This window comes from Acinonyx jubatus, chromosome B1, assembly GCF_027475565.1.
Source record: "Acinonyx jubatus isolate Ajub_Pintada_27869175 chromosome B1, VMU_Ajub_asm_v1.0, whole genome shotgun sequence".
In the NCBI taxonomy this organism is placed as follows: domain Eukaryota; kingdom Metazoa; phylum Chordata; class Mammalia; order Carnivora; family Felidae; genus Acinonyx; species Acinonyx jubatus.
Window position 1 is genome coordinate 178,902,111 of NC_069382.1, and position 72,089 is coordinate 178,974,199.

A 72,089-nucleotide genomic window follows, 5' to 3' on the forward strand; every position below is an offset into this window, starting at 1 on the left:
CCAATTCTTCATGTATCTATACTTTCCCCATACTGTTTTTGATACCTGCCAGGATTCCTCAACTCACGCATACAAATACGTACTTACTTACAAACACGTATTTTTCGTAAATTAAAAAAAAAATGATTTCAGACATTAAAAGTCTGTGTATTTTGGATCATTTCTTACGGAGATAAAGATGGAATGTTACATTTTTTTCCTAATCGACAAGATGGGGTCAAAATATAATGAAATCCCAGAGCCAAAATTAACGACACAAGATTAGAATGCAATTATTTTACTGTTTTGCCCAATTTAATCTTGTGTGATACTGTGACATGTTAAAACTAATGACTTTTTTTGTAAACATTTTTTCATATTTAATATTTTCTTGGCTTGGGCCTATTTCTAAAAAGTTCATCTATTTGATTTCCTAAATCTTGAAATCCATAAAATTTGGGAGGGTCACTGATACTCCCACTTAATTATAAATTATTATCTTTATTTGTAAGAACATTGTTATTGTCTCCATCACAATTTTGACCAGCATTTAATCTCATTGTTTAAAAAGAAATATCTTTGTGTAGTTGTATGTGCTTGGCTTTCAGTCCACCTGTTTAGTCTGTTTACATATTCCCTTGGTGTCTCCCATGTAACCCTCTCCTCATGCTCCACCTCTCGAATAGAAATGTCGTTCTTTCAATTTGTTGAGGCTCCCTTACACTCGGCCCTTGCTCCAGGGCACTTTGTTTAGCTTATTAACATCCGTTCAGACTTGCTGAGTATTTTATGTATGTATGTATGTACGTACGTATGTATGTATGTATGTATTTATTTTTAACATTTATTTATTATTGAGAGACAGAGAGAGACAGAGCATGAGCAGGGGAAGGGCAGAGGGAGAGGGAGACACAGAATCTGAAGCAAGTTCCAGGCCCTGAACTGTCAGCACAGAGCCCTACTCGGGACTCAAACTCACAAACTGGGAGATCATGACCTGAGCCGAAGTCGGACCCTTATCCGACTGAGCCACCCAGGCACCCCAGACTTGCTGAGTATTGATTTTTGAGGCATCTCAACTCCATCCAGCATCAGTGTCCAAGAGTGCCATGTCCAAATGTAAGAACAGTTTGAAATAAGCTTAAATTGTCATTGAAATCTCTAAGGCAATATCCAGAGGTGACCGACCACTATTCCTCTATATCATTACTTGATAAAATGGTAGGACCTTCACTAAACAGTGAGCAAACTGCTCAGGGAATTATCTACAGTTGAGTCTCCTATATAATATAAACTGCTGCAGCGGAGAGTTTAATAAAAAGCGATCCAAAACTGGAGACACATGTTCAAAACCCGAGGCTATCCCAACTCTTAATATGATCCTGGGTAGTTATTGAAATGTGTTCTGGTTACATTGGCTATTTCATTTCAAAAGAAAGGAGAGGTGAGCTGTTTAAAATAGCTATTATTTATTGAGTACTATATCTCAATTTTTCTACATGATTTATTTCCATGATATCATGTAATCGTTTAAAAATTGTGTGAGAGATGTATTAACATTATTCCATTTTATAGGTGAAGAAACTGAATCTTAGAGAAGCTGAAATATCCTCGTGGGCATATACCTAGGAAATGGTGGAGGCAGAAGACAAATTAAGCTCTCTCTTCAAATTTAGATCTTTGTGCTATAGGGATAAGGCTTTAGTTCATGTTAATGTCCTATGATTATTGGCTATTTGGGCGGTGCGTGTTGTCTTTGAGAAGCAATACAGTGATTTGGCAGACAGGTGACCTAGAATCTTTTGCGGTACTTATATACTTTAAAGCAAAAAGAGTAACGTGTTTTTTTGTTTTTTGTTTTTTGTTTTTTGTTTTTTTTTAAATAGGCTATACGCTAGATGTGCCTTCATCTATACCCTTTCTTTTAGATTGGAAGCTTATTGCAGTCATATTTCTGGAATGAATATAGAAAAGGACTTAGTATATCACAGTGCCTGAATACAATTTGGGGCTAATTGAAAAAGGCAAGGAAATCATCCCTGATTAAATTTGCAAATGGCTGTCTGGAGAACCATTATAATTTATGAGGATTTGTTGCTCAGAGAGTAAATAATACCAGTGACAGCATTTCCTCAGAGAACAGAAGATCAAATCTGTTGCAAAGTAAGTGCCAATACTTCCTCTCAAAAGCACAGTGGAAGAGACAGAGGTAATAAATGATGCTCCATTTACTGCAATGCTTATGACCTTCCTGGCTAAGAGCACAGGAACAACATTTAACTCTTTCAGTGTGCTTGAACTACATATCCCTGCAGCATCCGACAGCCTCACATTCTCAGAGCATAACTGAATGAGATGAGTTGTCTGGAGAAGCGAGCCCCATTAAATCACACCTCTTATTTCTGGCATATAAAGAAATGTTTACAAATTTCATGTGGAAATCATTTTATCTTGTAATGATAATGATGGTAAAAATCTCCGTGGTATAAATGACAGCAATACTGTGTTCGCGTCATTCAGAAAAATGACAAGCACTTTGCAATTAGCATTTGTGACTTTCTGATAATGCAAATTGCATGATGAAATTTACAATATGTGGTCCCATATTTCAGAGCTAACCCCCAAAATCCAAGGTGCCGATTCTAGCAGATTTAATTCCACCTTTATAGCTCTCCTGCAGCATATAAATTGAGAGCTAGGCAACTTGTCATTCAAATGAGTTATTAAAAATTGAGACCCTGGATCTCACCACTTTAGAATCTGGTGGTGTCAGCACATGTTAAGAACAATTTATGAAACGTGGAGACCTATTGGTCAAATGTTAGCCATATATACTGTTGTTGCCACTTTAATTAATACTTGTCCTTTTTTTAATAGGCATTTATTGTATGAAATAAATTATTGTTCTGTTCAACCAGCAATATCTGGCCCTTATTGATATCTTATTACATAGCTTTTATAATCTTTTGACATTTAGCATTTCTGAGCTAACAACGAAATGCAATGATTCATATCTCTTGAATGGATTATAAAATCCTAGAGGAAGTCATTATGTTCTACATTCATTTTATTAATTGATTAATTAACGTGACACAAAGTTAGAATGTAGCAGGATTAGTAAATACCGGATGATTGATTAACCAAAGTTTATGCTTAATAGGTACATTAGTATATGTTTGTTAGTTGTATTTTGGGGGAGTGAGTTGACATAAAATGAAATGATATGTGTGAAACATGCAATATAGTGTCTATAATAAAATAGATAATATATATGGTTTCCTTTTATTCCTACCATTCATCTCGTGTTCTCATAAAAGCATATGTATGGAGACATGCACACACGATTTTCTCTCTCAGCAAGATGTTTGTTTTCGTGTAGGCACAATAGACCAAGAAGGTGTAGTCACAGACATTAATTCGATAAACTTTGTACACGATAAAATTCTATCTGTAATAGCCAACTCTGAAACTCATATAAACAGGCTAAGAAAGTAAGAAAGAAAGTAATCTCCATGCACGTTGCTGGGAAAAGAGCATCACCATCAATAGCTTTCTTGGGGGATAATGTAACACAGGTCCAGCTTCAGGGGGAAAAAAAAAGCATGCTGGCTTCTAATTTTGCATTTTACAACAATTTGTCCAAATTTTGTTTGGTTGATTGCACTGAATTGTCTTGTTTTTGAAAAACAGCAACAGCTTAAAAGGAAGCTCTCTGCAGGAGAAAAAATATGCTTCAGGGAAGAAGGGCAGAAAAGGAGAGAAGGCATTATTAATACAGCTAGTTATATGATTATTCTCTTCACAATTTGTTTCTTTAGAGCCCCGTGGCAGCTTTTTGAGCTCACTTTGTTGGCCACAACACTTATGGATTACCAAGTAATCAAAGCAGCCTTCATTACCCCAAATTAGGATACACCTGCTGCAAGGAAACAAGGTCATAGACAAACAGACACATACACAGAGGTCAACAATACTCGAGAATTAATTCTACTTCCTCATATGACATGTGTGCAATAATTCAGAGTAAATGATAATATATTATACTCCAATTCCTTAGAAAATAAAAGCCTAGTTGGTGCTTGACTTACACGAGCAAAACAAGCTTCCAGTGCATGGGTCTGTGTTGTTTGGCAAGTAGTCAATAAAACTGTACCTTATGACTTTCTCTCCTAAAGGTTCTAATCAAAACAATTTATTTCAGGCATGTAAACCCTGCTTTTCAGACTGTAGCTATTGTCAGCATGTGCAGCAGCAGCAGCAATAAGCTGTTGCAAGTTTTGGATGGAGAGTCTCAGAGCTCCCCCATCTGTCTCAGGAATAGATGGATTTCAAACTAGATCAATACGGCATGTCAACTCCAGTGCAAGGATTTTCCCCCAACCTTTCTAATAGCAATTTCCCTGCATCCAGGCTTGCCCAGCGTAAAAGCAATATCTGAGGAGATTATGCAAAGTATCTGGAGTTGATAGAGCCCGGGAACATTAGCTACCAGGACACTAATTGCTGGGGGCTGAGCATTCAGACATTATAGCCCGTTTGGAATCTTAGACGTCAGCCATGAAACGATTCTCTTTTCATGCTAGATGTTAACGTGCTTGCCTCTAGGAGCACAGGGCAGTGGGTAAAGATGAGACAGAGTTCTGTAAACAAAGCTACCGTTTATTTTTCTGGGAGAGTAATCTAGCTGCTCCGGATGGTTCTTTGAATGTATTTCTCTCTCATCAGCAGTGGGAGAGAAGAATTGAATGTGATGTGTTTGTCTTAGTAAAAGGTATAACTAGATCCTGGAGGGAGACAAAGCGTTTTGCTTTGTTTCTGCTCCAGTTCTCGACTGAGAAATAAAACCGAGGATTCAATTCTTTTCCTTGCAATGAACCTGCAGCTTCCATGACTCACTGCCCATGAGTGGATTGTTGTGTATCACCGCCCCTTAGTGGTTGGCCAACAGCAAACCTTAACACCTACCAAAAAGCGCAGGTTTATAGGTAAGTAGAACGTGCAGGCCTGTCTCTCTGTCTCTTAGCGCAGGCAACAGAGACTTAATGGGCATGCCTACCCTTTTCCAGATGCTGTTGTACTTCTCTATGTCACTTACACATACATGTCATGTACATGTCTCCATGTAATTGCAGAGGAAAGGGCAAGTACTGTGGGGTCCAACCGATCTGGAATTATATTTTCCTGCTGTAAGACCTAAGGAAATTTGCTTAACTCCTTTCACCTTTTTTTTATTTTCCTCTCCCCAAAATGGAATTAGCAATTATCTACCTAGACCAGTGTTGTGGGGTTCACTGAGATAATGCAGGGGAACAACTAGCAAAGTATCTACTAAGGCTTGGCCTCCATGATGATAAAATTTCTAAGGCACATGATGCACTATTTTGTGAGACCAAGAACATGTAAGTAAGCGTGTCATGAGAACATAACTGTAGCCCCTGTGGAATTACACATCTAGCCCATCAAGATGTGTCACCCTAGGAAGACCATAAAACAATCGTTCCTGTTTTCAGTCCAAATTGTACATCAATTCAGTTGTTGTGGTTTGTGGTTAGATTATGGTTATGCGAAGTGGGATTTTATTCAATTCCCCACATATTTATTGGTAGCCTCGTGCTCTGTAGAGTCAGTGTGTAAAGGAGAAAAAGCAATGGTTTCAAGCAGCAGCCTCTAACAGTGGAAGAGACAGAGATATAAACTTATCTGTATAAAGATTAGACTCTGCTAAACTAAACATGTATAGTAAGTGCGATGGGATTACAGAGGAATTTTCATAAAGTAGTTTTCATAAAGGTTATATTTGGAGAGGTACTTGACATAGTAATTTTAGAATTGGCTAAACAAGAGGAAAACATTCCAAGTAGGGACGATCGCAAGGATAAGTACTTTTATTAAAAAATATATATTAAAAGAATAGTTTAAAAATCAAGTGTGAGAAAGCATAAGCCATGCGTTCAGAATAACAACCAATAAAGGCGAACAAGGTAGATTGCGGAAGTTTACATGGTATATGCTATAAGCAACAAAGAGCCAAGAGGGAATGTGTTTTACATTCTGGGAGATCTTCTTTATTTTGGTTTAAGAAAGTAAAATTTAAAATGCATTTCCCCAATAGCATCTTTTATATCAAAGTCAAATATTGTGTAGTCATTTTCAAGGTCATCCATCATTATACAGTGTTTACTTCCTTCTTTATAATGTTGGTCTTTTTATTGCTAACTCCAATGATTCTTTCCAACAACCACATCTCCCATTGTCCTATTATTTGGTTCGCTCATTGCTAATGGTAACTGTTTGTGGCTGTTGTTCTCCTTTCCTAAATAATCATATTCCGCCCAGTCAAAACTAGCCCCTGAAGGCAACTTGAACATCTTAGTGGGATCATTCTGAATATAAAATAAAACCTTTGGATATTTTTTGGAGATGTAAAAGTTACAAAGTAATATTGAGATATGAATGGCAAATGCCAAAGAACCACAGGATGATAGGTCAGCTAAGCCTACCAGTATACCCAAATATGTCTATTTCTGTTAATGTCATTAATACTACTCAGGTCCAAGACATCATTATTTCTCCCTTGGACTATGTCATTGGCTATACTCATTGTAAACATAAGCAGCCAACTGAACTTCCTGTGTAAAATTCTCTTTTGATTCCTAATATCATCAAAAATAAAATACAATATGCGTTTACATCTCACAAGGTCTTTACAACATCTTTCATCTTTATAACATTTGCAGAGTCATTGTGTACCCATGTTTCTATGTAGTCACTCTGCTTTGTCACACAGATTTTTTGTTCTTCGAACAACTCACCTCTTTCCTACCACAGGGCTTTTGCTTTCTCTTTCCTTTCCTGGAACGCTGATCTCCTGTATATTAGAATAGCTCACCTCCTGACTTCATCGAGGTTTTGGTTTAAAGAATTCTATAGGGAGATTGGTCCTGACCATACACTGTAAGTTGGCTCCCTTCCACACTCTCATCATTCTCTATGTTCTATCACATCATGCCGTTTTATTTCCTTCTTGACACCTGTTGCGATAATAAATTTATGATAATTCTTATCTATTTACTTTTGATAGTCTGTTCCATCAGTGAGAGTGTCTGTTTTATTTACCTTTGCATCCCCAATGCTATGAACCATTCAGGCACTGGGTTTGTTAAACTTTTACTGAATGAATGAATGAATGAATGAGTGAATATTCACTAAAGCCTAAGTCACATGAGAAGAAAAATGAAATAGAAAGCAACTGAGATGCTAGAGCCAACAGGGAGAATAAGCAGAGGGGAGATAATTGACTAAGGAAAGCATGAGTGTCACACATATCAACAAGATAGATAGAAAAAATGGAGACATCGCTAGTTTCCAAATGGCCATATTTACAGTCAAGGATCTTTAATTTTTTTTTAACTGTTTAATGTTTATTTTGGAGAGAGACAGAGAGAGAGAAAGAGCGATCCGGGGAGGGGCAGACAGAGGGGGAGACACAGAATCTGAACAGGCTCCAGGCTCTGAGCTGTCAGCACAGAGCCCGATGCAGGGCTTGAACTCATAAACCCCTGAGATCATGACCTGAGTCAAAGTTGGTCGCTTAGCCAACTGAGCCACACAGGCGCCCCTACAGTCAAAGGTCTTTTAAATTCACTATGCCAGTGCTTGGAATGTATCTTCCTACCTTGTAACTGCATCGGCTCTGGGGAAACAGCTGAATGAAGTGTGAGGGGTCCACATAAACAGATCATACGTGCACTCATAGGTGGCTGGGCAAAGAGGCGAGGCACGCTTATGTAACACAGCAGTAGCATCTAGAAGGTCAATGCGATGCTTCAGTATCTTGCCACAGGTCTTACAGCAGGGTTCTGGCAAATGCAAGAGCAGGAATTATCTATTAGAAACACTGCCATTGGGATATACGGTCCTAATTTTAACAAGCTGGGTTTTGTTATCAGCACTCTGCTCCTTAACAAAAATGAGCAAGGTTAGGCAATGAGGTGAAACTCAAAGTTCCAAAAAAAAAAAAAAAAAAAAGATATTGTACATGTTGCTACTATGAGAATTCTGTCAGGAGGGTAAATCTGCAGCCAGTCGAATCAGAATGAAGAAACAAAGCCAGAGTCAGACCAATATGTACTTGATGTGTTCAGAATTGTTGGTTTATGTATTTCTCAAAACCACAAAACCTAGAATCAAGTGATTCAGGTAGAAAGAGTAGCAAATTCTTGCAATCTAGTCCAATTTGTTCTCTCGGCAAATGATATCTTCCGCAGATGACTAAAAGAATAACGTATTAACAGTGACAAACTTTTGTACAGACACTCTCTCTTCGGCTGAGACACCTGTAGGAAGAATTGCTGGCTGGGAAAATGGGTCTGTGTGGCTCAGAATGCTAATATCAATGCTGATCTACTGAATCTGTGAGAGGCACGCAGAATGAATAGTAACACGGGCTATTTCAAGTTTTATGCAGGAAAAAAAAATGCCTGTGATTAGAGATAAGTTCATGGGGAATAAAAGAATGTGGAGGCAGAATTACAGACTTAGTACAGGAAAATAGATTAAGGTTGAGAGAAACTAAGATAAAAAGAGATTTGGCAAGAGGCTGAAATGCTTTTAAATCCATGCAAATAACCAGCAAGGGGAAAGTGAATACGTTGGAAGGATAAAACAATGTGGTTTAGAGCAAGACAAAGATCAGATACAGAGAGAGAACATTAAAAAAACAAAAAAAAAAACAACAAAAAAAAAACTGCCCATATCCTGATTTACGAGTTATCTACGAGTACAAATTGACTTGAACATGTTCTTTATAATGTACAATAAAAACAATAACCAGGCAAATAACATGAATTGGGCAAGCCAAGAAAAATCAGAATGACCTCGGTTAGCAATTTTATGCAAAAGAATGGAAGGATTTCTGGTTAAGAAAAATAAAAAAGAATTCATTACAAACCTTGACTGGAACATGTAGGAGGAGGTTTTATTTTATGCAGTTTAGAGTTTGCATAAGACAAGTACTGATTTGACCCTGGATTTCTCGAAGGTGGCATAACAGACCGAGATCAAATCCTTTTGGGCCACACTACAGAGAAAGAGAGTGACAACCCTCAAATTCTGAGAAGCACGATGGTATCTCCAGCACCTCTATTACTGAAACACCATAAACTCTGCAGCTTGTCTCCCAAGCGATTCAATCAGGAGGTTATTAATCTGGAGTTTCTATGGATGCGCTTTGGATATAGCGAGCTTGAAGATTTATCAGTAAGTCACTGCCGTAAACAAACTGAAGAACAGGGGCCATCGCTGTCACCATTGTTTTCAAAGGAGTCCTCAAATCAAAAGTTTTAGAAGCACTGAATGGTCGCGAAATTTTGATATAAAAGCTTAATCTAATGTTTTAAAATCATTACATTTATAGGTCATGTACATAGCATAACATACAGAGATCACATATGTGTGTATATAATGTGCACATATGTAGTTACCTATAACCTGTATGTTATATCTATCAGCATTCGTTTGTTTTTCTGTTGTCATTTTGTCACCATTCATATATATAATAACTTGCTGAATTGAGAATAATTTGTGTATTATTTTGGTAGCTACATACTTGATACAATAATGGGTCATCAATAAAGTTACTCAGTAGATGGATAACTATTTCCAAACGCATGTTGACCTACCTGTGTTTTCTTTCCTTTCTCAAATATCCCTAAATATAAATGATGGCAGTAGCTAATCCAACCAAGTTTAACAATTTTGCTTGAGTGACAATTCAGTTAATGTCTTAATCAATTAAGGTTAACATACCTGTGTTCATTCGATCAGCATTTGAAGATTTTAAAAGAAATTATGAGATGCTTTATGTATATTTTTTGTTCCTATTTGTCTAGATGCTCTTTTTCTTGCAATGGCCAGGAATATTTTTATCTCGAGAAAACTTGCCTCTCGAAGGGCATAAATCCTAAGCAGAAAAATGAAGGTCTTGATTCAGCTGTCTGTAAAGCCATATAGCTAATTAAACTAAGCTGCTATTGTGTTGGTATGGCAGGATGATTAATCATGCAACAAGGCTAAAAACTTAGAATAGAGAAGTTTCTGCTCTTGGTGAACTCGACACGGGTGAAGTGGTCATAGCATTGATCAAGAATTTGAAACAGTGGTATCCCTCACTTCTTTGATCAATGACGTAAAGGATAGATAATAAATTCAAACAACTACAACATGAATGCATTTGTTCAGAAAAAAAATATTTTGGAATTCTGAAATCTGGAACAAATATTTTAAGATTGTATCTTTGCCTGCTTCAGTCACAAAATAAATGTCTTCATACCCTCCACATTGCAGAGAAAACGTAGAATTTTATGAGGGGTCTACAGTACATAAGCTGAAAAGATTCAGCTAATTTTCTGTTACCCAAATATGAATTTGGACAGTCGTCTGCAGAGTCTCTATAGGTTAACATTTCCCCTATAAAGCATCTTTGGGTTTTTTAACTCTAATATTTCTCTGATGTACGTATCTCCCCACACAATGTTTTCAGGCAATGCTTAAATAGGAAGTATTTATATTTGCTTCCCCCAAACTACATTAAAAAAAAACCTGTATGATATGAGAGAAAGCTCTTGAGTTACATTTTAGGTATAATTAGTAGAATGTTATACTTACCTACAGAAATCTTGAAAAACCCATGGATTCCCAACAGTTGGAAAGTGTGGTTTGCATGTTCTGAGATCCTGTCAGAATATGCCAGATGATCCTTTCTCTCCCATATTGTTCTCACCTGAGCATGATTTCAGTGTGACTTTCTATTTAGTCTTTATTTTGTCTGACAGTACAATAAAAGCCAAAACAGTTGAGAAAGTATCGAAGAAAATTGTACAAAAGTAAGTAGAGCAGATGGGAAAAGTGTCAGGGAGAACATGCGTCTGCCTATAAAATAACTGTTAATGACCACGTTAATATTTTAATTTTTTTTTTTATTTTCTTTTGAGACAGAGAGCATGAGCAGGGGATGTGCAGAGAGAGAGGGAGACACAGAATCCGAAGCAGGCTCCAGGCTCTGAGCTGTCAGCACAGAGCCTGACGTGGGGCTCGAACTCATGGACTGTGGGATCATGACCTGAGCTGAAGTCGGACGCTTAACCGACTGAGCCACCCAGGCACCCCCCGTTGACCATATTAATATTTTGGAGACCAAGTAACAAGATGTCAAAGCAATTTTCTTTTTTACCTGATAGTCTGACACGGCTTTTTCAGTATTCTACAAAGTTTAGTTACCTCTCTGGATATTGTTTGAGCGCTTTAGATACACATGTAACACTTTATAATATTTCTCGTTTAACTGAAGAAAATTAGATCCCTGTTAGGATTCTAGGGCAAAAAACCTTCCAGTAAAGACCTATGGCGGTAATGCCTAATTCCGGTCCTTCAAACGCTGGGTTGTGAAATAGCCTCATAGAAGCTTTTCTTCGGAATGTAGCATTATTTTTCTTCAGGCAGATTTCAATCTCTTCCAGATCGCTCTTGCTGCTCCGTGACCCCAAACAATACATCTTAGCAAGACGGCCATGACTTTCATTGCGTAGATGCACATCGTGCTGTGATAAAGGGAGACTGGACGGTGTGAAGAGGAAGATCACTGAGCACGAAAGCTTGTTTAACACCGTAGCCGCCTCTAATATTTACCTAGAGTCTATGACAATGGCCCATTTTACCTATTGGGGTAACGAATTTTGTAAATCTCTCATTCACAAAGAAATTGTGTCATATGGAAAGCAAAGGTAGATATCCCTGACCATGCTCGGGTAAAATCCAAGAAAATATACACACCAACTATTCATAAGAGGTGAACAATTTAACCTCAAGTTATTTTTTTAAAAATATGATAGAGTAATAGGTGGAATTGATTCATAGAAAAAATTACTAATTGTTAATTGTGACATGAATAGTAAAATAGTAACGGTAAAGTTCTCAAAAATGAATATGCTACATATGAAAGGAAACCTTTATTTTAGATGCCAAATAAATACAGAAATATATTTAATATTAGTGGCATTCCCTTTATAAGGAAATTTCTACAGATGTCTGTACTTTTGAAAGTATACGTCTTTGTCAAACATGGTGACTTGTGGAAAAGAAAAGAATATTCTGTTTCTTGATTATGCAAATAATGACATTGTTTCCTTAGACTCTTCTAAATAGTGGGTGAAAATCAAGCTAATAAAAGGAGAATGCTTAAAATCTTTAAAAAAATTGTTTGTTTAGACATTATTGTGCAATATGGATAATAATGACTCATATTCTAGCACTCCCATCCCATGTAATTCTATATACCTGACTTTCTTTTCCTTCCTTCCTTCCTTCTTTCCTTCCTTCTTTTCTTCCTGCCTTCCTTCCTGCCTTTCTTCTTTCCTTCCTTCTTCTCTCCCTCCCCCCTTCTCTCTCCCCTTCTCTCTCTCTCTCTTTCTCAGTTTTAATTCTACAACCTGGAAACAAATCCTTATCCCCAACAATGAAAGTAAATTACCATCTCTTCCTGTGCAGCACTATGGCTATCAAAATAAGCCTCTTTTTCTAATGTAAATATTCAAATAAAATTTGCTTCTGTATGTGAATTGCCATTACTTTTGGTAAATGAGATTTTTATAAATGTGTTAAGGTTCTTCCTAAGGAGCCTTTTCATCCAAACAAGGAGGGACTAAGCTTTAATATCCATTCTGTTTGGCTGGCGATTTCTAAAGAAAAAAATCCCTACTGGAAAATTGTTAAGGGTACTCAGTGAGTGATTTAGTGTATACGCTAGATGGGTTAGCACCTTTTATAGCACTCAAAAAGGTTTGCTATTCAGGAATATTAACTTCATTTTTCCATTTTTATAAATTTCTTTTGTTTTCCTTAAGTACTTAGACCAGTGGTTCTCAGAATTATTCAGTTGGTTTAGCAGCTGGAAGTCACAGTGCTGTTTGTGGAAGGCCGTTGGAATACTGAGATACTGGGTACAAGACATCTTTAAATTCCACATACACAATTTTGAGGCAAACCATATATCATCTTACACACATACAAGATCAATAACATACAATAAGGGTCAATGTTCTAAGACAAACGTATTTGGAGGAAAAACATAAAGTTAAAAAAATGTCTCCATTAGGTGTTTTCCTTCCCTACAAATTGGGAAAAGACTCATTATTCCATTACAGAAGCAGAACACCTTGATCCTGCTAATGGAACATGTTCTGTGTGATAATTATTTAAAAAGCATCTTTCTACATTAACACACTTTGAAAAAAGACCAGGAAGGGAAGAACATTACGTGACTACAATCACCATGAAAATTAGCTGGATATTTAAATGTGTAAAATTCATGGCACATTGCACAATTTATGATCTAAACAGGATGTTTTAAGCAAATAGAGTAATTCCCTTAAAACTGCCCTGTAATATTAATAAAGTCTGCATAGTTAGACCTTCTTTGGGCAGTAACATATGAGCAAAACAAATTGAGAAAATAAGCAGTGGTTGAACAACCTTATTTTCTTTCTGTAAAAAGATAATATAAAAGAAAAATATAACAAATATACATGGATTTAGTAAATAACTGAATATACTTTTTTGTAGAAATGCCTTTGTTATAATAGTGAAAAGAGTACAAAGCAGATATAGTGATACAGAGTGCTGTTTTGTGAGTTGATTAGTGGCACAAGACATTCTGAGATCAACACAGCGTCATGGAAGAATGTTATGGCAAAAATCCACAGGCTCTTCCCTTCTGGAAAAGCTTGGTAAAGTTAGAAAAGTTTATTTAAAGTTGGGTTTTTCCTTTATCAGCAGTCTGTATCAAGGCGTAACTTCTCAAGATGGTGATCAAATAATTAAAAAAAGCCGTTCTTTTTTACATAGGTAGGAGAGAGATTAAGTATACAAAAAGAAAATGAGCGGGTTAGGATATATTTCCCACACTGAAATGCCACATGAGTTACATATTAGACTTCTATACTGAATCATACCTTTTTCTTCCACTCTTGGCATGTAAAGACCAGACATAAGAAAATTTTCCACTACTCTATTCAGCAAATTAGGAGTAGAATTTTAAGGAGTCATTTAATCACTTGTAGAGGGTTATACACATATGAGATCCTATGATGTGCGAGTAGACATTTCTCCAAAGAAAACTGACAAATAGCCAATGAACATACAAAAAGATGCTCATTGCAATTAATATTAGAGTGATGCAAACCCAAACTACGACGAGATGCCACCTCACACTTATTGGGACAGCTTCTATCAAAAGAAAACAAAACAAAATAAAAAACACGAACCAAAAAACAGAAAATAGCACGTTTTGTTGGCGATGTGGAGAAATTGGATCCCTTAAGCACTGTTGGTGGGAATGCAAAAATGGGACAGCTGTTGCAGAAAATGGTATGGTGGTTTCTCAAAAAATTAAATATAGTGGACGACCATTGAATCCAACAATTTCACTTTCGGGTATATACCCTAAAGAATTGTAGGCAAGGTCTCAATTACATGCATATTACATGCATATTTATGGTAACATTCATTATTCCTGACAGCTAAAATTTGGAAGAAATCCATCCACAAATGAATGGATAAGTGAAACGTGGCATATACATGCAATGGAATGTTATTCTGCCTTAAAAAGGAAGGGAATTCAGACACATGCCACAACATGGATGCACTCTGAGTGAAATAAGCCAGGCACCAAAAAGGCAAATACTGTACAATCGTCCTTATGTGAGTATTTAGAGAAGCCAATATCATGGAGACAAAAGTATAATAGTGGTCACCAGGAGCTAGGGAGAGGGAAGAATGAGGAATTATTTCCTAATGAGTGTAGGGCTTCAATTTTATAAGATGCAAGAGTTACATGGATGGATGGTGATGACATTTACATAGCATTATGAGTGTATTTAATACCACTGAACTATACCCTTAAAAGTAGTTAAGATGATAAATTTTGGGATGCCTGGGTGCCTCAGTCAGTTGAACATCCACCTCTTGATCTGGGCCCAGGTCATGATCCCAGGGTCATGGGATCGAGCCCTGCATCAGGGTGCATGATGACCATGAGACCTGCTGGAGATTCTCTCTCTCTCCCTCTGCCCTTCTGCCCCACTCATGCTCTCTCGGTCTCTCTTTCAAATGAAAAAAAACAAAAACAAACAAAAAAAAAGTCATTGGCTTTAAAAAAAAAAAAAGATGGTCGATTTTATGTTATTTTTATCTTACCACAAAAAAAAATCTGGGAAAAATATCCTACGATGCATACTAAAAACATGACATCAAATACAACAGGGTCTCTGCCCACAAAGAGCACAAAGAGCTTATCACTTAGTGGGAAAAGCGCAGGGACAGTAATAATTAGAACACAACATCTAACATGTGGGACTTTGGCCAGGTGAATTTTCATTCTATCACACTGTCACCTAACCATGAGGAATGGGTGGTGATAGAGACCTCTGACAAGGGGCTAGCTGTGTCAAGCTACAACGGACACTGATAGATGCCCTTGCCCTTTACATCCACGGTCTACCCAGAACCTGTGTTCAGAATGAGTGTGGATTCATGTAGCCAGATAATTTCACCACAACATACAGACTGGTTCAAAATCTTCTCACAATTAACTTTAAATTGTGTTCAATGAGAAAACACTTCCCGAATGCCTTGTCCTCAATGTCCTTTTTAGAAAAACCTGGCAGAGCGCCTGGGTGGCTCAGTCGGTTAAGTGTCTGACTTCAGCTCAGGTCATGACCTCATGGCTTGTGAGTTCAAGCCCCGAGGCCAGCTCTGTGCTGACAGCTCAGGGCCTGGAGCCTGCTTCAGATTCTGTGTCTCCCTCTCTCTCTGCCCCTCCCCCTATCATGCTCGCTCTCTCTCTCTCTCTCTCTCTCTTTCTCTCTTGCTCAAAATAAATAAATATAAATAAATATTATATTTAAAAAACCTGGCATTTTAAGGAATAGCATTGTACTATGGGAATAAACAAATACTCATGTTATTACTTTTTGTTTATCATCCAAATTTTAACTAATGTCATAGAAGAGATATTTTGACATCATATCAAGGGCTGAGGGATTCATAGGGATTAGAGAATTTTGAATGCAGCTTAACTCAAATAATTTTAATTACAGGCAGGTACCTATCAATGTAAAAATGAAGACAAAATCCCATTTGAATTCTGACCTTGTCAAAAAGAGTTTCAATATCACTAAGTGTAGATGACATACCTTCACTCGCAGAGTACAAGGGAGGGCTGAGAGAGGATTTCTTTCAATATGTCCATATATGTAAGTATGACTATGTCACTGGAAGAAAATGCTCCAAAGAGCTTCAACTTCGCAGGCTCAGGAAATTTCATGACATCCTGTACCTTCATTTACGTCTCATGTTCACCTTTTTTGAGGGTGAGAAACACAGGCCAGGTCTGGAGCAGGTCTGGCTATCTGGATATCCGATCCCAGAGTTGCAACATACTAGCTATGTTCTGAGATACAGTAGGTAAGTAAATACATCCATGCATACATACATACATAAAAAAAATTGAAACTCAATTTTGATTATATAAGTAGAAGGGGTATTTATTTATTGATAAGACACGGAGACGTAGGACTTCAGAATTGCACGAGGAGCTCTGCAAACGGTCCCCTGGTGAAATAATCACCCGTGGGGAAAATCACGGGGAAGACAATAAAGTCTTTAGAAATGGTCCTAAGGGCATGTAATTCAAGAAGAAACTAAATTTCAGAAGAGTCTCTGGTCGTTGAGCACAGCCCATTCTCCCCACCCTCTGCCTTCACCACAGCTCAGCGTGATGGAGACACCAGTCTGGGCACGTGCTGCTAAGAGGAAAGCTTTCTTTGCCCCTCATTCCTAATCAAGGGAGATGATGACAACTTGAAAGCGGCATGCACCAACATTCACCCTGGCCCTTCATCTCTGTGTCCTAGAAAACTGGACTCCAAGCGAATGCCTCTGAGAGGTTAGGGTTCCTAAGAGGAAGGTTCCAAGCCAGCCGTAGGAGGCCTAGACTCCTGGGGCCAGGGAATATCCAGCCAACATGTAGTCGTGGCAATTGTATCCTGGAAGAGACAAGCAGAGAATACCAGAGGCTGCCCCCCACCCCCCACACCCCACCACACCCTGGGCACCTACCGGTACAGCAGGGTTCACTTTGAGAGAGGTAGGCCACTGTCACTGTTCTACCTCAGAGATTTTGCTCGTGCAAAAGAAAGAGGCCCTAAGAATGGAGAATTCTCACTCTCTCTCCAAAGGAACTGACTGTATTCTCTACAGAGTATGAGAAATTCAAATCTAAAGGCGGCATCAAAAACAGGAGAGGTTTTGGTGGTGAGCCATGACGAGGAACTTGCTCGCTGTCTGAGTGCAAGCCGTAGGCCAGCCGTAGAGAAGGGTAGTCCTGGAGTCTGAACCAATCTCAGAGTGCTCTCAAAACTAACCCTCAAAAGTGGGAGCCGACATGTCTATTAACTGAGAAGTAGAAAATAAGTGTGTGTTCTCCAAATAGCATGTCACTTTGCAACAAAAAAGGAACGAAGTAATAATACGTGCCATGACATGGATGAACGTTAAGATCATGATGCTACATGAAAGAAGCAAGTCACAAAATAGCATGCATTGCATGTACATGAAATATCGAGGGTAGACAAGTCTGTAGAGACAGAGAGCAGATTCGTGGATGCCTAAGGTTGCAGGTGTTAGGACTGGGGAAGAGTGGGGAGCAGCTGCTATTAGGTACAAGATTTCTTTTGGGGGGGGATGAGAAATATTCTAAATTTTTTTTAATGTTTATTTATTTATTTATTTATTTATTTATTTATTTTTGAGAGAGAGAGAGAGACAGACAGAGTGCGAGCAGGGGAGGGGCAGAGAGAGAAGGAGACACAGAATCCGAAGCAGGCTCCAGGCTCTGAGCTGTCAGCGCAGAGCCCCACGCGGGGCTTGAACCCACGAACCGTGAGATCATGACCTGAGCTGAAGTCGGACATTTAACCGACTCAGCCACTCAGGCGCCCCTGAAAAATATTCTGAAACTGATGTGGTGGTTATTGAACCATTCTGTGAATATAGTAAAAAACGCTGAATTGTATACTTTAAAGCAGTGAGCTGCAGAATATGTGAATTCTATGTCAATAATGTTGTTATGTAAATACCATTAAGTACACATTTGGTGGTTCCCATTATCACTGGGATGACTAGAAAAATGGGCTCTGAAAAAGATTAGGAAGAAACGAAAGCCAGGCTACTGGAACCAGGCTGAAATGAATTCCTAAATTTGAGGCTATCAATGCCTGGCTACTAAAATCTGCCCCACCATTACCAGTTCTTCTGGATATTATACACAAGGCCTTCTGTCATCAGCACCAATATCCAAAAAGATTCTCCATTTTCCCTGTTTATATCATTAGCTCCCATTGCAAAGCACTGAATGACTCATCTGATTGTCTGAGCTTACGTTATATGCCTGCCCAAGCAGAATGTGTAAATACGAAGCCTTTCGCTATCTTGTATTAGGAGTCAGCTTTTGGTCCTTATCAAGTGAAAGATCCTCACACATATAAAAGGGACTCGGATGCTGGGAGGATAAAGATGACAAATATACACTAATAAATAAATACAAAATATATGATAGAGGTATATAATATATGTATATAAATATAAATGTTTACTAAAATGATAATAACTAATATGTACACTTCCTACCACATAGAAAAGAAGACCCTGTTTCAAGAGCCTTGGGTTAGTTTAACTCGCCTCTTCTTTGCCTGAACTATGTGTGAAGTTGGTACTTTTATCATCACCCACTGTTTTCCAGAGAGATAATGTAAAATTCCCATGATCACTTAGCTAGTGATAGTGGCTAGGACTTGAAAACAGAGTGGTTCTGGAGACCATGTGGAACCACAGCTATGTTGCACACCCTCCCTATGAATAGCAAAGGTCTTTTGATTCAACTCAGCTCTCCTGGATGGATCTGATCCATACTTACAAATACGCTGTTTCTGAGGTGCCTGGGTGGCTCAGTATGTTGAGCGTTCAACTTTGGCTCAGGTCATGATCTCACGGTTCATGGGTTCAAGCCCCACATCGGCTCTGCGCCGACAGCTCAGAGCCTGGAGCCCACTTCAGATTCAATGTCTCCCTCTCTCTCTGCCCCTCTCCCACTCATGCTCTGTCTCTTTCTCTCAAAAATAAATAAACGTTAAAAAAATTTGTTTTTAATTTTTTTAAAAGAATTATGCTGTTGCTGGTAGTCATACTCCCTGAAAAATAGCCGGATATATAGCATTCCATTATTTTACTCCTCCAGGGGTTGGGTTTGATGCTGGGGAGGGAGTAGGAAGCAAAAGTGAATGCGATAGAACTCCATCTCTTAACAAGCTTACGATATAAATGCATTCGTCTTAAATGAGTACACAAAATAAATCAAATGAGGGCTTTGATTTTTAAGAAACAGAAATGTTTCCTTCAAAATATATGCAATGCAGGGGCGCCTGGTGGTTCATTCGGTTCAGCGCCTAACTTCGACTCAGGTCCTGATCTCGTGAGTTCGAGCCCCATGTTGGTCTCTGTGCTGACAGCTCAGAGCCTGGAGGCTGTTTCTGATTCTGTGTCTCCCTCTCTCTCTACCCCTCCCCTGCTCATGCTCTGCGTCTTTCTCTCTCAAAAAAAAATAAACATTAAAAAAAAAATAACAAAGATAAATGTCATGCAGAAAAACACCATATTAAAAACAAACCTATGCCTTTGATTCAGGCTTGGGTCTTAAAATTGAAACCGATATTCACTTACTCCTCTGCCTGAAACTCCAACATAATGCCTGAAGCACTTCTGAGGAAACCCTCAGCTCCCTAAAGTTCAGTTTGAAAATCCTAGATTATGATAAATTCAGAGAGAAATATAAAAATAAAGATTTATGGGACTATCTCGGAAGAGAGACAGCCCAGAGTTCAGGGAAGTCCAAAAGCAATCTTTAGAGAGGATGGCACTTGAGATCAGCTTTGACAGATGCAGATGGGTGGTGATGATGAATTAGAAAGAGAACTGTTATGACCATAGACTCACAAGCAGTGTTCAGGAAACAGCGAATGATCTAGTTTTGTATGACATAGATGATATATACAAGTGCACTAGGAAACAAATTCGGTCGGATAAATTAAATCAATGTTATGGACCATGGGTTGCCAATGTAAGGCTTTATATTAAGCTGAAAAGTAACAAGAAATCATGACGTTTGTCAATTAGAGAAATGATATGTTTTTTTTTCCCAAGAAGGGTTCAAGAAGTTTATTAGATATCCCATGGCAAGATACAGAATGCTTAGTGACTATACCAATCATATTCTGTCAGCCAGGTGCCACTTGGCACAATGATAGAATCCTGCAAGATTCCCTGGGCTCACGTTTCCTAATAAGCTACCAAGAAATTAATTCCTTCAAATCAAGACCCCTGGGGAGCAGAGTACTTAGAATGTCCTGCTTTCTTATCCTTACAGGGGTGTGGGGTGGGGAGGAAACTCTGCGGGACCGTTTGAATTTCCAAACTTGGTAAGAGGGAAATAAATGTGCAGGTGGTGTCTCCTGGGGCTGGGGCAGGGTGTGGAGGGAACAAGAGAAGAAAAACTGCCGTGGCTGGGACCTGACAGCAGCTTTTTCTCACCTACTTCCTTCCCCTGCCTCTCTCCTTGAGAGCCAGGAGATGATTGCACCATTGGCCATGTTGGAGTAAGCCAGTATGTTGGAATCCTTGGCGAAAATGCCCTCCTAGGGCAGCTTCGGTTCCCTCACTGGTTTCATAAATCTTCTCAATGATGACAGAGACTTTATCTGTGAGCAGGAGGGTGAACACCAGCACCTGCTTTCTCAGTTTCCATTCTTTCTCACCCTGTATATTAGGCACCTGGACTTTGAAGAACACCAGACCTTGTTTTGCGTGAAGAGCTCTTCTTGCAACATGAGCCTCTTTTTTGTCTTCAGTGTCTCGGAGGCAGGCACGCCTTCCATGAGATGTTAGGATGCACAGTGGGCTTGGGGGCTGGAGCCGGGACCAGTGCCAAAGGTCAAGTGGGCAAAAAAGCTATTGGCACAAGTAGAATGGGGGCATAGGCAGAGGGGGCAAAGGAGACACGGGCACCACATGGATCCTGGGTGTTTGGATGATGGGCAGCACAGGGGGTGATCATACAGCAAGGGGCAATCAAACCATGGGTGCCATTGGAGACTGAAGCATGACCTCAAGGCAAACACAACTGTAGCACAGATGCACCAGAGGTTGCATGGCAGCTGAAAACCAGGTGATGGGTGAGGCTGAGGCTGAGCTGGGAATGTTGGTGGCTGGAGACAAAGGCTGCTGGGGAATGTCACTGAGCTTGCTGGAGCCAGGGCTCTTTGCTATCATGCTTGGACACGGGGCCCTCAGATGGGTCACTGGAGGGTGATATCGGACTAGGTCATGCTGCCTCAGGGATCAATGTCAATTAGACATGGCTGAGAGTGGTGTGGACTATGTTTTACGTTTTAGCATCTTATTGTTTTATATTATTATCTTCAATTATTATTATTTAATCTTATTTATTTGTTTATTATTTATTTTAGGATGGTTTCAAATAATGGTCAAAAGGAGAAATAGAGACTGGCAATGAGAATTTAAAAAGTTGATTTTCAAAGTTGGGAAAAAGCATCAATTATTTCAGAAATGAAAGGTTTTGTGCAATGAGTGATCAGTTTTGCTCAATAAAGAGCATCATTTGGACTTTCTGAAAGTTGTTCAAAGACCATTAGCAATGGCATATGGGAAAACAGAAGAATCCTTACCGAGCTTATGCTATGATATATGCAATAAGCCTAAAGGTTTGGAATTATTCTTCCATTTTGAACAGTAGTAATGTTAACATTTTTAGAAAGGTATGCTTACACAAATGTGCAGCTTTCTGAAGATATTCAAGAGCAGCATTGAGGCGTTATTTCATCCTATGAGATCTTGTAGTTACTCAAACACAATAGATGTAGTCCAGTACCTGTTTCTCAATGATAATATCCAAGGGATGATGATGACTGGCGGCTGTTATGTTGAGTCATTCTATTTATTCCATTTCTTTTTGTTTGGAATAGAAATTATGTGATAAGTATTTTCTATTTACATATTATATATTTCCATACTTGTTGCACCGTATTTAAGGACTATGAAAAAGGGGCCCTGGGTGGCGCTCAATCGGTTGAGCATCTGACTTCGGCTCAGGTCATGATCTCCTGGTTTGTGAGTTAGAGCCCCTCCTTCCCCCCGGCCCCCATAGGGCTCACTGCTGAGGCCTAGAGCCAGGTTCGGATCTGCTGTACCTCTCTCACTCTGCCCTTCCCCCACTCTCTTTCACGCGCTCTCTCTCAAAAATTAAAAATAATAATAATAATAATAAAGTATTATGAAGAACAAATAAAATCAACTCAAAAGAAGCCACCATATAAACTTTTCAGGGCAAAAGGGAGGAAAAACAAAATACACACACACAGATAAGATATCAAACTTTTGTTTTATAATACTTTTTTAGGAGTGTGTAGATGGTGCCATCCTTCCAAGTCTACTGTGTGGGTAATATACATAAGCACGATTTACAGATTATAAAACACTCAGGGACCATTGTTATGCTAATCTTCTTAAAATTTGTGTAAGGCAAGGAAGATTAATCCAACACAGTAGATCATAAAATGGAAAACAGTACTAACAATAACTTCAAATGTTATAATACCTGGGGTTCCACTCATTTTGTCTTAGCCGGTACTCACATTGACCTGAAGAAAAGAAAATTAGATATTGTATTTTTTTTTTATTTTTTTCAATGGCAAAAGTAATATCCACAGGTAGTCACTTTTAAATATCAGATATTTTCAAGATGGAAACTAACAAAAATATGCAGGATCCAGTGTCAGTGTTTTGTGTGCCCAAAGAAACTTTTCCAAGGGTGCAAATCAATTGACAGGAATTATAATTTGATCTCTTGCTGTCCACCATATGCAATTTTTCTTGATATCATATCTATGACAGGATTTCTTCTGTGAAAACCAATACTTTTTTCAAAACAAAATTTTTGAAATTGATTTTAAGACATTTTATTTAATTCAGTAAATATTTATCGATAGCTTAGGATGTTCAACTTGGATGTCTAAGACACTGTGATAAATTAAAAATCAATCTGCCATCTCCACTTCTCTAATATCACAGAGACTCATAAATTAATAGATGAAGTAATTATTTATAAATTTCTGATAATATAAAGCAAGTTTGTACAAATAGTACAATAAATGTTCACACGAAGTGCTATAGGAGTGAGGAGATATAAACGAGAAATTTAGTCTGATGAAAGTGATGTGGGGAGTGTCTTGGGTCAGGTAGTATTTGACAATGACATTGAAATGATGTAAATGTAGACAGGAAGATAAAGGACACAGGATGTGCAGGGAATTGTTCAATGGCTTCACTCAAGGGAAAACTTCAGAGGTTTGAGATTATACTCAGATAATTCACCACCACATCATCTATCCATTGAATTGCAGAAGGCGTGTTGAGTAAAGAGCATAGTATAAGCCTTGAGAGGATTTTTTTTTAATTCCAGTGTAATTAATATACAGTGTCATATTAGTTTCAGGTGTATAATATAGTTCTATATATTACTCTGCTCATCATTTACAACTATACTACTCTGAACGTGTGCAATCTCATGTGATCTCAGAAGCTAGTCGGAAGCTAAGCACCGTCAGGGCTGGTTTCCCACTTGAGTGGGAAAGAGAAGTGTTTTGATCACTAGTTATAGACACATGCATGTGGGAGAAGACACATAAAATACCATGAGTGCCCATTTCAAGAGAAAAATTTAAATTATATAGATATGGTATAAATTGTTAACAATTGTCAACAAAATATTATGCCAACCAAAATACACAGCTATGTGATTGCCTTGAAACATAAATCATATGAACTCTTTATCTCAGATCTGCCTTTTTCTGCTAGAAGTCAAAGGAGACTTTTATCTGACATCATTGGAAGCCTAATTTTAATAGACATCATTGTAAAATACATAGTCATTTATCTTTTCTTAACCATGAGGCAAAAATACATGCTTTTGAAAAATTGAGCATAAATCAGAAATTATTGGGTGGCTGAATACTTGACAATTTAAGGAACTTGGAAGCATTTCAGGACCTTGCTTAACTATGTGCCAGGTCTTCTTCTGATTTATCTTTGAAGATTTATTAGTCAGAGGTATGTTCTATTTTTTGAAGATTTCATATACTTTATAAAACTGTAGCCAATCTCATAGAACTGAATTGTAGCTTTTTAGAAGGGTCATGTGAAATTTGGAACTTAATGCTAAAGAACAGGAAACACTTTCTGCCTTTTGGATGCTATAATATGCACTTTTCATTAATAGTAAATGGCTCCCACAGTATTTGGGTGCTCTGTGCTGATATCTCTTGACTCGTCTTATTTTACTTAAAACCAATGATTGCTTTTCCTAAAGCTCCCTTTCATAGTCACATGTTTCCTGATTAATATGGTTGCTCTGCCCAGTAACTAATCTGGAGCTCTTGTCCAACTACACTGAACCCTCTTTCTGATGATCAAAACCCTGTATAATATGGTCACATGTTCCCTAATTAATTTTTGCCTCCCTCAAGTCTTTACCATTTACATGATTTCCAATCAGATTATTTCCTATGCCATGTTCAGTATAGGTCAAACCCACTTTGCATTTGGTCATTACAGACACTTATTCCACTGGTCCCTACTGTCTGCATTCTTTCAATTATTCAAGACCTAGTTCTGTTTCAGTAGGCCTTTTTAATTTATTTCTTAAGTTTATTTATTTATTTTGAGAGAGAGACCGAGAGAGTGAGAGAGCACAAGTGGGAGAGGGAGAGAGAGAAAAGGAGAGAATCCCAAGCAGGTCCCACACTGTGAGCACAGAGACTGATGTGTTCATCACGGGGATTGAACCCATGAAAGGTAAGTCCACGACCTGAGCCGAAACCAAGAATCACACGCTCAACCGACCGAGCCACCAAGGCACCTCACATTAGACTTTTTTAAAGAGATTTATTAAGTAACTAGTATATGAAAGCGACAACACACTTAAATATTCTCCTTGTCTTCAAAGATCTTATAGTTAAATCTGAGTAAATCAAAAGAAGAAATCCGTGAGTTTGCTAATACTTAGAATTTTGTGAGGAAGGAATTCTGTGACATGGAAGTGATGGCAAGACAAATCTGTGTGTATGGGAGTGCCTCTATCCCAGCAGCCAGAAGGTCTACGCTCTGGGCAGGATGCTGGACACATGGGCACTGAGTGCCTTGCCCAAAACTGCCCCTAATGTTATAAATCCAGTGCCAATGTCACTTCCTTGCACACAACTCATTGCAGCATAACCCCTGTACCTTTGAGACTCAAGTGTGGACCCATTACCAGGAGACTCAAGTCATTGATGCCAAAGAAATACCTCATTGTGTAATAATATGGGCATCCATAAGACTCACTCTTTTAGACACTGAAGGACACAGGACCTCACCAGGTGGCCAGATCAGGCTAGATCTGTGCACCTACTATAGATTTATTCACTGATTATTTCTACAGATACTTATGGAGTCCTGTTAGGTACGAGGCCCGTAGATCATCTCTAGTTATGTCATATTCTGTGCTTCACGTTTCTCACAGTCTTGACTCGTACGCTGAGATATTGCCTGTCAGATGGTATAGCCCTATAACATTCTATATGCTAAGTTTGGCCATGTAATTAAGCCTTTTCAAAGCTGCCCTGTCTTCTTTTCCCTTTTCAAACACCAGGTATCTCATCCTTGCCACTCCCTAAATAAAAACATTCCACACTTCAGTAACAGATTCAGCTCTAAAGTCCCCAGCCTAGCAGAAGATTCAATTCTACAGTAGCCTGTTCTGTGCTGGGTTTACAGTGGAAGGACCGGAAGTCCAGAGCCACCTGGTTCCAGGACTTGTCACCTGGATAATCTTCGGCCACATAATCAGTCTTACCAAGGCTGATTTTACTCTTCTGTGAAGGAGAAGGGTAACACTCGCCAGCTCCCATGATTTTATGAGAGCACAATGAGAAAAAGCACTGGAAAGCAGCTGTTAACCATAAGACATCATAAATATATTATCATAAATAAAATTAATAATGCAATGAAAATGTTTGTTTTTTTTCTTTCAATTATTATTTGGGCCATCCATACTTTGGATCTTACAGAGTGCCTGGTAAAGTACATGAAGCATGTGGTTAACACACAATAAGAAGGGTTTAGTTCACTGGGAAATCAAATGAAGGTTAAAATCCTCTATTGCCTGTTACACAGAGAGGACAAAGACCTGCTCAAACCTCTTTTCTACACTCAATAAAAACAGAGAAGTGTCTCTGTGACATGCAAACAAAAATGTGTGTGTGTGTGCGTGTATGTGTGTGTGTATCTGTGTCTGTAAGCACACAGAACACATTTTAGTAAAAAATTTACAGTGAAAAGTATACAAAGTTCCACATTTTACTAGTCAGGGCCTTTGACAAGAGAGAAACAACACATCTGATCCCTAATTTGGCCACCAGGGGAAATATATCCCGAGATGGGAACTTTCAAACAGGAGGTTTATATTGAGAAATCTCTTGGGATCAGCTCTGTGAGAAGCTGCGAAGGAAAGGAAGTCAGAATAAGCAGAGGGAGGTTGGACTGCAGTGCCATTGTGAGGGAGAGTTTTGCTGATTCCCCAGGGTCTTAGAGCTGTAAAGCCGCTCCTCACTGTCCCACAGAGGAAAAGGGACCAGACTTCACACCATGGCTGAATGCCTCTAGGATGAATCACTGAAATTGGGCCAGATCTCTTCAAGGTAGTCTTCCAAGAGGAACTTAGCTTAGAGCCATCTGGATCCAACAGTCTCCAAAACCCAAGAAATTCTGTTCCAGTCATAAAAGAGGTAAAGGGTATCTCAGAACAGCAACATGTAAATCTCAAGAACCAGGAAAACATGGATATTTGTATCACAGAGCAAGTGCTGGAAATAGCTCCTCTAGGATTCTGATGTGGTCTGGAGGTTCCAACTAATACTGATCATCTATCTCATTATTATATAATAACTATTGAAAGAGGGGTATTCCATTGTGGTATCACTCATCACGATCATACAAATTTAGCAAAATTATGTAGATCACAAACTGTCATAAACTCTATTGTAATGGAATTCATCATAATTCATGGAACTACTGCTTATTTCCAATGCAAGTTATCTGAATATTTGAGAGATGCTTCTTCGTCATGAAAAATTTGCTGCTTTTATTAATTATCGCTAATTTTGCTAATTCCAAAGGGCCATCTTTGTCCACAATTATTTTCTGAGCCAAAATTATACCTCAGGTTGCATTATGTCTAGGTGAAGCATATATATGACTGAGATGTGTTAAATGCAGCATTGATAGACAAATACAATGGTAAGAGCTTCACAAGTGCATCCAAATGCTATTGTCTGTAATTATTGGCTGCTTCACAAATAGGGTGTAAGATTAAATATGGGATGTGCAGTTAAATTTCTTTTTTTTTAAGTTTTTTTAAAATTGTTTTTAAACATTTATTTATTTTTGAGACAGAGAGAGACAGAGCAAGAACGGGGGAGGGTCAGAGAGAGAGGGAGACACAGAATCCGAAACAGGCTCCAGGCTCTGAGCTGTCCACACAGAGCTCGTCGCGGGGCTCGAACTCACGGTCCGCGAGATCATGACCTGAGCTGAAGTCGGATGTTTAACCGACTGAGCCACCCAGGCACCCCTATATGCAGTTAAATTTCAATTAACTTATGCTAAAAAAAGTTATTTATTTGAAATGAAAATTTAACTGGCATCCTATATTTTTATTTTCTAAACCAGGCAACCCTATCCACAAATGAATGACATTATGTCAGAAAGGTCAATTTTTACTTTTCCTTCACACTATCTAGACCATGGTATCTCAGCCTCAAAGCTACCAAAGTTTTTGGCCAGATAATTCTTCGTTGGGAAGTGGGGGACTATACTACGTTGTCGAATATGGAGTGGTATTCCTGGTCTCTACCCACTAGATGCCACTAGCATCCCCCCAGTTGTGGCAGTCCCACAATGTCTACAGATGTTGCCTCATCTCCCCTGGAAGCAAACCAGCCCCACTTAAGAACCATTTATCCAGATATAAGGCTTAACAATATAACTGATTTAATCATCAGGATAATTCAGGCCAGATCCTCCTTCTCTTTGAGTTAGATAATTGCGGCAAACAAAGCAAACAAACAGATGACACATGTGGAGATGTTTAAATTAGTTGCACTTTATTCAGTGTGTAACAGAAGTTTCTGGCTAATCTATCTGCTGATACATTTGATTGCTTGAGAACAGACCGTGAAAAAGCCTTCTGTTGTATGATCCTGTTTCAAAAGCTATTGACTCAATACTTAAGTACCAGAGCAATTCTGGTTCAAAATATTTCGTCTGACAGAAGATACTTATGGATACATGCGATGCATGCCTTCACACTTCTACGTGTACATGTGGTCCTTGGAGATGCAAATTTGCTCTTTGGCGGCTCATTCACTTTGGTTTGAGCCATGTTAAAACCTCCTTGGTAAGCTATCCTGCAATTTAAGATGATTGAAATAACAAGAATGCCTGCTGAGGTCGGTTTTAATTGAGTGAGAAAAACATCTGTGGCATAAGGATGAAATGATGGAAGCAAGTGATAAGATGAGGGTTGCTCCTGTTCGTGTTACTATCAAAGAAGACCACGGAAACTCCAAGGCAGAGCCTTCATCTGTTTCCCTCTTTGCCGTAACTCTCAAACCTAGAAACAGTAGCCGGACGACTGTTCCATGGTATGTCTAGAGTGAATGAATGAATCTATGAAAGACAACAACAGATGGAGTTGACATAGTCACATATGGTATTATTGATTAGGCACACTGTCCAGTTAGACATTATAAATTGTTTAGCAGACAACATTACCTTGCTTAAAAGGTTGTGTTCATTAAAAGAAAACTAAAGCTCTTAACATTAATAAGTAGTTAAGCTCTTTCTAGAATTAATGTTATCATTCATTAAGACATAACACAGGGTTGTAATTTCAACCAGCTAAGCTAAATTTGCTTAGCGTTATTCTGTGACTTTTAAGATTAAGGTGTATAAATAGATAAGACATAAACTATCATATGCATTTATTCACCAATAACTAAATTCCATATGAAGTGAGAAAGGGAGAGAAAGGGAAAGAAAGAGAGATAACTTAGGAATGAAATGACTTTTGGGGCACCAGGGTGGCTCAGTCATTTAAGTGCCTGACTCCCCATTTTGGCTCAGGTCATGATATCACGATTCCTGAGATAGATCCCTGTGTTGGGCTTTGCGCTGACAGCATGAAGCCTGCTTGGGATTCTCTCTCTCCCTCTCTCTCTGCCCCTCCCCAGCTCATTCTCTTTCTCTCTCTCTCTCTCTCTCTCCCTCTTTCTCTCTCAAAAATAAATAAGTAAATTTAAAAAGAAGAACGAAGTTACTTATTTGAGGGGAAAAATCATGTACTTCACATTAATATTGCAGAAAAAAATAGGACCAAATATTGCCTTAAAAATTCTTGGACAGAGTTCTAAGCATACTACTATTTTCCTAAAGCTGGTAGGATTTTGGAGGGCCTAGCAATTTTGTATAATACAGCAATTAGCTGTGCTTTAGCCTTAGATATATTAAAGGCAGTAATTTCTCAAATACTAATGTTAATGAGGTTGATGAAGCCAGTTTTATCATTTTGAAAACATCTGTTGGGGCATGACTAATTGGAGAAAGAATAGTGATCAAAATTTCTGAAACATCTTCATATTTTATGATGAAGAAGCAATTATCCTATAGAAATGTAAAATACACATAAAGCACAATTATGCTTTTGTTATTATTCAGAATCCAAATATTGAGTCAAACATAAAGTATTAAATATACATAAATCGTTTAAAATCCATTTTCCCCCTTGCTTCTGAATTAGAACAGGCAACATGTAGTTTCAATAGCAGAGGAGAGAGGATCTTCACCAGTGTCCAGACACTAAATTTGGGTGTTTATTTTCAACCTAGCACTGCAAGGTATTACCAACCTAGAAGAAAGGCGGTATGGTATTGAATTGGGCAAATCTCCTAGAGGTTCCATCTTGAGATAGATCTTACCCTTCATGAGCCTCAATTTCCTTACCTGTAAAATGGGAATAACATTGACTTATAAGATAAAATGTGATGATGTTTATAAACTATTTTTAGGACCATGTTTTGGCACATAGTAATTGACAGGAAGCTGCGGTTATGTGGTTTTCCAAATAATTTCAATCTGGATATAAAAATAATCTTTTGGTTTTAATACTTTTGCTATTGTGTAAGCCCTTATGGTTTGATATATCAAAAAGGCTTTATGTCGTTTTTTTTTAATTGTGTGATAATGCAGGGGTGCCTGGGTGGCTCAGTGGCTTAAGCGTCCACCTTCAGCTTAGGTCAGATCTCACGGCTTGTGAATTCGAGCCCCACATTGGGCTCTGTGCTGACAGCTCAGAGCCTGGAGCCTGCTTTGGATTCTGTGTCTCCCTCTCTTTCTCTGCGCCTCCCCCTCTCTATCTTTCTCTGTCTCTCGAAAATAAATAAACATTTAAAACAATTAAAAAAACTCTATGATAATGCAAATATAAACTTAGAAATATACAAGGTGACGTTGTTGTTTGTTGGACCCTAAATCAGTTCAAGACAATGCATTTAGTTCAATATAACAGAAATTTATAGAACAAGCATGAAATGCCAAAAATTATGGTCAGGGCTATATAAAGGTGAGCAAAATTCCCTTGAACTCACAGTCTTGGTAAAAACTCATTTTACTTTAAAATGCAGAGAAATTTATCTCTTCTATCTAGACCATAAAACCTAGATCCTGGGCTTTACCTCTGTATACCGGAAATGAACATGTGATTGTGTATATGTGTGTATGTGTATATGTTTATGCATGTGTGAGTGATTTCTTTCATTGATTTAATAATGGAAGCTATCTTTCCAAGGATGGATGTTATGTCCATTCCTAGAGCAACTGATGAAAATAGAGGCAGCTTTTAAAACATTATTTCTTTCTCATCCATATCAACAAATGCATTCATTTAATCAGCAGGTATTTGTTGAGCACCCATTTGATGTTCAGATGAAAAAATGGAGGATACGAAGATAAGTAAAATAGGCATTACTCCACCCTTTGAGAGTTCAGACTCTACCAAGTCTATGAATATACGTTACATAAACATGCACCCATATAAATTAATGTATAATTGTATAATTGCAGTTATAATTACACACAAGCCTTTCCTCCATGTTTATGCAAATTAATGTAAAGATTACTTTCCATCTCACAACTTAAAATTTAAGGAAAAGGAAAGGAGAGAGAAATAAAATGTTTGCACACATGCAGGATGTTTTTGGAAGCTTCTCATGAGAAAGCATCCATTCATTTGTGCAGAAATTATTTTTATGCAGCTTATAATTTCTAGGTATTTTGCTGAGTACTGGTTATAAAGAGACAAAAAAAAAAAAAAAAAAAAAAAAAAACCCTGCCCTTGGCTCACATTGATTTCACACAAGGGGCACATGTATCAGTAAAGAAAATTAAACCTCTGAGTTTGACACCCTTCCCCCATATCCCTCACCTCCCATTAACATAAATATTCTTCTATAACCCTCAACTCTTGAGAGTCACCGGCTTAGAAGTGGGACCTAGACAATGAAAACCAATGTAATAAAATGCTAGAGGTATATTGACAGAAAACCTTCCAAAGTTCAGCAGGGTCACAGGTGTCAGTTTGAATAATTTTATCTTGCAGAAGGAAGGTGTTCAACATACCTGAAATAAATAAATGGGCCTTTGAAATGAAATTTGAAAGGAAAATAAAACATACTAGCCCATGTTTTATGATTATTCATGTTGAGAAAGGAAAGGCATTTAGGAGCGAGAGTGATGCTGCCTGAGCAAAAAATAATAAGAAACAATGAGGTACTTTCTAAGAACCATAAGTAGGCTAGCCTGAGTAAAAAGCAGCTATTAAAGAGAATAAAGAGATAGACATGAGCCAGGTTGTACACGCACGCATACACACACACACACACACACACACACACACACATGCACACACACACTTAAACCATGGGCTAAAGACTGTAGGCTTTTTCCCATGGTAATACTGAATTGTTTGAAATTGGCAATAAAACAATTACACTTGTGCTTTTGAAAGACTTCCATGGCAGCAGGTGAAAGCTGCATTAAAGGAATGTAAAATCACAAACCAAAATTGCAGATGGCGACTGAAACCATCCTGATAAATCTGATCATAAGAATATCAGAGGAAAAAGCCCAAAACTTTAAAAATCCAATTAGCTTTGTTCTAGACAGATGTAGTCGTAAACAAATGCTTTGTTCTCTTAAACGGAGAAGTACACTTGATAGTTTTCTACACCAGATTTCACACTCACTTGCTAAGGGCTTGCTTGGCATATAGATCTGTAGAAACCAGTTCTCTGATTTCTGCCTTTGCCAATGTAAAGACAGAATGTAAAAACCTTTGCCAAACATTCGTTTGAGCCAAATTTTGCCTGTTGAACATCTCAGCTGAAAAATGTCTTGTTATGCTATATTCTTATTCACAGCTTTCTAAACAAAAGGTCAAATATTTTATTTCTTAGTTGTCACATAACAGCTGCAAAGAATTTTAAGGAACTGGCAACTTGTGCATAAGAACTTGAGACTTAAAGGTATTTGCTTATACAAAGGCTAATAAATATGTAAATTTTGTCTGAATGTGAATTTTGCTTACTTACGAAGATTCTTGGACTGTTAGTTTAATCCATAGGGTAGTAGAATTCTCTAGGCTATTTTTCTTGCTATATTGAGAGTGTTCCTGAGACAAATACTAATTCAGCATAAAGATAATGATTCCAAGGAGTAAGTACATAAAAAAAGAGTTTGGATGGAAGAGAAAAAATTGTTAAATTTCTAGTGGATTTGGAAAACATAGATAAAATGTATTACAGCTTGGGCATGTCTAAGGCTATTACTTATAGAGTCAGCCTTTAAAAGTGACCATATATTTTTAAGTGAATCTCTTCTAGTTCAATGATTATTAAAAATATTTAAAAACCATTTCTAGTTTGAGATAAGCATCTTATAATCTGCCTGTACCCATGGGACTTGATCACTTTCTCAAAGGGTTCCTTTAAATAGATACATGGAACCCTCACCTTTTATAAAAAAAAAAAAAAAAGTGAAAAGAAACAGAAAAAAATGTAGGTTTATATGAAATAGCAAAATAAAAGTAATAGTAATTTTTGTCCCCCCCAATCATTATTGTGGTCAATTGTTAATTAGCAAAATCATAGAAATTCAGATAATCCTGCGTCTATCACAAAATATCTTATAGTTCTGTTTTTGTTTTGTTTTTTCATATTTCAGTGTTACTTCTTACTGTCTTTCTAAACCATCTCTCCCACCAACATTGGAACTCGTTGCTTTTCCTGAGTCTCCTTTGCAGTTTCTTTTGTCCTTCTTACATTTTAAAACTACACAATCACAGTGACTACACTTGTCTCATAAATATATCCCCTGGACAACATTGCCAATTCAAGGACACCTGGATGGCTCAGTCGGTTAAGCATTCAGTATCTTAATACTGGCTCAAGTCATAATCTCCCCGTTGAGAAATTGAACCCCACAACCAGCTTCACACTGAGCGTGGAACCTGTTTGGAATTCTCTCTCTTCCTCTCTCTCTCTCTGTCCCTTCACCGCTTGTGCTCTATCTCTCAAAAATAAATAAAGAAACTTAAAAAATAACCTGCCAATTCAATCCACAAAATTAGACAATTTTATCCAATTTGGAATAGAACTCTACCATTATTTCCAATGATATGGTTGGTGCCAGATTCCCATCCATACCAAAAACAGACTCCAGGAATTCTTTGGCTTTTTCTTGACCTCTTATAACAGTGAACTCAAGAGTTTTCCTTGAAACAGTCAATTCCCCCTTATGATACTGATATAGAAAGTTTGCTTATATAGCAATTAAATTATTCTTCCTGTATTTCATCTGGCATCTTAGTCTGATTGTGTGGCCATAGCAAAATACTATAGGCTGAGTGACTTAAACCATTTAATGCTCACATTTCTAGAGCCTGGAAGTCCAAGACCAAGGTGATCCAGCAAGTGGATCTCATTCTCAGGCCTCTTCTCTTGACTTATACATAACTGCCATCTCGCTGTGTGCTCACATGGCCTCTTCTTTATGTGCATGGCGGCAGAGAGAGAGAGAGAGAGAGAGAGAGAGAGAGAGTGAGCTCTCTGGTGTCTCTTCTTACAAAGATACCAATCCCATTTCATCAGGGTCCCACATTTATCACCTCATCTAATATCAATTACTCCAAATATAGCCACGCTGGTGATCAGAGTTTTAGCATATGAATTTTCAGGGACACAGACTTTCTTTCAGTCCATAACATATACCGGTTTGACCCCTTGGCATTCTATGAAAAAGTCTGTTTCAGAGTCTCTATAACCTCAATTTTTGAAACGTCTCATCAGATACTCTTTGGCTTTCACATACCTCCCAGTAGCTGCTTCCAAGAACAGCTCATTAGTACATTTCCTTCAGGATAAGTTATTGATTCACATGTTTCTTTTCCATTTGAGGAGCCATGAAAAGTTCTGAAGCCTGATTTTCCCTCTCTGGGCCTCCTGAGCCCTCTCTCCCCATATCCAAGAACAAGTAAATATAATGGAAAACTGGTTAGTGAATTTTCCCCGGACAACGTTTTACGAAAAAATAAAATAAAAATTTTCATGGGAAGTAATCGAAAAAAAAAGGGTTCCCCCTGCACTGTATAAAAGATTAGGTGCCATGTCTTTGGAATGTTGGTGACAAAATGATAAAAAAGTTCACTCTGAGAAGCTGCTTTCTTCCGTCCCAAGTTGGTAGCTGGCCGTCTGCCATCTTAGTTTACATCCTAGACATTAAACCTGGGCTATAAATATACCTAATGGGGTTTTCAATAGTTTTGTTTATCTCCCTGGGGACAGAAGAAACCTGCTGCTTAGAAATGTCACATCTTAAACCTTGTTTCTGTGAGTTGTTTTTATTTATGTTCCATCTTGTGTTTCTCTGACACACACACAAAAGTCAACTTCAAAGAGCTATTTGTCATATTTGAAATTCTTAAGTAGTTAAGCTTTAGTTTGAAGAACCACCTGGAAAAGTGCAGACAGGCAGTACATCCAGCACATTAAACCCAGACTATGAATATCTAACATTTTTTACATCACAATTTTGTATTCCAAAAGACCAAGCAAACTTGGCATTATATAACATCATAAATATAACATAGTGTCGTATTACATAACATTATAAAGTGTTACTTTATTCATGTTCTACTGTGAAATGATTTCTTTTGTGTTTATCACTGTATTATTTTGAATAACGGCAAAAATTCTATGACATGGTTAACTTACATTTTCATATGCAGATATTTTGGGTTATGAATAAAATTAGTACTGAATCACAAACAATAACAAACATGTTTTGTTCATATGTTATCAAAGCCAAGGTTTTCAAAAAGTTTAATCCAGTGCCCCCAATTTATTTTTTTTAGGTTGTAACTATCATTGTTGTAATTGATTTATCCTCTTTAGGAGAGTTGCTTAGCTTAGACATAGAGTCATGGAATAGCATAGTTTTAAGTATCCCTGAGTAAATCCTCAAATATCTAATTATGCAGAAGTACCTTAGAAAAATGAAGTCATGAAGCTAGTCAGTAGTAAAGCCCAGAAATGAACATGGCTTTTCTATCTTTTAATTTTTTTTAATTTTTTTTTTTTTTTATTTTTGAGAGAGACAGAGAGACAGAACATGAACAAGGGAAGGGCAGAGAGAGAGGGAGACACAGAAGCCAAAGCAGGATCCAGGCTCCCAGCCATCAGCATACAGCCCAACGCAATGAGCTGTGAGATCATGACCTGAACTGAACTCGGATGCTCAACCACTGAGCCACCCAGGCGCCCCTCGCATCCATATCTTTAAATATAATAACTCTCCCTGGGCCCTGGTCCAAAATTCCTAATTCCCATTTTCCTAGGCATATATTTCTTTTTTTTCCCCCTTATAATCACTTATTACTTTCTAACAGACTATAAAATTACTCATTTATTGCTTATTATTATGGTTTGTTTCCCCTTAAACTTTTTATAGACCTTATTTTTTGATGTATTCCAATTGTCTAGTAAGTATGTGCTTAATAAATATCTATTTAATAAATGAATGAATGAATAGTACCTAAAAATACACAAAATTGTAGGACTATTTTTTTTAATTTTATTCCACATTTATTTATTTGATGCCTGCTTGTTCCAGATTACTGTCCTACATAGTGGACCAAAGATAATAAAAAAGCCAACATGGCTTTTCAGTCATAGTGCTTGCAACACATCGAAATGATTGAATATTATACAAGTCAATATACCAATTAATAAGCCGTTGAAGCTTATAATTAGTGAAATGAAGACAAGTAGCAAGCCAATGGGGCCTAAGGTCAGAGTGCATGCTCAAGAAAGGTGAAGAATTGACCAATGAACAGATGGCATAAAAGCAAAAGGAGGATGCATGTCAGGTTACATGGGTTCCGGTTATCAAAGTTAATTCTGTACTTCTGCATTTAGAGCTCTGCATATGCAAAATCTTGTATTCAAAACATGTGAAATAGGCTTTTAAACAAGTGATATGACAAAGGGAATTGAAATGGTACCAGTGGAGATTGGACGGTTATGAAGGATGGCTCTTTCCTCTGTATTTGCTGTCATCTCATGGAGGTTTCTTTCATATGCAGGACCCGCCTGGAAATTAAGTAGTAGATTTACATATGACTCTAACTTCCATCAGTTACTTAATGTTTTTAAGTCAGGTCATGGTATGATTTTCTTTTTCAATTCCCTGTTGTCTAGTTTACTTCATTCTCATTTAAAAGTACTTATCCTTCCCTTCACATAAATAGCTTACTGCACACAACTAACAACCACGGCAAAGCCAGAGAAATACTTCTGGTAATGTCGCTCTTAATATACTGGGATAACCTTGGATATGTTTTCTGTTTCGTTAAGAAGTGAGAGAAGTTATCCAGTTCATTTCCTAAAAAAATGTCTAGCAATTTGGAATGTTGGATTCTGAACATGTTTACACTAACAATCTTTCATTTTTAAAGTCCTTTTTTTTGCTCTGAACATTTGGGGAAGATACGACAGACACTGTAATATTTTTGTGTACAAGAAGAAACATGGTTTCAGAAGTTAATTTTCTATGCCAAAGTCATGCAGCTGGAATTAAACTCCAGTTTCTTAATCCACACCACGCCCCCCCCACCGCCAAATAGAATTCTTTTAATTGAGCTTTACATGAGATGGAAATGTTATGATAGATGGGAGAGAAAAAAATGCAGTCATCATGAATATGCCTGTTTGGGTAAAATTATGAAGTACATATTATGTTGTCTACGAAGGAAATTCAAGAATGGGAACAAAATAAGAACAGGTAAAACTTCTTTGTGATTCTATCAATGTGCTTCGGTAAGTTAGAATTAATGTTCTATATTGCAAAGAAAGAGAAAAACAACAAAACATCAAAACAAAACTACAAAGATAGAATAACAGTTTAAATTTTGCACTACCTCTCTGTCTATATTTGATTTCACTCTGATGGAACTTTCTAAAGTTGAGATATTTTTTTGGCAATTATATAGATTTATCAAGTTTCTGAGTTACTTTTTAAATGAAAACAGAGAAAATAATATATAACAGAATATAAAATCTGTGAATATGTAAATAAAGACAGGCGTTTTATAAGAACTTATGAAAAGATAATCATAATCAAAATTAAAATCTAATAATACTTAATCCTCTATCAAAATATATATAATACAGTAGAAATAATTTCTTATATATGTTGCCTCAATATCAACATATGAGATGCATTTGGACGATTTTAGTAAAATCTGTTAGCAACTTTATGGCTCAGTTTATACAAATATAAATACTGGTCCAAGTTATTCCATATCTCTTCAAATTTTAAAATTATATGGTCATATAAAATAACTTGTAAGAAAATCATGCTGCAAGGACTTGTTAATGCAATAAGATAAGAAAAAAAGGTGTACAGATTGGGAAGGAAGAAATCCTGTCAATTTTCAGATGGCATGATCATCTATGTAGAAAATTCTAAAGAATTCAGAAACTATCTCTGAGAATTAATAAGCAATTATAGCAAGGTTACAGAATACAAGATTAATATACAAAAATAATGCTCTCTTATATCCAGCAGTGAACAAGTAGGATTTTAAATTAAAAGCAAAATACCTTTTACATTAGCAACCTCCAAAATGAAATACTTAGGTATAAATCTAATAAAATATGTAAAATCTCTATGGCAGAAACTACAAAACCCTGGTGAATATAATTAAAGAACTACATAAATGGAGAAAAGTTCTGTGTTTACAGAAAGGAAGATTCGGTATGTTCAAAATGCCATTGCTTCCCAAACTGAACTGTGGGTTCAATGTAATCTTCATCAAAATCACCTGTTACTTTGTGGATGTCAACAAAATGATTTTATTTTATTTTATTTTTTTAATTTTTTTTAACGTTTATTTTTGAGATAGAGAGCGTGAGTGGGGGAGGGGCAGAGAGAGAGAGGGAGACACAGAATCGGAAATAGGCTCCAGGCTCTGAGCTGTCAGCACAGAGCCCAACGTGGGGCTTGGGCTCCAAGAACCGTGAGATCATGACCTGACCTGATCTGAAGTCAGATGCTTAACCAACTGAGCCACCCAGGCGCCCCTCAACAAAATGATTTTAAAGTTTAAGTGGAGAGGCCAAAGACCCAGGATATCCAATGTAATATTAAAGGATAGGACCAAAGTTGGAGGAATGACACTACACAACTTCAAGACTTAGTGCAAAGCTATAGTAATCAAGACAATGTGGTATTGGTGAAAGAGTAGACAAATAGATGTACAGAACAGAAAATAAAGCCCAGAAGTAGACTTTAATAAATGTAAAAAGACTCCAAAAGAATTTTGACCAAAAGGAAAAGTCAATATGGTAACGATATCTCTTCAACAAATGGTGCTAGGGTGCCTGGATGGCTTAATTGGTTGAGAATCTAGCTCTTGATTTTGGCTCAGGTCATGATCCCAGGACCGTGGGATCGAGTCCCACATTGGGCTCCATGCTGAGGGTGGAACCAGCTTAAGATTCTCTCTGTGTCTCTCTCTCTGTCTCTCTCTCTTTTCCCCTCTTCCCTTTTCTCTCTCTCCCTCTAAACAAAAACCAAAATCAAATAAACAAAAACAGAAAAAATGGTGCTGGAACAACTATACATCTACATGAAAAAAAAAATCTAGTCACAGACTTTATACATTTCACAAGAATTAACTGAAAATGTATTATAGTGCATAAATATAAAATGCAAATCTACGTGGGACGCCTGAGTGGCTCAGTTGGTTAAGTATCTGACTTCAGCTCAGGTCATGATCTTGCAGTTTGTGAGTTCAAGCCCCATGCCAGGCCTTGGGCTGACAGCTCAGAACCTGGAGCCTGCTTCAGATTGTGTCTCCCTCTCTCTCTGCCCCTCCCCCTCTTGCGCTCTCTCTCTCTCTTTCAAAATAAATAATAAAACATTTTTTTAAAAATTAAAAAACTACAAAACTTCTGGAAAATGACAAAGGATGAATCCTAAATGGTCTTGGGTATGGAAATAACTTTTTAAATGCAACACCAAAGTACAATCTATGAAAGAAATAATTGATAAACTGAACTTTTTAAAAAATTTATTGTAAATGTTTTTTTTGTTTTGTTTTGTTTTGTTTTTTACCTTTGTTTGAGAGACAAAGAGAGACAGAGTGTGAATGGGCAAGGAACAAAGAAAGATGGAGACACAGAATCCGAAGCAGGCTTCAGGCTCTGAGCTGTCAGCACAGAGCATTATGTGGGGCTCGAACTCACAAACTGCGAATAATGACCTGAGCCAAAGGTGGATGCTTAACAGACTGAGCCACCCAGGCGCCCTATAAACTAGACTTTCATAAATTAAAATTTTCTGCTTTGTGAACGATGATGTCAAAAAAAATAGGTAGACACTTGGGTGGCTCAGCTGGTTAAGCATCTGACTTGGGTTCAGGTCATGATTTCGCTGGGTTTGTGAGTTCAAGCCCCGCGTCGGTCTCTGTGCGAACAGCTCAGAGCTTGGAGCCTCCTTTGGATTCTGTGTCTCCTCATCTCTCTTCCCCTCCCATGCTCATGCTCTGTCTCTCTCTGTCTCTCAATAATAAATAAACATTATTTTTTTTAAATAGGTAGGTTAGCCTCAGACTGGGAGAAAATATTTGCAAAGATTGATTAAAGATTGCTGTGCAAAATATACAAAGAACACTTCAACTTTAACAATATGAAAATAAACAACCCAATTAAATAAAAGGCTGAGGAACTTAACAAACACCTCATTGAACAAGACATACAGATGGCAAATAAGCGTAAGAAAAGATGCTTACAATATATGCCACCTAGCAAATTGCAAATTAAAACAATGGGATATTACTACATATTTATTAGAATGGCCAAATTCCAGGTCACTGACAATACTAATTCTAGTAAGTGTGTGGAACAATAGGAACTCTCATTTATTGTGGGTGGGAATGCAAAATGATATAGCCACTTTGGAAGACATTTCGGTGGTTTTTTGAAAAACTATCCATACATAGCAGTTCTGCTCCTTGGTATTTACCCAGAGGTGCCGAAAACTTATGTCTACAGCAAATCCTGCACACGGACATTTATAACTGTTTGACATCTTGGTTGCTTCCAAGTTTTGTGACATATAAGTAATTCAGTAGGTGAATGGATAAACTGTGGTACATTCATACCATAGAATATTGTTAATTACTAAGAAGAAATGAGTTATCAAGCCATAAACAGACATGGAAAAAATAAAATGCATATTATTAAGTGAAAGTGGCCAGTTGAGACATCTACATACTGTATGACTCCAAATATATGACATTCTGGAAAAGGCACGACTCTAGAGACAGTTAAAATATCAGTGGTTGTCTGGGATTGGGGATTAGTGGGGAGGGAGTAAATAGTTGGAGCACAGAGGAATTTTAGGGCAATGACACTTCTCTATATAATAATATAATGGTGGATACATGGTATTATACGTTTAGATCCAAATATGTAAAATGTACAATAGCAGGAGGGAACTGTAATGCAAACTGTTTTAGATGATATCTCAATGTAGGTTCATCAAATGTAACAGATGTACCACTCTGATGAGACATATTGATGATTGGAGGAGGTTTTGAATTTGGGGGGCGGGGTAAATGGGAAATCTCTGTATGTTGTGTACAGTTTTTCTGTGAACCTAAAACTGCTCCAAAAAGTAAAGTCAAGCAAAACAAAACAAAACAAAACAAAACAAAACAAAACACTACTATGAACAATTTCAACACTTTATGCATATAGTCTTTGATCACCCTCCTATAATTAGTATCCTATTACATCCCTAACATGTCTTAATAAAACTATCCAATTACTAGACTCCACAAAATATGTGTATTATTATTTTAATACTTGGACATCAATTGGGCAGGTAAACACTGCCATTTAAAACATGTATATATATTATATATTATAAATATTTTATATATATATCTGTCATTGGTGAGGTTGATGATTTTATGTTAATCTTTTCTTTCTTATTTTTTACATCTATTCAATTGCTTGCAATTTATATTATCTATTAATCCACTATAATATATGTTTTGTATTGATTAAATCATTTTCTATGTTAATGCCATAATTTTTTTCATGTGTGTCCTAGTCTTTTAATTCTACTTTCCCCCTATTGTTGTTTTGTGCAGTTATATTTATATTTTGTAGGATGCTTTTTTTTATTTTAAAGATTTTCTTAACCCCTTCACTTTTTAACAAATTTTTTTTAACATTTATTTATTTTTGAGAGACAGAGAGAGACAGAGCATAAGCTGGGGAGGGGCAGAGAGAGAGAGAAGGAGACACAGAATCCGAAGCAGGCTGCAGGCTCGGAGCAAGCTGTCAGCCCAGAGCCTGACGCAGGGCTCGAACTCACAAACTGTGAGATCATGACCTGAGCCAAAGTCAGATGCTCAACAGACTGAGCCACCCAGGTGCCCCTTAACCCCTTCACTTTTTATCTGTATGTCCTTAAGGTTAAAGTGAGTCTCTTCTAGGCAGCATAGAGTTGGGTCTTCTTGTGTTTTGTTTGTTTGTTTTTGTTTTGTTTTTATTTTTCATCCATTGAGCCACTCCCTACTGATTGAAGAATTACTCCATTTATATTGAAAATTATTATTGACAGGTATTTCCATTTCCTTCATTGTTTTCTTGCTGTTTTGTAATCTACTTGCTTTTTTCTTCTCTTGCTCTTTCCCTTTGTGATTTCATTATTTTCCATAGTGGTATGCTTAGATACCATTCTTTTTACCTTTGTGTATCTACTATAGGTTTTTGCTTTGTAGTTACCATCAAGCTGACATAAAATGCCTCATAACAGTCTAGTTTTACCTTATAACGTAACTTCAGACACGTACTAAATGTCTACATTTTTACTCTTCCTCCCTCCACATTTTGTGGGTTTATTTTATGTCACAATTAACATCTTTTTGCCTTGTATATCCATTAATAAATTATTGTAGTTATAGTTTTTTTTCATATCTGTCTTTGAACCTTCATACTAGATTTATAAGTGATTTATCCATCCCCATTACATTAGAGTATTCTGAATTGACCTATGTATTTACCTTTACCAGTGAGATTTATACTGTCATACACTTACTTGTTACTGATTAGCATCCTTTTATTTTAGCTTGAAGAAACTTGAAGAAGTGTATTTAGCATTTCTTGTAAGGCTGATCTGGTGATGATGAATTCCTTCAGCTTTTGCTTGAAAAAGCATTCATCTCGCCTTCAATTTTGAAGACAGCTTTATCAGGTAGAGTATCCTTGGTTGGCAGTTCTTTGTGTTCTTCTTCAAAGCTTTGAAAATACCCACTTCTTTCTCGCCTGCAAAGTCACTGCTGAAAAATCTGTTAACGATCTTATGGGAGTTTTCTTGCAGGTAAGAAATTGTTCCTCTTGCTGCTTTAAAATTCTTTCTTTATCTTTAACTTTTGACAGTTTAATTATAATGTGTCTCAGTGTGGATCATCTTATTTGGAACTCCCTGGTCCTCCTGGATCTGGATGTGTGTTTCTCTCCCCAGTTTGGAAACTTTTCAGCCATTGTTTCTTTGAGTAACTTTTCTGCCCCCTTTTCTCTCTTCCTTCCTTCTGGGATCCCTATCATGTGAATATTGATATGTTTGATGGTGTCATATCAGTATCTTAAGCTATCTTCACTCTTATCATTGTCTTTTTTTTCTTTTTACTCCTCTGGTGAGATAAATTCCACTATCTTATCTCCCTGACTTTGTGATTACTGATCTTTTGTTTGATCTAATTGATACTGAAGGCCTCTATTGGATTTTTTTTTTTAATTTACATTCAAGTTAGTTAGCATATCCTGCAACAATGATTTCAGGAGTAGATTCCTTAATGCCCCTTAGCCATTTAGCCCATCCCCCTCCCACAACACTCAAGTGACCCTCTGTTTGTTCTCCATCTTTAGGAGTCTTTTATGTCTGTCCCCCTCCCCATTTTTTGTATTATTTTTGCTTTCCTTCCCTTGTGTTCATCTGTTCTGTGTCTATTGGATTTTTTAGTTCAATGGTTGTATTCTTTAGCTCTTTCAGGTCTGAATTGCAGATTCTTATATTTTCTTTCTGTTGAAATTCTCATTTTGTCCACTAATTTTTTTTCTTGACTTCAGTAAGTGCCTTTATGACCATTAGTTTGAACACTTTATCAAGTAAATCACTAATCTTCCTTACATACACACACACACACACACACACACACACACATATATATATGTGTATATATAATACATATATATGTATATATACATACATATATATATGTATATATACATATATATGTATATATACATATATATATATGTATATATACACACATATACATATAAGCAGGGGAGAGGCAGAGTGAGAAGGAGACACAAAATCTGAAGCAGGATCCAGGCCCTGAGCTGTCAGCACAGAGCCCAATGCAGGGCTCAAACTCACGGACTAGGAGATTATGATCTGAGCTGAAGTCAAACCCTTAACTGACTGAGCCATCCAGGTGCCCCTAAACTATTGTTTTTTTGTTTTATTTATTTATTTTTATTTTATCTTGTTCTTTAATTTGGAATATATTCCTCTATTTCTTTATTTTCCTTGACTCTCATTGTTGGTGTGTATGCATTAGCTAGCAGAGCCTCCTCTCCCAGTCTTGATGGAGTGGTCTTGTGTTGGAGATGAACTTTATCATTCAGCTCAGCTAGATCTGTAAGTTGTCTCTCAAACCTTTGTGGTTTTCCAAGCCTCCTTCTTTGTTCTTGGCTCCCCATAGTTGACATTGCATCAACACCCATTTCTATATGAGTATTTTCTCATTCTCCCAATGTATAGAAGTCACTCAACTAGTTTCTGGGTTTCTTTTATTTTTTTTAATTTTTAAAAAAATTTTTAATGTTTCTTTACTTTTGAGAGTGAGAGCGCACATGTGCGCACAGGAGTGCAGGAAGGGCAGAGAGAGACAGAGAGGGAGACATAGAATCCGAAGCTGCCTCCAGGTTCTTGAGCGTCAGCACAGAGCCGGATGTGGGACCCTAACTCACAGACTGTGAGATTATGACCCGAGCCGAAGCCGGTCGCCCAACCGGCTGAGCCACCCAGGCATCCTTCTGGGTTTCTTTTAAAGGGGATTGTTTCATGGGTGGCTGGAGAGTCTGTGTGCCCATAGAAAGAAATGAATTCAAGACCCTCCTAATTCACCATCTTAGCTTAGAAATTGTATGAAATCTGATAATTTTCTAAAAATCACTGACGATGCATATCTGGGATAAAGATGGACTTAAAATCGTTTTAAACATCTTAGACAGAGCTATTGTGCCTGTGTATCAATGCTCTTTTACTAAGTTATGTTGTGGTGACAAACAATCCCTAAATCTCCCTGATTTATAATAATACATGTTTATGTTTTGCTTAAACCATAAATTGGCCAAAGGCATGCTTTGTGTTTCTTATTTGTACCGGGACCTGAACTGAAAAAACAGCCCCTCCAAGGACCATGAACTTATTATGCCCCATGGAAAAAAAGAAATGTGTGAATGCAGAGTGGCCATTAAAAACTTCCATGAGAAAGAGCCACATGCTGTTTTTCTCATAATCTATGACTCAACAAATTATATGAGCAAATATTATGTCAACAGGGTAGCAAAGTACAATCTAATAGAGAGAAGAGGTAAATATTTGAGCAAATTAGTTGGCACCATTATCGCCACCTTTCTGTGAAAGACATAGAGAAGTCCAAGGAAAATATGTTTTTCTTGTTACTTCAGTGTGGTGAAATTTCAAGGAAAATCAGAGTGTCTGCCCAAAAATTTAAAATATAACTACTGGCAGAAAAAAAAAAGTTTAATCCAGGTACACTTTTTTCTAAAGCAAGGAAGTTTCTAAGCAAATTACATACTAGTATTCTCATAATAAAGATAATATTATCTAGGGTATTTACATGGGTATCCTTTGAGTAATTAAAATCTAGAAATGGATGATGTAGAAGCAAAAACAGCCATAAGAATATACTAATATTAAACAGTTATATTGATGCTTAGTTGCATTTCTCGCATGTTTCCCCCCTTCTTATTCTCCTGACACATGAATTATTCCTTTACAACAATTATGACAATTGTGTTTTTCAGGTATTCTTAAGTTCGCAATGCTAAATGTGCCCATCATTAAATGGTTATGCCTATACTATTGACTTCTAAAGTCAACACAAATCAAATTGGAACAAAAAAAAAAAAACCTAGAAGAAAGTCATACGACAAATATTGGCACTAAGAAAGAAAGAAAGAAAGAAAGAAAGAAAGAAAGAAGAAAGAAAAAAAGAAAGAAAAAACCTCTTCTCTAAAATGCTCTCAAGCCATCAAGAGTTATGGAGTCTTAAACATTTAATTCAAACCCAGTTGTCAGTTATGTCAATTCACATACAGTCCATACTGTGACATTGCTTTATTTGATTATTAAATAATCCTTCTTATTACAGAAGGTCAAATGGACTATTAAGATAGTAGAAATAGCACATTCAAGACTGTTGTGCAGCTATTTTTGTTTGTCTGGGCGTAGCCTTAATGTCAAACTCCACCATGATTGCATTTTTATATGAGTCCTATTTTCATGTATACAGCATAACTCTAATACCCTGAATACACTCTCATCTCTTAAAGGTCAATCAGAGGTTAAGGAAGGATTCGTTCAGTTCCACCAAAAGCAATATTTATACCTGAGAGCCTCATCTTATATATCTGGATCCTAAGATCACCAATCCTGTCCAACTTCTCTTGCCACACATCAAGTATTAAAACAAAGGATTAAATGAGACGATATTCTATAAGCCATTAGCTCTATCCCTGGAGCAAACCTTAAGAGTTGTGCCAGGCTTGTTTTTGAAATGTTCCTTTAATATTTATTAAATTATTTCATAGAATTTCTCTTTCTCTCTTGATTTTTATCATTCAATTACTCTGCAAATGAAGTTGCTAATATCTCTACTCATACATAATAAATCATTAATGCTTATGTTTTCAAATAAGGCATTGACTTAAATTCTCATGACATTGGAAAGGAATAAAATTAATATTATTTGTAAGTCATTCAAAAGCTGTTGAAAACTTTCAATCACTTGATTATGAGCAGAGAGCATTTTAAAGTTGTATGTAGTAGAGTTATACATTATAATATATATAGGACTGGCATACCGTAACAGATCTGTACATATAGGACAGACTATCAATAAAAGTTACAGATTGAAAGTCTAATAATTCTAAAATTTATAATAATAAGTTTCCGGATATTTAAAGCTTAAAAATAGTAGCAGAGTCATGCAGCAGAAGCGTGCCAAGCCCATACACTTTAAAAATACTGAAGAGGTTATCAATATTTTGGTATTTGTATTCCTACTTGTTGTTTCTTGGAATCTAACTATTGTTGCTGCCCAAATGCCACCTGGAATTCATCACCATGTTTGGAGGGACATGTTATGACCCAGCTGGCAGCTAACTTCTTAGTTAATATTCTTAGCTTTGTGCAACCCCACTTGCCCCAAATATTTTGATGCTGAGTTATTAAGTACTGCAAAGTATCAAAACTGATGATCAAAATTTTTCACTACCGTGTAGTATAAATTTTAAAAATTAAATTTGAAAATTAAAGGCTCGGTCGCAACTTTCATGTCAAATGAGTTTTGGAGTTCCAGGTGAAAAGTAGCACTTAAATTTCACATAATATTCACATACTAATTCTAAGGGATTATTTTTCCCTCCCACTGCTTACCAGATATTACATGACACATAATATAAAATACGATTCAAATAAGTCCCATATCGTAATAGCTTAATACCAGAAATATTTTTTTCTACTTCAATCCTGTAAAAACATCTTTTCAAAGTTTGTGAACTATTGCATTATGGGAATAGCATGGAGAGCCTATGACATGTGACTCTAATAGATGGCTCTTAATGAATGGGAAGCAACTATTCACCTTCCCCCAGCCTCCATGGGAGGAATATGTGTATCACCTTGTAGATATTGTACTTGGCCTCGTGACTTGTTTTGAGCAAGTGAAATGTGAGTGAACATGGCATATATCTAGTCTGGGCTCTTGCTCGGTGTTGCTAGACTCTTGGCCACTCTCACCTGCAACAAGACGGGCGTGCTCCATGGAGCAGCTGCCTTTTCCACCCGGCTGGGTAAATGAGGATGTATGAACAGACCCGAATCAAACCTGCAGCCTGGAGCAGAGCTTGTGCAGCTGATACACAAGTCCGGGGATGAGAACTGAATGTGTGTTGTTATAAGCCAGTGAGATTTTGGCATTATTATTTAAGCAAAAGTTGGCAAAAGAGTATCCCACCATAAAGATAATGACAAGATAAAACAACACCGAAAGAACAGAAAATCCCTTCATTGTCCTAGAGCCCTGGGTATACGATAAAATTCATTGAGAATTGTTACGGCCTAAAAGTTTGAATAGGGCTATGTGGAAACTAAAGTGGGTTATTTGACTTAAAATATATAATTTACTTTGTTTTTTTCCCTCAAATAATTTGCATGATAAGACTATATTTTGTTTTTTTAAAGCACTGCTGCAAAAAAAAAAAAAAACCCTGAATTTGTCTATTTAATGTTCATTCAATAAATATTTATCAAGGGGCTACAATAGTTCAGTTTCTGGTAAGTTCAAACAGACAGAGAGAGAGAAGGAGAGAAAGAGAAAGAGAGAGACAGAGAGAGAGAGAGAGAGAGAGAGAGAGAGAGAGAGAGAGATACTTATAATGTGTAAGTTTAAGGATTGCTGTTTTCCATTCCAGGAACCACATTTTATCCATGTTTTTATTGTTGAAGTCATTTGAAATTGGTAGATAGATGTGATAGACATTTCAATGATATGAGGAGGAAATTTTGTTGTAGTGAACACTAAATTATTTTATAAATAATAATTTAGAGCAGTTGCATTAATAATAATGAAGATAACAAGCAATGTGTGTTTACTTGAATTATTTCGTTTGGTATTTACAATTTGTTGTGGACAGAGACTATTACTATGTGCATTTTTTAAAGAAATGGAAGTGATTTAATTTTCTTAAATACAATCTGTAGGATTATGATTAAGTTGCAGCTGAAACAAATTGCCTTTGGTTCTCTAATGGTTCTGATCACTCACCGAGCAATTATTTTCACCTGACATGGTGATAGGACGGCAGCAATCCTGGGCTATTAGCTAAGTATCTGATGGTTAATTAGCCATGATATTCAATAACCTTCACAAGATCTCTTTATCTGCAGAAATATGTCCCAATCTCTACATGGTAATACAGGACCCTCCACATTCAAATTGAACATTTACATTTCAAACCATTGCTATAAGTTGAGCATTCCACCTCCCCCCCAAAAAAAATCTGTGATTTTTCACCCTCATGCAAATTTATGTTCCTCTTGTATAAACTGAGCAAATGCTAACATTGTTAACTTAATTGTCAAAAAGTGTTTTATCAACTTCTGCAGCTATGAGGCTTAGAAAGAATCGTATTTTACTTTCTTGTTTTACAAAAGCAAAATACAAGTCTTGCGACTTTATATAGTGCTATTTTTTAACGCAGCTCTCACAGAGTTTTGTTTTTCTTTTGTATTGACTTCAGGGAAAGCAAAATGCTGTTTATATACATCCCCAGCCCCCAGGTGTATTTGAGTAGATTTAGCTACTTTAATTCCAGTTCCATTATGAAACATCCCTCAGAAAAACTTGGAGTTAAACAGGATAATGGTGGAAAACTGGTTCAACCCCAAACCCACAGCAGCATAATTGCCTCTAATAAGTTGCAATTAAACTTCAGCCTCTGGTGACTTGTATTTTCAATGAGTTCTAATATTTAGTTCCTCCTTATTTTGAACCAAAATCTGGTTCCCTGGAGTATCTGCCTACTGATCATGGCTTTTCCAATCTGAGTCAAAACAAAAGTCATTCCTCTGTACAAGGGAACTTCAGTGATTTGAAATCACTTAGTATATTCCCAAGCTAAAGTCCCTTAAATTCTTCTGCTGAATCTCATTATAAGCCACTGGATCTTAAGTTTTTTCCTTGCTGATTAACCTTCCAGAGATTAAGTTTGTCACAGCCTTCGATAATATAAAGTACTATTTACCAGAAGAGCTCTCAGATATAGGGAGACTGTTATTTCAGTATATCAAGAAAATATATCTGAATAATGTAGTGTGGGGTTGCAATACTTTGTAGTTATATTGGCACACTCTTGAATTACATAAACATTAACTGAAAAATCACCAATCAGCTTTTTTTTAACCCATCACAACAAAAGCCTTCAAGTAACCTCTTTGCCCCCAGAACTGAAAATATTAACGTAATAAATGAAAAGACTAAAAGTGCAATTGTTGACCAATGTAATTTTTCATGTTATTGCTCTCCTCTCCTGCTGTCTGGGGAGCAAAGTTTAAAACAGTACATTTAAAGAGGGAAAGACCACCAAGGCATACAAGATTGTGCCTGTGACCTCTCTTTCAGACCTCCAGTGTTAGCACAGGGTAACTTTATGCTGACGTGACCAGTGGTCTTCAAATTTTCAGTCACCAAAATGAGTTTTTTGTTTTGACTTGTTTTTCAATCTGGGCTCTGTAAAATGGCTAGATCAGGTCTACACAGCTAGCTAGGCAGAGGACCATCTGAGCTATCCACATCCAGCCATGTTTTTGATATACTTTGGAACAGTTGGGTGATAATCACTTGTTCCCATTTAAGACAATGAGTAGGTCGTGGCTGACTCTAATACTGAGAACAGTATCGATAATCCCAGGTATCTCCTGATCGAGATGATGAAATTTGGCCAGAGCTGAAGAGACTGTGCAGGGTGCATAGTGTAGGGTACGTGGATTAACTCTATACCTCCATGATTCCTCAAGTCTGGGTGGTTTGTAACACCTTCTGAGTCTCAGTGACCACAACCATCTTGCCCCCCAAAACACAAACACACAGAAATTTTTCCTGTTCCATTTGGAGCCGGGATGCTGTGAAGGAAAAAGAGTGGTATATAGAATTAATAGCTACTTGTGACCTGTTATAGATGATTTTCTCATTTTTGCAAGGCAAATTAGTTTGATTTTCTTGTAAGCCCTTTATATTCTCTTTGTTATCAGCTCTTGGGGTATATAATAATTCACCTCGAATTTGCCCTTGTCAGATGTTTACCAACCTTTTCAGATACCGAACCCTTATTTCAAAGTCCGGTTACCACTTGAATTACCTGTGACTACAGGAAAGGAATGGGTAGGCCGAACATGGAATTCTTTTAGTGTTTATGAGTTTTTGTTCTATTTGTGAATATTTAATACTTTCCTCATGCTTTTCCTCAGCTTGGGTCTCTTCTTAGATATACATTGTTTTTCATCTTTCTTCAGGGACTCTTTTTTTTTTTCCTAAGGTTTAATCGTTTTTATGGGTTTTGATATTGACTAAAAAGCCGAAGACGCAATACAATATTTCTTTTACTTACCATTTGATGATCTACTATTATGCTACCCCCTCAAATACGGTTTCCTCAGAAAAAAAACAAGATTTCAAGGGCAATATAAGGGATCGGTAAGAATATGAAACATTAGCTACTGTGCCAGCACCGATAGGACTGGCTGGAGGAGATGTTGGTGATAGCGACTAAAATGCATGTGACTCACAAGCACCATTGCTCTCAGTGTTCTCCTTACTACACTTAGTGGTTCCTCAGCAATGTTGAAAGTCTTAGGTTAGGGGAGTTGCAGGATTCTTAAAGAAGTCTCTTTTCTCTGGATAGCTCTGTATGTTGGAATGGTTTTTTAATGTGATTTCTTTTTACTTCTTTGCAACTTCCTTTTATTACTCCTAACATACCTCTTGGTGTCACACAGGGGGAAAATCTAATTCTTCTTCCCATGATTACATATAATTTTACCACTGAGTCTTCATCTAACCTAACCTAAAAGTTTTCTTTCATTTGTACTTTAACCTTTAATGCAATACTTGCATGGCTATTATATAACAAAGAAAACAACTTAGCTTGGGTTTAAGCGGACATACTCTGGACTTAATTCCCTGAGAGCTTCACTGCTTAGAAGCTATCTGATTTGGGGCAAAATATTTAACCTATCTGTCTCCATGTTCTCTCCTGCAAAATGAGAATAATCAGATTATTAGAATAATATTTTCCTCATTAAATTGGCAGGAAAATTCAATGACTCTACTCAATAACTGCCAAAATATTTTATTTTAAAATACACTTAGAACATCTTAAAAAAATCGACTCATACTGAGTCATAAAGAATGTCTCAAACAGTTTTTAAAACCTAAAATCATTAGCCCAGAATCTCTGACACCAAAACATTTACCTAACAAAGTCAATAGTAAGTGGATAGTTGGAAAATTCTTTCATAAATATTTGGAAACTAAGTAATACATTTCTAAATAACCCATGAGTCAAATGGGTTACAATTACATTGGAGGCTTAGTCATAACTGAAACTAGTAAGTATTTTTGGATGCAAGGTAATAAAAAATATGCAATAACTGTGGAAAGGCTTTATGGTCATAAACACAAAAAATACTTGCCTTTAGATACATATATTTAAAGAGAAGAAAAAATAAAAATCACTTGTCTCAACGTTCATTGGAAGAAGCTAATAAAATAATAGCAAATTAATTTGAAAGAAAAAGGAAGAAAATAGTAATAAATAGCATAAATTAATAAACATAAAAAAATAGACTCTCAAACCAAGTTCTTATGTTTATGCCAAATGATTATTTAAGAACAATTATAGGCATCTACCATATATGGAGTTCTTTCTCTTTCTCTTCAATTATTTCATCAATGGTTTACAATATTTTTACTCACTGACTTTAGGCCCTTGAATAAACCTGGTGATGTTTCTCATGAAATCATCCTGGACTCAATTTTTCTTTGTTTTCTTCATCCCCACCCTTCATTCTTCAGTTCCTTTCCTCCCTCTTCCCTTCTTGTCTTCCCTTTTCTTTCTCTTCTTTACTCCTCCCACGGGTACTTACAGAGCATGTGACATTTGACAGAGGTCCTGAGGACTTAAAACTGAACAGAAGGCAATCCTGCCCTCAAGAATCTTACAGCCTGGGGGCGTGTGGGCGGCTCAGTAGGTTAAGCATTCGACTCTTGATTTCAGCTCAGGTTATGATCTCGGGGCTCATGAGTTTGAGCCCCACATGGGGCTCTGCGCTGAGGGCACCAAGCCTGTTTGGGATTCTTTCTCTCCCTCTCTCTCTGCCCCTCCCCCTTCATGCTCTCTCTCAAAATAAATAAATAAATTGAAAAAAAAAAAAAAGAAAAGAAAGAAAGAATCTTGCAGCCTGGTCCAAAACAGCAGGAAGACTGGAGTAAGACTGAGTACTTCTTACAGCCTGTCTATAAATATATCATCTCAGATAATCATTGCAATGACCCTAGGATATCTGTACTAAATTCACTTCCAGTTTACAAATTAGAATAACTAAAATGAAGGAAGATAAAGAACTTACCAATATTCCACCAAAAATGAGTATCAAAACAGGGACTAAGCCCAGAAAATCTATAGATATTATACTATGAACACCTCCAAACTTTCACAACTAGTAAATGGATTCAGAACAATGGGTAATCAATAGAGTAATGTATGATCTTGTCATTTCTACTGAATTCCATCTCATTGCTCTCATAGCTTTTCCATAGCGACAGTGTTAGCACATTTAACAACTTACTGGAAATGTCCTACCATTGTAATTACAAATGGTAAAAATATGCTGATATACCTGTGAAAGGTGAAATGAAATGGGGTCACTTATGTCAAGTCGTTTTAAAAGGGACACGGGAAGTCATTAAAGAGATGGGCCTTATGCATATCCTTACTCAGTGAAACCCTGAACTTTTGAACTTGGCCAAACCGCTAATATTTCAAAGATTAAGCCCAAACACCTGCAACTTGCTATAGTAGAGACTATGCTTAGTCATAACCTTAGTAACCAAGTAGATTCCTCCAAGATTGGTTTTCTGCCAATGCCAATCAAATTTTTTTGGGTAAAGAACATATACAAGCATTTTCTCGTCTTTAAAAACCCTTGATTTTTGTTCTCTGGGAGGCGGAAGGCACAGTTTTGGGTTGCAGCCCAAATGTGTGTTCCTTGAATTGCAATTCTGAGACCCCAAATAAATGCTTTTGTATTTAATTTAGTTTAGTCTCCTTTTTTGGTTGACTTATGTTCAGAGGACCAAGGTTGAAGTCACAGTTTTTTCACTTATAGGAAAGATTTATCATTTCTCTTTTCTTCTTGGACCTCAGTTTTCTCATACTAAAAAAAACAACTTGATCTAAAAAACTGTGAATTGATTTTTTTGGCTACTTTTTCATCTTTACAAGTATTTGATATGTAAGTGTGTGAAATATTTATATATTAATGAAAATTTAGACCAATGCTCTATAACTTTGGAAATATATATTGTATAATGTTTTACTATTTAGCTGATCTCTTTCTCTGAGACATAGAGACCAAAATATGAAGAAGTAGGAAAAGTTGATGATGGGTAGGAAAATTTACAGAAGTTAAATACGAGAATCCAACAGCAAAATTAACCCAAATTCAGAGGGTATCTAAAATGATGTTGAAATAAGTAATAACCATTGAAATCCAAAAGAACAATACATGACAAGCATGTAGCACCAACTTTGAAATACCTCTGGGAATATACAACCAAAAGGCCCTAGACAACAGTATGATTAGGTGGTTTCAAATATATCAGTGAATTATATTTAATGGGTTTTGGTTAATATCTGTGTAAGTTAGCTTTTTGTGTGTATGTTAACAAAGCAAAGCAAACCAAAACTGAATGGGTTAAAACTACACACATTTATGTAACTCATTCTATGGGCTGATAATCTAGACTGAGCTCAGCTGGAATATTCTACTGATCTGGGTCAGACTTAGCTGATTTCAGCTACACTCACTCAGGCATGAGCGTCGTCTGCAGCCTTCATGCTCAATAGCATCTCTCATGACTTACTGGGCCATCTTGGACTTATTTAATTACCAACAGGGGTGAAGAGTCCAGCTCCCAGCCAGAAATTTATGTATGATTTTTCAAGTGCCGCCACAGGCAATTCCAAAGACTTTTCCTGCCAGGCCTCAAGGGGAGAAGCTTTCCTCCTTACCCCAGACTTCATGCATAGCCAGTGCATTTCAGTCCTTGAAAGGAATTGCAGTCAAGGACACAGGCCCCACCATCTCTTATGCTCATCTGTGTTCCTCACCCAGGTATGCCCATTCAGAGGCCTCTTTCACAGAGGCCAGGCACAGAGGTCTCTGATCCTGATACCAGGCGATGGGAAGTGGCCTATCTGAGGACATGTTTTCCACTTTGACTTCATGCCTCTACACTTTTCTAGACCTACCTCACCCCCTTTATCTCTCTTCTTTGTCCCTAGGCCCAGAAAAACTGCAATATCCTTTTGTTTGGAGCTCGAGCAGGGAGATGATCGCTAACATCTTTGCTGTCTACCTGGCCCTCCACCCTCACTCCTCCCCTTCAGGGAAATGAGAGGAGTCCACACTTTCTCCAGTTTAGCCTCTTCCTCACATTATTTCAGGAAGTGATTACAAGTTGAGGCTTACTATTATTTGGGCTTATTGTCTTAATTGGCTCGTACTGTACCTGACAGCTCAATTCAGGTCTCTCCAGCTCAGCTGAGCTCTGGACAGGGCTTCCATGAGCAAAAATGAAACACAAAGCCTATGGAGACCTAGGTTTGAAACTCACACCATGTTGACTTTGCTGTCCATCTAAGTCACAAGACTATCCTAAGTTTGAGGAGATTTAAGGAGAGGTGATATAAGATTTAAGGAGGAGAGAAAGAGCCTTCTCTTAATGGAGGAACTGTCGACCTTTTATACGTTGTGTAAGGTCACTCTGGGGCTTATATTTCTTGTTGGTCAGTTGTTCCATGCCTGAAGGGCTATTCACCTGTTAAAATATATCAGTAACCAAAGGTGTTACCTCAGTGTAGAATTAAAATATGGAGGCCAGAAGAGTAAAGTCACTGGATCTCCCGTCACAGCAAAGAGTAGTAAAAGTGAAGTCTCAAATTCATGGCTGAAAAACTGGGAGTGTTTAGTTCAAAAGGAAAATCTTAGCTACAAGATGATAGTTATATGAGAGGGAATAATCTTATTCTGTATTATCCCAAAAGGAAGAATTTTAACAGAGACTGGAAGATAAGGAATCAAGACATTTGTACAAAAGACATTTGTAACAGTTACAACCTTTTGAAAGTAGAACAGCCTGACTTGTAAAAAATGGAGGAAGATGTAGAATGATTAAAAATCAGAGGTGTTGAAAGGAGAAAACTTTTAAGACCTTTTATAATTACAAAATTATTTGGTTCTACGTCTTGTCCCTTCATTTTTTAATCTACTTTACTTATTGGGCTTTTCTCACTACATCAAAACTTAAGTTAAAATATAGAATATATTTTATTTTCCCTCATGTCTGCTGTTATCAGTAGGAATAAATACAAACCAACACTGTGTGTTTCATATATATGTTGCTTAGAGATGCATTCATCAGCCTACATGTATATGTGTTTATGCGTGTGTGTGTGTGTGTGTGTGTGTGTGTGTATGTGTAGAGGTATAAGACACTGGGAGGAACTGTATATGGAATACCCATCCTCATAGAGCTTTGGGTACATTCTATTTTAAAAGGGTTATGATTTTGCTGTTCATGTCAAGCAATACTTTCACCAGGATGGATTTATTTAGGTTAGCACTTGATTTCCAGATAAGATACAGTATTTTTGTGTAGTTTTAAGAATACTTCTAATCTGGGGCACCTGGGTGGCTCAGTAGGTTAAGGATCCAACTTCAGCTCAGGTCCTGATCTCACGGTTCATGGACTTGAGACCTGTGTCAGACTCTATGCTGACAGCTCAGAGCCTGGAGCCTGCTTCGGATTCTGTCTCCCTCTCTCTCTGCCCCTCCCCCACTACTGCTCTGTCTGTCTCTGTCTCTCAGAAATGAATAAAAATGTTAAAAAATTAAAAAGATAATAATACTTAGTCCCCCAGGCGCAATATATTTGCTAAATAAAAAAACATGTTGGCATTAACTCAAACTTTTGGGTTTGGAGTTTACTGGATGTGTAATTGTAAGCACACTTTCAGTTTCTTTGGTAGTGAACTGGGGACAATAAGAGTAACACTATTTTAAGTTTTTTATGAGGTTTTAATTTGGCAAATTTTGCAAAACAACAGCACTTTGCATGATTCCTCACGCAAAAAAAAATGAACGTTCAGTAAACACAATATCTGTCACCATTGTCATCATAATCAGAATTACTTTAATTAGAAGGTTATATGATACAATAACGTTCAGTAAAACTTTGGAATCCACCACTCTGTGTGTCAATCCTAGTTCAGTCACTAAATAGCTGGTAACAAGAGATAATTTAAGTCATCTGTATCTCTTTTCTCATCTATCACATGGGAATCGTGGTATCATCAAATTATACACAGTTGTTTGAGTACTAAATTAAGGTGAGAGATATAAAATTCCAGAATACCAGAAATATAATGACGACTCCAAACAATGTAAAGTACTACTTACATTTACAATAACCGAAATTGATTTTTATCACCATTATACCAGAGGAGGTGACTTCTTAAAACAACCACAATAGACAACATTCATGAGTTGTGTGTGTGTATGTGTATATGTGTGTATGTGTGTGTATATGTGTGTGTGTGTGTGTGTGTGAAGGCATGTAAATATTCCTATAATTGATAGATTTGTTTGCTGATTTCTATAATATGTTTATAATAAATCAACATATGGGTGACTTGCAAATAAATAAACCCCAAATTGTCATAACAATTATGTACTTTTATTGGTTAGACATTTTTAATCAGTAATTTTTCTTTTAAAAATTTGAGACATGAGCTTCATTCTTTGATTCAATATTTATTGGTCTAAAATGTGTGTGAGACAGTGAGGGCACTATAATATCTCCATCTATTTTCTCATTGAATATTTTTTAATATTTTTTAAATATTAAAATATTTTAAATATTTTTTAATATTTATTTCTTTTTGAGAGAGAGAGACAAAGACAGAGACAGAGCATGAGTGGGGGAGGGACAGAGAGAAAGGGAGACACAGAATCCAAAGCAGATCCAGGCTCTGAGCTGTCAGCACAGAGCCCGAGGTGAGGCTCAAACCCATGAACCTTGAGATCATGACCTGAGCCGAAGTTGGATGCTTAACCAACTGAGCCACCCAGGCGCCCCAGCTTAAGGTTACATTCTAATGAAATAGTCAAATATTAAAAGTATATGCTTTGTTGCTTAGTTCTAATTTTCCTGGGGAGTGTGATAAAGTTCAAAAGCCCAGAGATGCCTGGGTGGCTCAATAGGTTGAGCATCCCACTCTTGATATCAGCTCAGGTCATGATCTTGTGATCATGAGATCAAGCCCTGAGTTGAGCTCCACACTGAGTGTGGTGCTTGCTTGAGATTCTCTCCCTCTCCCTATACCCCTCTACCCCACCTTGTGCTCTCTCTCTCTCTCTCAAAAAGAAATAAACATTAAAAAAAAAAGCCCAAGAATACAATTTAGGTTCAAACTATGAAAGCTGTCTAGACTATCTTTAGACTTTCCGTTCTTAATTATCCCCTTGAGCCAATCACAAAGCTATTCCACAATGAAGTTTCCAACTCTGTTTTATCATGTTCACCTTTTGTTGAGTGTCCTTCCCCATTCTTCAGAAAAGAATCTCATTGTAGTTGTTTACGTGTCTCCCTCTGTCTAGGTTATATTTTCTATGGGAGCAGTAGCCCATGGAATTAGTTTCATGGAATTACCAATCGTGGCATGGACTTCAAGATAGTAAATGGTTTCACTAAATGAAATTACAGAGATATCATGATTCATCCATGACTTAGGGCCCAAAATGCAATGATAATTTCTCCTGTTGAAGGAGTAATTTCTATGTGGTAAATAAAATGTCGTGTTCACAAAATGAAGTCACACTCTCTGCTGCTAAAAAAAAAAAAAAAAAAGTGTCATTGGTTATTCAATGAGCTAATCGGTTCAATATCTGCATGTAGTCTGATTACGTGAAATATAGTCTTCACCTCTTTTCATAAATAAATTGTGTTGCTGTACTGGCAAGTTTCCCTAGTTCAAAGGACAGCATTTGATAGGGAGAAGGATATGAAGAGCCAGGGTATATTATTTCAAATACTTTCAGAATAGGAAAAAAAAAAAAAACAAAAAACAAGTACTCCCTTAAGGTAACATTATTTTTCTCAAACCCTAGTGTGGAAATAGCCTGACCCACATTATTAAAAGGGTTTATTGATTTTTCTTAGAGAGGCAACCTGACTAAAACTTTCATTCACAACATTTTAAAGCACAGGAGTTTATTTCACTTGCATCATGATACCTATGAGAGTTTTAAAGACTCTTCCCAAAGGCTGGGGCAGAAAGCATGAAATCAAAACAAACATTCAGAGATTTTCTAAATGTTATCCATCATTCCCACTGTCTGTTGTGCCCTCCATTCTGACGCTTTCTCTTGATTTTCTTTGTCAACCATCTTAAGAATGACTTAAGGATAAATATTACATTAATAATAATAGTAGTAGTAAAAATTAAATTAAATTAAATTATTAAATTAAATTAAATTAAATAATTAAATTAAATTATTAAATTAAATAAAATAATTAAATTAAATTATTAAAAAAAAGTATCCTCTGCTCTTTTCATGAAGTAGAGTGTGTCTAGTTCCCTTGCTGTATCAGCTCAGATATTTCTACTGGCATTTTTTTCTTCTTTATTTTGCAAAATTCACAGCCAAACCATACAGACCCTATCAACAGTTTGTCACTTGTCATCTACCTACTGATTACAGTGCTTGAATCAGAAAAAAAAATGAAATAAATTAATAGACTAAAGGATTGCACATTTTACTCAACACATATAAACTGGGTATAATTACTTTATCAACAAGATGACAAAAATATAGGTCATATAAGTGCTCTTAATATGGAATGAATTGAACCACTCTTAAATCAATAAATGCCACTATTTATTGATTATCTAAAATCTATTATTAGTTATTTATTATTTAATTTTTTTTTTTTACCCACTGCTAACCCTGGTATTTTCAAATTGGAATAATCCTAAAACAAACCCATGTAATCTTTGTTGGTTCTTGAATCTTCTCTGCAATATTTCTGCCAACATACTGATGATAAACTACTTCCCAAATGCAGTAGTTTTTTTACTTATCTGAATTAAAATGTATTTTATTGAGTCAAAATCTGAGTGTCCTTAATTTTATCCAGTAGCCAAGTTCATTTCTCCATGGTTTCTTGTATTTAGTCATTAAAAAACATAATTGCTGATTCCTAAGACCTGGGATCATATTGGTAAGCAAGACAGACTGGGTTCCTGTTTGCCTGGAGATGTCAGTCTAGCAAGAGAGTACTGATCAAATAAGTCCCAAAAGAATGATAAATTACAATAGTAAGAAACATTCTGAAGAAGTAATTTAGGTGGTAGGAGCTTTAGGAGCTGAAGAGACGTTAACAGAGCAAACGAAAAAAGAAGTCAGTGCAGAGAAACAGCACTTACGAAATTCTTTTTCCTATGAGAGGCAGCAATGTATAGATTTGACAGATGTCTATGAGCTAAAAATTTGCACATGGAGGGATCATGAGGAGGAACCAAAGGTAACTTCAGGTTTCTGTTTGGTGTAACAGAATGGATAAGTACCAGACCACTGTAAAGAAAAATAATAAAGATAAAATTAGAAGATGCAATATGAAATTTAAAAAGTGCAAGGAGGATTAATCAAGGCAAAGTTGATTTTTCTTGGCAACCAAGAAAAAGAAAAAAAAAGGGGGGGATTCACAAATCAGTAGCATGATGGGCAAAAAGGAAGTCATAACAGCCGGATATCAGACATTATGAGGATAACAAAAGAATACTATCAACAACTTATGGCTAGAAATAGACAAATTACATAAAACTCTAATATTTTTAAGAAAATGTAACTCGCTATCATCTAATCTGGCACAACATGAAATGAAGGCTTAAATAATATTGTTCTCTGTATTAAACACTTTGGAGTGATACTTTAACATCTTTCTACAAAGGAGACAATAAGCCTTTTGCTTTATTTTTTTATTTCATTCGTTTTAATGTTTTATTTATTTTTGAGAGAGACAGAGAAAGAGTGTGAACAGGGGAGGGGCAGAGAGAGGGAGACACAGATTCCGAAACAGGCTCCAGGCTCTGAGCCATCAGGTAGCCCGACATGGGGCTCGAAGGCATAAGCCATGAGATCGTGACCTGAGCCAAAGTCAGACGCTTAACCGACTGAGCCACCCAGGCGCCCCTCAAGCCCTTTGCTTTAAAGAATACTTCTGCTAAATTTTCAAGGCCGATAACAATTTGATCTTTTTCAGAAAAAGAATGTACTGGGGCGCCTGAGTGGCTCAGTCGGTTAAGCGTCGGACTCCAGCCAGGTCACGATCTCGCGGTCCGTGAGTTCGAGCCCCGCGTCGGGCTCTGGGCTGATGGCTCAGAGCCTGGAGCCAGCTTCCGATTCTGTGTCTCCCTCTCTCTCTGCCCCTCCTCTGTTCATGCTCTGTCTCAAAAGTAATAAAAAACGTTAAAAAAAAAAAAAGAAAAAGAATGTACATTCTGCCCCTCCTCTGTTCATGCTCTGTCTCAAAAATAATAAAAAACGTTAAAAAAAAAGAAAAAGAATGCACATTCAATGTCTCATTTTATATGGCTAATATATAGCCTCAATTACCAATACTAGACAAAGAAAGTGTGAGAAATAATGACTATAGGCTTACTTGATCCATAAGTATAGATGCATACATCCTACATAAATTCAGGAAAATATCCAATAACACAAATTAAAAAATAAGGCACTTGGTGAGTTAATTCATCTTACCATGAGCATCCCTTCTTTGTGAACAAAAGGTTAAAACTGTATCTTATCAAAGAGGAGTAGGGAAATGGTTTACTGGACAAATGGCCCAAAATCCTACTTTGATGGTCAGGGCATTGAGATCAAACCTTTGTGATCTTAGAGTTTTCCCAGCTCAAGAACTTTTAATTAGTCCAAAAATATTGGTTTTAATGAACCAGGCTCTTTCTGAAATGTTAGACATTGCCTTAGAAGTCCAAGAGTTTGTCATTTTTAAATGGCAGAAATTACACACACACACACACACAGACACACACACACACACACACACACACACACACAACTATCATATGTTGCCGATGGATTTGGTCTGCACTGTAATAATGCAGGAAGATCCCTCTGTGATCCTATATTCTAATATGCTTATGTCATTTTCTTAATTTCATTGTATTAGCAAGTTGAATTTTGCAATGTATTTTTTAATGTATATTTTTGAGAGAGGGGGGTGGGTGGGCAGAGAAAAAAAAGGAGACACAGAATCCAAAGCAGGCTCCAGAATCTGAGATGACAGCACAGAGCCCAACTCGGGGCTCAAACTCATGAACCATGAGATCATGACCTGAGCTGACATCAGATGCTTAATTGACTGAGTCACCCAGGAGCCCCTGCACTGTATTTTTAAAAATTCAAAATTCAATACTTACTATACTGGAATTGTCTTCTATATACAAAGATGTTTAAATATTACATTTTAGACATCATTATCTCCATTACAAGATTAAAAGGGGAAAAGGGGGCAAAAGGGGAAATATCATCTCAATAGATACAGAAGAAGGTTTTTGTAAGATTTAATATGTACTCATAATTAGGGAAGAAAGCAAACAAATACTATTAGTGATCTAGGAACTCGGGAAGGTAAGCTTCATGAAGACAGGGTATTACCTTATTCTTTTCACTGGTATATCTCAGGCACCAAGAACAGTTCCTCACGTAGAGAAGATAATCATAAATTAGCTTCTTTTCTTTTTAATTTTTGTTAATGTTTATTTATTTTTGAGAGACACAGGAGAGCAAGTAGGGAAGGAGCAGAGAGAGAGGGAGACACAGAATCTGAAGCAGGCTCCAGGCTCTGAGTTGTCAATACAGAGTTCCAGGCGGGGCTCAAACTCATGAACCGCGAGCTCATGACCTGAGCCAAGGTCAGATGCTTAACTGAATGAGCCACCCAGGTGCCCCAATATATTAACTTTTCATTGAACAAGTAAAATAAACTTTGAAATTTGATGAACAGTGCCTATGCAACTTAAAAATATCAAGAAACAACTACTTAAATAGGTAAATATTAGAAGCGTGTCTTTAAAACAGAGAATGACACCTTCTGTCTCCATTTCTAGTCAGTTCTGCACTGAATCTTTACATGCTCCAATAAGAAAATAGAATTAAATAAATGCATAGGAAATTGAAAGAGGAAAATAAAACTGCCATTATTTGTCATTAATGATTTTCTACATGGGAACACAAAACAGATACGTGGACATTTTATTATAAGTAATTGAGAATATTAAAAGGCTTACTGGCTATGACTTAAAAAGCCAATTTTATTTCTGAATATGAACAAAAAATATATGAACAACTTGTTATATGATTATATGATATATGTATCATATATATATAAATTATATGATATAATTTACAATAGCAATAAAACTGTATTTTATTTGGCAATACATTTAGCAAATAATGTATAAGAATTTTCCGTAATGAAAAATGAAACTGTCATAAAGGGCAATAGAAAAGACCTCAAAAAATGGAGAGATACCCCACATTCAGAAAACTTAATGCTACACAGTATCATTTACCCCCACTGATCATAGAACACCATAAATGAGTAATAAAACACCTGTAATCACTCTCTTCAAAGGGATTTCTGTGACATTTCACAAAGTGCCATGCATTTTATTTTTTAATAAGTATATGACTAAGATAGCTTGACAAATGGCCAAAACACAGAGGCACTTACAAAGTTATCAGGTTGACTCTTAAAGTAGCATAGAGTAGTATTGGTAAGAGGAGAGAATAACTGACCAAGGGAAATAAACCTACATGTGTGCGGAAAACTGACAGATGACGGGTGGTATGCATACCATCAAGAAAAGGACAACTACTCAGTGAAGAGAGTTTTAACCAACAGTTATTCGAGGGGGAAGGGAATGGAATTGGAACCTGCTATTACACATTGTAAGCACATTTTTTGTATGTTGTTGGATAGTTTCTGTGTTTCCTATTGTGATCCATTGGTCTATATTTTTGCTGATCTTACACTCTTGCTCAGAATATTTTTATGTTTCTCTTAAAAGTTTATTTTATTTTGAGAGAGAAAGAGAGGAGGAGCAGAGAGAGGGGAGAGAGAGAATCCCAAGCAGGTTCCTCCTTGCTGTCAGTGCATGATCTAAGCCGAAATCAAGAGTCAGTTGTTTAACCAAAAGAGCCACCCAGGCGCCCCTGGAGTATTTTTATGCTTTGATATCATGCCTTATCCTTTATTCAAATTGCTTGGTTTCTTTTCAGCATTTTGCTACCCTGATCCCTCTGCAATAGTGAAAAAAAGTAACTTTCAAGACAGCATATTTCACTAGAATAGCATTCAAGTGTAGTGTGAATTGTTGCACATCGTGCACTAAGTAACATAATGAAAGAGTAATAAACTAGAGCTCATGAATTCAGGCTATCACAAATGACAGTCCGTGATCCCTGTGAAACTGGGTCCATGATCCCTGTGAAACTGGGTGAAAGTTCTTTTACGTGACTGTATGTTTTTGTTTCTTTTTTCAGGAAGACACAATATATGTTTAGTGTATATTTGACCTATTTACTTGGACGTTATTTTGTTACTTCTGCATTGGAATATGTTAAGACAGATATTCTTTTCCTGGGTCTTCCAACGGCTGTCTCATTTCTTTTTTAATGAAAATTTAACATTTTTACTCACCTCCCCATTTAAATAGCTCCTCAGAAGGTTCACCATCCCTCCTTTCACAGACAAAGGAGTAATATGTTGGCCTCAGCGAGAGGGCGAACCAGCCTTTTTGTAGGTTTATTTGTGGCTCCTTGCGGTACATTTGGCATTTTGCATATATTCAGTGTTCATCCCTTATGAGATGATGTGCATTTGCCTTAATAAGTGATTCTTGTTAAAATCAGTAATATACCTCATTAAAAAGTTTGAGTTTTGAAGAGGCTATAAGACCAACAGAGCTGATAACGAATATTCTCCGGTGATTCATTGCAGTTTATAAAGTTAGAGCTCTGACACTGCATTTCACACAGAAAAATAGATTTAAACATAATCATCACAAAATACTTATTTTTGTGGCCTGCTCGTGAAAGCATGGAATTTTTGCAGAAGAGTTTCATAAACCTTCCAAATCCTATGGAATGACAGTAAATACTGGATTCAAATAAGCTTACATGTATTCATAAAAGTTGGTGAACTTTGAAAAGTTCACAATTTCATCAACTTCTGAGGTCGGTATGTCTTTCTGTATCTATTTCCGTAATGTATCTAAGAAGAAAATACAACTTTTTTTTTCTCTGCTAATTATTTAAAAATGAACATGATGCATCTTTGAGTACTGTTTCCATGAAATATAAGATGTTCGTGTCCAGGTTGCTATAGACAGATTTCAGCTTCAGGGTCCATAAACTTATCTGAGAGTTGGCAGTTCCTTTAATATGATGTGACATTCCCATTATATTTGAGAATGATACAGCACAGTTGACTGTCAGCTCCGAAGATAGTAATCTCTATGAAGACCAATTAGCGAGCTGCCTGCCAAATTATGCATCTTGATGAAGAAGGAAATCCTTGATGATATTTCGCAGATCTTGTATCTGTTTTTTTTTTAATTTTTTTAAGTTTATTTATTATTGAGACAGAGAGAGACAGAGAGAGAGTATGAGTGGGGGAGGGGCTGAGAGAGACGGAGACTCAGAATCTGAAGCAGGCTCCAGGCTCTGAGCTGTCAGCATAGAGCCCGACGCGGGGCTCGAACCCACCAATCGTGAGATCATGACCTGAGCCTAAGTCGGCTGTTCAACCGACTGAGCCACCCAGGCGCCCCTCACAGATCTTGTATTTTAAAGGAGGCCCCAACCTATGCCACCTTTTTAGCATGGTGGTTAAACACAAAGCAATTCTATACTGGGGAAATGTTCAAAGTCTATCGAAAAGTTTGTGACACACTAGCTGCTGAGGCAAATTGGGATACTTACCACATGGTTTGCTTTACCAGTGTAGAAGGAAGATCAGTCTTTCCTTTGGGATTGCATAGTAGAACATAAGACATCATTGCTCAGCTCCTTTTAACCTGGTACTAAATCACGTCTTAAGTTTGTGTAGGTTTGAAGCGCACAGACACGAACACAAAATCGGAAGCTCTAGGCTCTCCGGCAACTTTCACTTGAATTAAAGTCCCCACCAAAACCAGTCTGTATAGAAGCAACATGTGGGAAAAGTTCTGTGAAGTAAGTGGAAGTTCATCACTGACTCTGTCATATACTAATAAATTAAGAAGCTATTTAAACAATAATTATCTCAAAATCATTCACCGTAGTTGTTCATTTTAAGGATGAAGAAAACTTTACCCTCTTTCGTCTCTGTATCCTTCTCTGCCCTATAGACAATTACATGCAAGGTAATGGTGCATTGAGACCTCTGCGACCACATACTCTGCTTCATCAGTTCACATATTTACCAACATTTCACCCATTAGAGGTAATTATTTCATGTCTCTGACCTAAGCAAACAACTAATAAACTAGCTAATGAATTAAGCCGCTGGTAAGAGTTAGGCAATAAATATGCTATAGTTTTACTGTCTTTCTTATCACAGAGACACTAATAAGAATGTATTTGTAGCATCCTGGCATAAGGAGATTCAAGCAGAAATACAAAGTCATATCACATTAAGCATAGGCGTATTTTCACATTTAAGAATCATATCTCTGAGAATTAGAAAACGGAATGATGAACAGACAGCAAGTTTCATAACAGGCAAATACTCAAATCAGAGAGGAATCTGAAACTCAAAATTAAAAGAGGGTAGGGTATCCCTGGGTAGCTCAGTCAGTTAAATACCAGACTCTTGATTTCGGCTCAGATTATGATCTCCCGTTTGTGGGATACATATCCTGCGTGAGGCTCTGCACTGACAGTATGGAGCCTGCTTGGGATTCTCTCTCTCTCCCCTTCTTTCCCTCTCCCCTACTTGTTTTCTCTCTCTCCCTCTCTCAAAACAAATCAATAAACATATATATATATATATTTGTGTGTGTATATATGTATATATATGTGTGTATATATGTATATATGTATATATATGTATATGTGTTATATAAATATGTAATATAAATATGTAATGTAAATATGCAGTTGCCTTTTGAAGAAAAAATGACATTATAATAGTCCCCCATCATACACAGGGGATATGTTGCAAGACCATCAGTGGATGCCTGAAACCACAGACAATAGCAAGACATATATAAATATACACCATATTTTTTTCCTATGCATACATACTTATGATAAAGATTAATTTATATATTAGGCACATTAAACATTAACACATTACCCTATATACTTTGGGTGGGCCGCATCCAATCAGTTGAAGGTTAGAACAGAACAAAAAGACTGACCTTCTACCACGTAAAACACAATTCTCCAGCAGCAGACTGCTTTTGTACTTCATCTGCACCACTGGATTTCCTAGGTCTCCAGCTGTCATTCTTTGTAATGAAACTGTATCGCTGGCTCTCTTGAGCCTTGAGCTTGCTGGCCCACACTGCAGATTTGGACTTGGCAGTCATCATACTCTAATAAATTAATTCTTTGTTGCCAATTATAAACAGATGGTAGATAGATAGATAGATAGATTGATAGATGTAGATATATACAGTTCTGTTTCTCTGGAGAACCATGACTAAATCAACCTCTCTTAATTGCTGTAGTGCAAAATAAATGTTCCTACAACATTTGCCATGATCTGGCAACATTTGAACTAGGCAGTAATCTTGAATTAGACAACTTTACTGTGATTCTGTCCTTGGACATAAACTTGATATTTTTATCTTACAGTCTACTAGAATTTCTATAAACACCATGTTCCCTCAATGCACCAGATACAAACTCGGAAAACTTATTCCATACTATTATATTGGATTTCCATTGTTCAATTTATAAATATTATGGATTTATCTGAATGTTCTTTTTATCTGCAAGGGATACGTTACAGGGCCTCCAGTAGATGCCTAAGACCACAGATAGTACTGAACCTTATATATACTATATTTTTCCTATACATACATAACTATGATAAAATTTAATGTATAAATTAAGCACAGTAAGAAATTAACACTAGCTAGTAATAAAATGGAACAATTTTAGCACAATACTATAATAAAAGTTACATGAGGGGGCACCTGAGTGGCTCAGTCGGTTGAGCATCTGACTTCAGCTGAGGTCATGATCTCACGGTTGATGAGTTCAAGCCCCTCATTGGGCTCTGTGCTGACAGTTTAGACCCTGGAGCCTGCTTTGGTTTGTGTCTCCCTCTCTGCCCTTCCCCCACTCACACTTGGTCCCTCTCTCTCTCAAAAATAAATATTAAAAATTTTAACAATTACATGAATGTGGTATCTCTCTCTCTAAATATCTTTTTTAAATGTCTACTTATTTATTTTGAGAGGGTGGGGGAAGGCAGAGAGAGAGTAGAGAGAGAATCCCAAGCAGGCTCCTCATTGCCAGCTCAGAGCCCAAACAGAGGCTCAACCCCATAATCTGTGAGATCATGACCTGAGCCAAAATCAAGAGTTGGACGCTCACCTGAGCCCCCCCTCCCAGGTGCCCTTCTCCAAATATCTAATAATATATACTGTATCCACCCTTCTTCTTGTGATGATGCGAGATGATAAAATGCTTCCATGAGGAGATGAAGCAAGGTGACTGATGCAGGCATTATGACAAAGCATTAGGCTACTGTAGACCTTCTGACACTACCTTAGAAAGAGGATCATTTGCTTCCAGACCACGATTGACTACAGGAAACCTGAAATCATGGAAAACAAAACTGCACACAAGGGGGACTACGAGAATATGTGAGAATTAACTGCTAATGTTAGGTAATTCGTAGACCGTGGTAACACGATGACAATCATAGATTGAAGGTATGGAAGTTTTCACAGGTCAGACCTCTAAAATCCTTTTTAAATTTAACATGAAACAAGGCTAGTTTATTACAACCGTGCTTTCCATTTTAATTTCTCAGTTGTTTCATCAGCCAATAACATTTTGTGTTATTACAGTGGATTAAACCCATTGCTAGGCACTGGTCATGTTTAAAGAAATTCTGCATAACTTTATGTATATAGTAAAGGTCAAAGGGAAGCTGCTGGTTGATATATGGTTCTTTAAAAAGAAGAAGTGCAATATAATTTCATTTAGATGTTAGAAAATTATGGGGAATGCCAACAACGGAGTAAAATCACGGCATTCTGCACTTAACTTATTGAAAGTCTTATCTTCCATATTTGAGATTTTTATCATACTCTTTTTTTTTTGTCAGACTCAATTTTATATGCCTAGAAAAATCAGTAATGTTCTGAGAGAATGGTAACACTTTAAAAATGGCTACAATACTCAGTCTAACTTCCAATAAATATTTCGTTGGACACAAATGGACACCAAAACTTAAGAAATATTTGTTAAATTAACAATGGAAGTTATATCTTTGACCTTATAAGACAATGTCTTAGATGTGTTGCCTCTCCCCTGTTTATGCCCTAACTTTCAGTCTCAATCATAAATGTAAGGGAATATCACACTCTTGTAAAAAGCCATATCAAAACTCTTAATGTCTCTATATACTCTGCAAATAAAATATTAGAACTTATAAATAATAGATTACAGAGAAAAATATATGTTAGCTTGGTGAAATAAAAATCATAAAAATGGAAATTAACAAGAAGAAAACATAGATATATAAACTCATTCTATGGAAGTAATTATGAATCATAGAAAGTTAATATAAGAAAAAGGAAAAAATGAGAAAATATGAGTACATATACATTACAAAATTATGTATATTTTGAAAATGTAAATAATATTAACAATCAAATAGTAAACTAGACAACAATTTGCTATATATGTGGCTTAAAATTAATTTTTTATAATGTTTATTTATTTATTTTAAGAGAGAGAAAGAAAGAGAGGTAGAGGGGTAAAGAGAGAGGGAGAGAGAGAATCCCAAACAGGCTCCATGCTGTCAGTGTAAAGCCCAAAGTAGGACTTGATCTCACAAACCATGAGATCATGACCTGAGCCAAACCCTAGAGTCAGACAGCTTATCTGACTGAGCCACCCCGGCACCCCAGAAAATTAATTCTTAACTCAATAAATAAGAAAAATAAGCAAGGAGTAAATTACCACTTGGAGCAACTCCACCCGTGAAAATTATCTCAACAACTACAAATGGTTAATACACTTATTAAAATATTCAACATTACTTATAATTAAAGAAATGCAAATGGGTAGTCTAATGTGCGGCTTGTGGGAATACAAATGTATGGAAACTTTCTAGAGGGCAACTTGGCAACATTTATCCAAATCATTAAAATACCCATATTCTTTGACCCAATTATTCCATTTTAGGAATATGTCCTAAGGAAATAATCAGAGAAGTGCACAATGAATTATGCATAAGAAAGTTTATTGCAGCATTATTTATGGGACCAGGCACACTGACTAATATAAGAAGAATAGTTTAGTAAATTACCACAAAATAAGAGAACCCAGTAATACAACACTATATTATGCATTTGTCACAAGTTTTCACACACTAAAAATGGTATAAAATTCGTGAAAATGAAAATACATAAGAGAAACTATCAACTACATATCCTAATTTTCTTTAATTACGTCTCTACACTCAGAGACACATATGCACACATATTCCGGGAAAAAATATACTAAAATTTAATATTTTAATTAACATGAGCTGTGATTATGGATCATGCCTTTCTCATTGCTCATTTCTTCATTTTATAAAGATTGTGCATTAAACTTAAATTACTTGTATTAAGAAAAACAATACATGTTAAAGAAATGTCTGTTTGCTTTCACTCTCTATGTTAAGCAAAAATAATTATCATCTCGAGACAAGTGAAATACAAATATGATATTAATATAGTATGACGTGGAATGAACTATTTTTTATTGTTCTTGTATTGAAGAAAGTACAAATCACAAACTGAGTACTCATTTGTGGATAATTACAGAAGGCAATGCTTTTAGAAATTGCCAATTACAACTGTAATAAGATCACCTAACTTGGAGTTAGGAAATTTATCTAATCATGTAACAACAAGATGGTCATGATTTTAATAGCATACCTAAAGTGATATTTATATCCTATATTGAGTTATATATTTAAAAATTACAACTTTTCAAATATCCATAAAACATTTATCAGTATCCATTAAATATATATTAATATTATATGTTAAATAATTAAAAAAGGATATATTGGCAAAGTTTGAATCTCCAATAGTGATGCACTAAAACCATAGAATATTTTAAGTGAATTTAAAACTCACCACTTAAAAATGTAAACACATGATCCAAAATAATTATTGGTCCAAGAATAGAAACAAGTTTGTTTAGTAAAATAATTAAAATAAGTACAAGATCTAAAGGTTGTATTTGACAAAAGGAATGGTCTTACTCACATCAGTGCCACTCAGCAAGCACATCTTTGGAAAAAAAAAAATATGGGCCAATTAATTGTGTTTTTTAAAAATTGAATATGATTCTTCTCAGAGTGAGGGATTTCTTTTTTTTTAATTTTTTTTTTTAATATTTATTTATCTTTGAGACAGAGAGAGACAGAGCATGAACGGGGGAGGGTCAGAGAGAGAGAGGGAGACACAGAATCTGAAACAGGCTCCAGGCTCTGAGCAGTCAGCACAGAGCCCGACGTGGGGCTGGAACTCACCGACGCAGAGATCATGACCTGAGCGGAAGTCGGACGCCCAACCGACTGAGCCACCCAGGCGCCCCTAAGGGATTTCAACATATACACATGCAATGTTCAGTATGTGTTAGACTATTTATAATCAACAAGGAAAGAAGACTAAATTACAATAAAGGAAGAAGTAAACACTTGAAAGATGTAAGGACATCCGGAACAAGAC